General features: G+C 38.3%; 1 protein-coding gene across 2 annotated transcripts; it reads right to left on the bottom strand.

The window, feature by feature from the left end:
- Window positions 1–40,305: 40,305 nt before the first annotated feature.
- On the bottom strand, window positions 40,306–68,409 carry NREP (neuronal regeneration related protein). Of its 2 annotated transcripts, none has more exons than XM_081307226.1 (5): window positions 68,196–68,409; window positions 67,765–67,808; window positions 66,346–66,409; window positions 46,698–46,775; window positions 40,306–42,084 (listed from the first exon to the last, which is right to left on the bottom strand). In XM_081307226.1, the coding sequence occupies exons 3-5, from the start codon at window positions 66,346–66,348 to the stop codon at window positions 41,959–41,961; spliced, it is 207 nt and encodes a 68-aa protein (XP_081163352.1). In that variant the 5' UTR covers window positions 66,349–66,409; window positions 67,765–67,808; window positions 68,196–68,409; the 3' UTR covers window positions 40,306–41,958. The 2 variants fall into 2 exon arrangements, with proteins under 2 accessions (XP_081163352.1, XP_081163353.1); XM_081307227.1 differs by lacking the exon at window positions 68,196–68,409 and adding an exon at window positions 67,982–68,047.
- Between the last annotated feature and the right edge of the window lie 3,680 nt (window positions 68,410–72,089).

The raw sequence follows: 72,089 nt of genomic DNA, 5'->3' as shown, positions 1-72,089 counted from the left end.
AATAGACATTATGATTGATGTATGTACATTCCATGTATGTATTATATGTCAAAATACATTCTACTGTCATGTATGACTAAAAAATAAATAAATAATTTTTTAAAAAATTTAATAAAAATTAATAAAAAACAAAATTTCTTCTCATGTTCAATTGTGAAGGCTCAGAATGGATAATTGTATTCTATGTTGAATATACCTTCTTTCCATGCCTTCTTAGGCTGTGCACTCCTTGGGGAGAACAAAGGTTGAAGGTTATTCACCCCCTTCCTTCCTTTGTTGTGTTCCCTAGGAAAACAGCAGTAGTTTGTGGCCAGAGCCAGTTGGAATACTTCTCAGTTGAACTGAATAGCCAAATTAACTAGGATAAAACTCAGTTCCCTAGGCAAAGATTTACTCCAGAGTTGTTTGAGCTGTGTTCTCTGAGAATGGATAGACACCAGCATTGCAATGTGTCTCCAAGGTAGCGTGAAGTAGAGAACTTGTCTGGCACAGGCCCCCTCCAGTGTGCTTTGCACTGTACACTCCAAGGGCAGATCTGGCATTGGACACTACAGCATGTCAAGGATTTTGGTGCCTTTTGTGTTGCACGCTCTTAGTGTAGGGAGAGGTCATGGAATCACAACTATGTGACCTGAGGTGAGCAGGGGTGATGGCAGGCCCTATGCAATCTGCTTATTCTGATATTCTGAAAGTTGGCTCCGGTGGTACCAAATCACACAGGACTACTTATCTCCCTGGAATCCTGAAGCTAGATTCTCAAGCCACCAATTTTAAGGGGGAAGCATACTCTCTTCCTTTACACATCATAGTCCAGTTTCTCACTGCATATAATTCCCAACAAGTTTGTATCATAGGCTCTCCTCTGGAGCAAAATTGACTCATAAGGCAGTTTCACACTGAGCCAGTATAGTAATCTTGCCAGTGGGATTCAGAGGCAGGAAAACACAGGAGCTTTTGACTCCCAGAGTGGTAAAATCAGAGGAGACCTTCTCAAGATGGCTCCCTGTTACAACCAAGTGAGAATATGCTAGAAAGTTTATAGAACTTCTCTGGATCCAGTTTACTGCACAGATCCCAAATCTATTGTCTCATTGCACTGAATTTCTGTAAAACAACAGTTCTGTGCTTGTGGTATACATCAGGACTTTCCTTTTTCACCTCTACCTCCATCCTCTTCTGTGCTGCCATGTGATTGGTCCACAGGGACTCCATTCACCCTATGTTCCATTATCCAAAGTTTCTGGGTTTCTCCAAGTCCCTGTCCACTATTAAACATCAGTGTTCTTCCACAGTTAGCCAAATCCATTCACAACTGCTCTCCAGTTGTTCAGATTCAATCTTGTGGAGAAGTGGGCAAGTGGCAGGCACCTCTACTCTGCCATGTTGAATCTCCCATCTCTTATATGGCTCTTTATAACCAAAGTTCACAGATTCTTATTGATTGTAAATAAACAGTGTGTGAAAATAGTTAAGTATTCAGAGAATCTAAAGGGCGGCTAAGTTGTGTAGTAAGGAAGTATACAATAAGTTGTATAAAGTAGAGTTTGGATTCCAAACTCATTTGAAGTTCCAAAACATTTTGGAAAAAAAGGGTAACCAATCTAGTTTTCTTGACTTTTCCTGAGGTCAAGCATATAGAGAGAGAGCAAAAGTGTTCCAGAGTTGCCAGAATTTACATATCATCTAGAGGTACATTTTGAAGACTACTCAAGGCCTTCAGCTGGCTGGCCTGATGAACCTCTCCAACCTTTCCTCCTACTTCTCCCCTATACATATTGTATACACGTGACATTCCTAATTTCCTAACAGCCTGCCTGAGTTTTACCTTGCAGTGCTTCTCGGACTTCACTGTAACTGCAGCAGGTCTCCTGCAGATCTTGTTAAATGCAGAGCCTCATTAAGTAGTTCTGGAGTGAGTCCCAAATTTCTACTTTCCTAACCAGCTTCCAGAGACCCCACTTTTAGTATTAAGATTTTAAGGCTTAATTCAAACTACTACTGGGCTTCAGTTTATTTTGTTTTTATAGGAATAGAGGCTCTATCCTTTTTATCAGTGATTCACAAACCTGTTTATGCATTTGTATCTCCTAAATCACTTCTAAACCTACCAGTAACTGTGCCTGATCCCCAAAATTGTGGTTGTTCTGGTACATAGCCCAGGATTTGGAATTTTCAAAAGATACCCAGGTGATTCAATATGCAGATAAATTTAGGAACCACTGCATTCATCATATTTTCATCATAGCTATAATTAGTCTTCGTGCCTAGTTTGTCTTCACTTTCATCTAATGGGCCATCTTAGCTCAGTAATTTCCTGAGGGCAGGAAATTTTTTTACCTCACAGTAGTACTCAATGTACTGAGTAAGTAAACAAATTAAAAACACATAAATGAAAATTAAAATGAATATGTAGAAGATATTATCCATGACATTAGCCCCCAGTAGAATAGGGTGTCCCCAAAAGTCTTTTACCTAAAAATAATTTGTCCAACTTTCTCTTCCTAGACTTTAGGAACTACTTACCTTCTGACTGTTTTACTCTAGGAGTTTCATCAAGAAAGTTTTCCTGCAGTTTTTATTTCACAGTTGATTTTTCACTTGTTCCTATGTTCTTAATAAAGAATCCAGCACAGCTCAGGGATGCAGGGACATGTGCCTGCTACTTCCTGGGATTCCAAGAAAGCTGGAATAGGAACTGCCCCATTTTGTCCCTAGCCTCTCCCCAGGGGGATTCATTCATCACCAGAACAGAATCTAGAACAATAGAGTACAGTCTTTGACTTCATCCTTAAGGGATACCTTTTACAGGAGCTGAATGTTTCTGAAAAGATTGGGTCAATTCTCTCTTATATTACACTCTTCCCCGTTAAGACTTCCCAACATCTGCCGATATAGTGGAATTGGCAAGCAGTAAAAGCCTAGACCTCAAGATTCTGTCTCAGGACAAAGTAAGTAAAACCCTCACCCCACCCCAGCATGCCACCAGCTACATGACAAGAAGCATGGCTTCTTACAGACTACAAGCTTCATAGCCTCACCTGGGAGGTAGGCAAAGGTTCTCCACACTGTCCTTTTTCTTAGAGAATTATTAAGTCTTACATTTACCAACTGTGCTGATGGCCACTTCATAAGTTCCCAGGTACTCAGGCTACTTCCTGATATTTAGAACATATTTGTGTGAAGTGCTGATCTCATACCTGACCCAAAGAAGAGTGTAAAGGCCCTGCAGTAATATACAGGTTAGGAGAGAAGTTAGGTGCTTATAACAAAGAACAAAAACAACTAAGATTTTTTTTTCCTCATCTAACAAGATTTTTGGCTAATGCTGGAGTTCAAGAACAGGAACAAGACTCCTTCTGTTTTATGCACCAACATATTTAAAATGAAAATATTATCACATAATGGTTGCAAGATGGCTGCTATATGTATGTATGAAATTCATGTTCTTAACTGTAGGCTGAGAGAAGAAGGAAAGGACAAGATCCCTTCCAGAATGCTTAAGCTCTGAGTTCATATAACAAGGTTACCCTCAGAGGCTAGGGTCTGAGAAAGAGTACTTTAAGTTAGGCACAGGACCAACTTATCCATTAGGCATAGTAAGCAAAGTACCACAAACTCACCATACTTTTAGAGGCCTACCAAAATGTTTAGGCTTACTTTCTTTTAAAATCAGAATAAAAAAGAATACAATAAATATGAATATATAATAATTCACCCAGTCTAGATTATATTTGATTTTCTACCAGCACAGTTGTAAAATATAATCTGAATTTTATTTTTTAAATGGATGAAGGGGCCCACAAAGGCAAAGGCATCTAAGGACTCTGAAGTTATAGTACAGTCCTGATTCATCATATTAATATTTAAAATAAAGTTAGAGTTTTGTTTGATTGTTTTTGGCTTTAAAAGGATGAATATTCATAGCATTTTTATTTGTAAAGCTCAAATGAGAAAGCACTAAAATATCCATTGTTAGGGGAATGAATAGACAACATCCTCACAGTGGAATACTACCCTCCAATAAGAAATGAATCACCTACACACAGGAGAACATGGATGAATCTCAGAATAATTATGCTGAGTTAAAAAATTCAAAGAGAATGCACACTCTATGGGTCTATGATTCTTTTTATAGAAAATGCAAACTAATCATAATGACTGAAAGTTACTCAATAGTTGCCTACAGCAAAGGAGGTAGAGTGGGAAGGATCAAAAAGGCAGGAAGAAAATTTGAGGATTGTGGTGGTGGTTTCACAGATCTAAAAAAAATGTTAAAACATCAATATGTTTTAAAATACGCAGTTTATTTTATGTCAACTACACCTCTGTATCACTATTTTTTTAAAATGAAGGAATAGATAATAGAATTGGCAAATTCACATTTTCTATCCCAATGTTCTATGATTTTATCTTCCTCCTCTAATTTAGCTATTTTCAGATTTGAAATAATCAAACTCCATGGATCCCTTTCTCAGAAATTGGGTATCTAAGGAGCCAGGTTTATAATTTTCTTCACTGAGTGCTGCATGCATAAGTATCTCTTTTTTGTTGTTGTTGTTGTTTTTAGATATACATGACAGCAGAGTGCATTTTGACATATATACATGGAGTATAACTTATTCTAATTAGGATCCTATTCATGTGATTGTACAAGATGTGGAGCTTCACTGGTGGTGTATTCATCTATAAACATAGGAAAGTTATGTCTGATTCACTCTACTGCCTTTCCTAATCCCATCCTCTCTCCCTTCCTTTCCTTCCCCTTTGTCCAATCTAATGATCTTCTATTCTTCCTTCCCCCATCCTTACTGTGTGTCAGCATCCACATATCAGAGAGAACATTTGACCTTTGGTTTTGGGGATTGGCTTATCATGAGTATCTTTAATACCCTGACACTTGGCTTATAGATAGTATTCTTTGGAAGTTGATCCTAGGTATATAAATTACATACAAGTTACCCATGGATCAGTGACACAGGCCTGCCTCTTTTCTCTTTTGGGGTGCATTTTAAGATATTAACACCCGAGTTTCTGGCTGGGCCACTATCCAATATGCTCCCTGTAACTCCATAGTTATAGTGAAGCTGCTATGGGACTGCCCTGCATGTTTCACCTGCTGACATCATCTGGTGGCACTGTCTAGTACCATCACAAAGTGGGTTCTCACTGCTAGCCCTGTGAGTATGTTTCCTGATTCCCTGGGTCTCTTCACCTGCTGTTGTTACCTAACATCTTCCTGTCCACCCTCCATTCTTTACCTTCACTCCCAGGTACATACTACTTCTCACTATACAGATGAGAGTTCTTTTTCATCCTGCAGTGTCTGCAGTTCTGGCTTTTTGCCTCCACTGTGGCTCCTATTGGTTTGGCCGACACGAATAGTGGTGAACTCCTGGATCAGTGTGTGCTGATCTCTGGCACTTGGAATGGAAAAAATTGATTGGAGGGAGACTTGTGTTCTGAGCTGTTGCTCCATTTCTTCTAGAATATTTAAATCCAAATATACTTTGCAAAGCAAAAACTCATTTTCTTTTAAATATTCCCTATTTTAGGTGAGATTCCTATTCCTTCAAGGAACATGACTTTGACCACACTTATTAACACACAAAGAAAGCAGAAAAAGTGTAATTCTTACCCTAGTAATCAGCTCAAAAGGGAGTGGCAGCCCAGATCACTGGTGGTTGTAGACACTCACCCACATGGCAGCAGGCTATGAGACCTATATAACAGTCTCTGATTTTTTTTTTAAATTTTGATTCCAATAGCTATGACTATAATCCCATGTTTTCCTAATGATTTTGAGAGAAAGAAGTGAAATGCCAAGGTGAGGAAATAAAAAGCAAGCTCAAAAAAAAAAGAAGCAGTTACAGAATTTGAAGATGATTGGACACAAGTACAGATGAAGTTGAAGATGTATGTGCAAGAAAAGAGGAAAAAAAGGATGGTTAGAGCTGCTATTGCCCCCTCCCCCAAAAGTCTACCATAGAGAAAGACAAAGAGTCACATGAGATTTTCCATACAAAAAGTATTTGCAACCTCATTCATCATCTTCTAAAATTGTTCTTCCTTCTCCAGTGGGAGGATCTCCAGGGGCACCTAGGAACTTCTCCATTGGTAGCAAGGGTGGCATGTGTTAGGTCGGTGGTGGCAACTTGGTGGCTACTTAGAACAAAGCAGCCCGAGCTGGAAAAGAACATCAATCAGATGCCCGGGGGAAAGCCTGTCAATCAGCCAGATCTCCTGACTAAGGCCTGTCAATCAGCAGGACCCCCTGGTCAATCCTGGAGTTCAGCCAACTCCCCAGACCAACTCCAAGGGGGCAAGGGACCCTAAAAACACCTTTTCCTGTCCCAAGCCCTTCCCTCCCTGCTGTAAGCCCCATAAAAGTCCAGTCTGGTCAAGCTTCCACGCGGTTTCTCCTCAGACCCTTCCCCTGTCCCCTCTGTGGGTCTGATGGAGTTCTGACCGGGAGTGATATCCCAATAAAGCCTGTTCAGCGGCCCTTTTAAGTCTGCCTCCTTTGGTCGCTGCCTGCCTCGCCTGATCTGACAGCATGTTAATGCATAAAGCCCTCAGAAGTATAGTGTCTGAGCAGGTGGAACCTTGGGAAACAAGAGCAAGGCGGAGTCGGTATTGTCTTAGGGAAGGTGAGTGAGGCAGGGAGAAAGGTCACAGTTAGTGGCATACAGAGGGATGCCTACAACATATTACCTGAAATTCTTTGGCAGAGTTACATAGTGTCATGTTAAGGGCATGATTCACACAGAAAAATTAGATAAAGATTGGAGGTTGAAAGTGAGAAAGAACATAAAAAATAAGGTAAAGTTGGAAAATGTGAGCTATTAGAAATTCCTGGTGCCCTTAACAATACACTGTAAATATTTTTAAGGTTTATTTTCCATTAGCTAGCACTTGGAGAGCCATAGCAGTATCTTCCTCCTCACAGTAGAAATAAATCAACACAGCATAGCAATTTAGAAACACAGGTTTCAGAGTAAATACAGAAAGGAGTGGTTTTCAGCAATAGTTAAAAGTCTGGACATGAGTGCACTAGAAAACTTTTTTCTCCACAAGAAAAAAAAAATAGTCTTCTTGAATAGTGTTTGCTCATTTCCTTGGTATAAATACCCTCACCATGGCTGATTTCAAACTTCCAATATTTTAAAATTCAGCTTTCAAATTTTGTGAAAATTTAACAACTGTCTCTCATTAGCTGAAGTGATCCCCCCACTCTCACACTGTACTGTCTCTGTTCTCTCAAAAGAGGACCAACATCACCATATCATAGGCCTCTGAGCAGTAAAAAATTATAGCATTATGTCCACCAGATAGATATTCACCAAAAATATCTTCTAGTATTTATTAGCTTTTCTGAAAGCAACACCAGAATTTTCTCCTTTTGAAAAAAAAAAAAAAGATGCTGTTGTGCAATGCTAAATTTCCTGACATCATATTCCAAATGAGGAAATCTTAGTAGCATTGACCTTTGCCTACCCAAGGTTTATCATTGCCCAATCAGCTAATTCCTTTACTCAATGTTTTGCTAGTAAGTTGGGGATTGCTTAAACTAGTGGCTGCCCCAGGATATGTTCTTCCTTATTACCTGACTATGTGCACACAGCCACCTTAATCCTTCCCCTAAAAAGGCCTTTTAAGCAGGAGTCAGGCTAGCAATTCCTTTATTTTTTATTTGTGGTTAGAAAATAGAAGGTTTTTATTCTCTGAGAACATTTAGACACCAATTTCCAGGGGTATCACTTAATGTGCCTTTTGAAAGAGCTGTGGGACTTTGATTGTTTCCAGATGAACTTTCAAATGGTTCCTGTGGTCAAGTTCAATTCTTATTCTCAGAGAGCAAAGAATGCTTGAAATATTTACAGAAAGCTTGTACAGGTTAACCTATCCCCAAAGAGGAGGCTTTAATGGTAACTCCAATGTAAAATCCTTGAAGAAGGGACATTCCTTTTTCTACTTGGTGTCACCATGGCACAGCATACATCTTGATCTTTCAATCTTCTCATTAAATTTTGGTCTAACTGAATTAAATTATCAATATAAATAGAGTTAATTTTAAAACAATTCTGTTTTTTTCCCCCAAAACTAATTCAGAATATTTAGTTTTCCTGGAAAAAAACAAACATATTCTTTATGACCCTGGCTAACAGGAATGCCAGTACTCAATCAAATAAAATATTGTCAGTATCATATTCTTATATCTCTTATATCTCATGATATATCTATACTGATATATCCCTAGCATCAGTATAGAAAAGGAAAATAAAGGGAGTAAAAGTTAAAAAAAAAAAAAAGGAGAAAGTATTCTGAGAGGTAGGATTGGTGGTCAGATTGCTCACTTTTCTAAATCAAGTTTTTTTTTTATAAAGTGGGGGCTTATGTTACCTAATTCAGAGGAGGCTGTGATGAAGATGAATCAGGATAATGTCTATAAAATGATAATGCAGTACCTCTCACACCTTAAGATGTGAATAACTGGTATCTGTATTATAATTACTATTATTGTTGTTGCTGTTATGTTTATAGAAAGTGCAGTTACCAGTCCAGGCAGATCTGTTGTGTGGCTGTCATCACCATAGTGAGACATTAGAAGATTAGTGTTGAAAAGAAAGAACATGAGAAAGGCATGTACTCCTAATTGAGGTATGTCAAAGTCATCTTCTTTCATTGGGAAAATTGTTCATACTAGTTCACAACTTTCACCACCAGTAAGCAAGTCTTTGAGAAAGCAATAACCTGAGGTATGATTCTTTTGCTCTCTATTAAATCAAGGAATGGAATGCCTACCAAAGATGGTATGTGATTTTTTTTTAAGGACTTGTTTTTAAATTAATGAATGTCATGAAGAGAATGCACTACCTTGAGTGAGGGGTCCTGTACTAGTACTCCCATTAGTTGTGCAACTGTGTGGCAGAATTTGAGAAATGAAACCTGAATGCTGGGATTGCCTTGCTGTGGGCAAGACCACATCCTGTGAGTGGCTGTGGAGATGCCTTCTGGAGAATAGAGGATTTCCCTCTGCAAACTTCCATTCCATCTATGACCCTATCTTCAAAAAAGGACTATTCCCTTTTCTCAGAAATGAGTTGAGATTGGAGTCCTCAATTCTGGCTAAAGAAGAGCAAAGTAAGTCTTCCTATTTACAGAAGTTAGACAGTCCTTCTACTGTAGGATGTAGGGAGCTAAGGAATGAGAGAGCCTTTGGGAAAACCTTATGGAAAACTGTAGATGGGGGGGCTGGGGTTGTGGCTCAATGGTAGAGCGCTCGCCTAGCATATGCAGGGCCCTGGGTTCGATCCTCAGCACCACATAAAAATAAATAAAATAAAGATATTGTGTCCAACTACAACTAAAAAATAAATATTAAAAAAAGAAAACTGTAGATGGACCTTCTAGGAAATATCCTGTCTCGAAGCTAGTTATAAATTTTCTCTTTTTCATTGCAGTTGCCTTCTCTTATTCCCAGTATTTCTTTAATCCTTGTTAATCATTGCTGCATAGTTTTAGTTGGTACTTGGAGGAACTACCATGTCCATATGGGAGAGTTCAATGTCCATGCTTAGGGAGGGAACAAGTTGTTAGATGGCAAAAGATGAAAATAGAAGACATAAAAGAAGCTTCAGATTAGAGAAAGCAAGCTGGCTGAAGGGTTCAGAGATGACCCAGTCGTTTAATAGAACATAAAAGCATTCCTAAGGGAGTTCTCAAAAGTTCGTGGTGGGAGGGTAAAGAAGAATTTGGTCAAACCAATTTTCCATACCACACAGAATGGGGCTCCAGATCACTGTTGTGTTGTCTGTGTTTATTATTATCATCGTTTGAACTGAAAGAAAAAGTTACCCAGAAAGCTGGAGGACTAGTTGACATTGTAGTTAAATTAGTTTTCTAGTGCTGCCATAACAAATACCACAGTGTGTTTGGCTTAAACAACACACATTTATTTTCTCACAGTTCTGGAGGATGGAAGTCCAATCAAGGTATAGGCAGTTTTGGCTTCTTGTGGGGCCTCTTTTTGGCTTGTAGATAGTTGCCTTCTTCTTTTTCTTAATATTCATTTTTTTAGTTGTAGTTAGACACAATACCTTTATCTATCTATCTATTTATTTATTTATTTTTATGTGGTGCTGAGGATCGAACCCAGGGCCTCGCCTGTGCTAGGTGAGCGCTCTACCACTGAGCCACAACCCCAGCCCCAGATAGCTGCCTTCCTGCCATGTCCTCAGATGGCCTTTCCTTTGTGTAAGTGCATTTCTGGTACCTCTTCCTGTTCTTTTACAAACAATTCTCACAAATGATGAAAGAAGGAAGGAAGGAAGAAATGAAGGGAGGGAGGGAGGAAATTGCTGAGAAATAGACAAAAGGACACAAAATCCATAAAAGACCCCAACTCCAGAAAAGCCACACTGTTCTCCTGGGAGACAGACCATGCAATGCCTATCCTGTATTTTATCCTCATTTCTCACTTTTCCAATAAGCTCAGCGCAATTCATTTGAAATTTTCCCTGTGAGATTGCAAGAACCAGTGACTGCAGATTCCCATGGTTACTTAGTCTCCCCGGGCCTCCTCTGCATCAACATCAATGTCAGGATAACAGCCTCTTTCTTTATTCTGATCCTTTCTCTTGTCCTCTGCAAAGCATGGCATCATTTTTAACTGATTGCCTTTCTGGAACCCCAGGCTATCTCTGGAGGCTAACTTATATATTCATGGAGAGACCTCCATTAGGGTTTCGTGGTATGGTATGATGGGAAGGGCTGCAGGGCTAAAATCATGAAAGGAAGGAAGCCTCAAGTCTTTAGGCCCAGCACACAAGAGCATGGTTAAGAGAAGGCAAGTTGTGCTGCCGGCAGATCTGCTTTCTGCACTCAACTTCCCAACCACCTCTGGGCATCGAATACTTCATTCAAATGCACTCAAGGCAGGCACTCAAACACTCACTGAGTATTTCCCTGGCAGATTTCCAGTACTTCATTCTTCTTGTTAATGGTGACAGAGAAAATTACACAAAGCATTCAGGATGTTGATATGCCACTTGCCTCACAGTTTACTTCAAAGTTTCTTCAGAGTTTTCTGAATTTTACTTTCTGGAACAAAGAATATTATTGCCATAAGCATCAAGTATGCCAGTGAAGTTAGTTCTAGTGTTTTTGGTAAGCAAGTTCTGAATTTTTAGGTCAGAAGCAATCTGTCTTTTAGTAATTAAAAGCCAATGGCCATGTAGTAACAAGTTTAGTCAAGTTTTGTTGGCACAGACTTATTTCTCCAACTTACTGATTCTCCAATAGCAACAGCAATAAAGTTTTTTTTTTAAATTTTGTTCTAATTAGTTATATATGACAGTAGAATGCACTTTGATACATCATACATAAATGGAGTATAATTTCTCATTCTTCTGATTATACATGATGTAGAATCACACCAGTAGCGTAGTCATGTATGTAGATAGGGTAATAAATGTGAGGTTCTTTCTACTATCCTTCCTACCTTCTTACCTCTCCCCTCCCTTCACTCCCTCTACCTAATTCAAAGTACCTCTATTCTTCCCTAGTGCCACCCACCTGCCATGCCTAGCTGAATTGTGAACTAGTATCCACATGTCAGAGAAAACATTTGGCCTTTAGGTTTTTGGGATTGGCTTATTTTAGCATGATATTCTCCAGATCTGTCCATTTAATGCAAATACCATAATTTCATTCTTCTTTAAGTCAGAGTAGTATTCCATTGTGTATATATATCACAGATTCTTTATCCATTCATCTGTTGAAGGGCACTTAGATTGGTTCCATAGTTCAGCTATTGTGAGTGGAGTTGCTATAAACATTGATGTGGCTGTGTCACAGTAGTGTGCTGATTTTAAGATCTTTGGGTATAAACCGAGGAGTGGGATAGCTGGGTGTTAGGATGGCCTTGGGCCTGAGCCTAAGCAACTCCATTTTAAAAACTCCAGTTTGAAACCTGCAGTTTCACTAGTCAACACTCACAGAGCCCTCCAGTATGGCCTCAAACAAGTTACTTCCCCTCACCTTGATAAACAGAGTGAAGCCCCTGGCAGGCTGTCCTCTCTTGATAAGAGGGAAAAGCAGAAGATCAGGGTGAAGACCACCAGACCAGATGTTTCTGACCCCAGGGTAAATGATTTCACTGAGAAATCTGGTGGTAGCTGATAAGGATTGAAAGGGGGGTCAAAACCCCTAAATTTAGTATAAATGATAGAGCAAATGAACAAGGATTCAGCCAGCCAAAATAAGGATGCACTCGAGCTGGAGAACCTGATGAGGACCTGATATCCCATCACTTGTCATCATTTCCTGAGCCTCTGCGTGATCCTCCCCACTTTCAACTCTACCAACTCATCTGGACCTTGGTGAGAGACGCAACTTCTCCCTACGACCCTCTCCTCAACCGGTCATCCACTCCACTCCAGGAAAAGCCTGCCTTGGTTCCGGACCTGGTCACTGAGGTCTGAGTGAGTGTGCATCTTCTGGACTTAAAGCCTAAGGCTTAAGACTTTTGAACTTAGCATGCAGAGGAAATGTCTGTCATTAGCTTATCATGATTAAGTGTGTTTTGCAGGGCTAAGAATTAATCTAGAATTGATTGCTGTGAATTAATTATGTCTATTGCAGTACTTGGCATTAAGGATTGTCGTTTTCTTGATTAAGAACCTATAGAGTGAAATTGTATTGAGTAATTTGAGTGAATAAAGCATTGAAAGGGGCAGAAGGGTGTGGACATTCTTTATTTCTCACCTCGACTGCATACGTCACAATTTTGCCTCCTCTCAACACTGGGTCAAATGTTGGTTTCATTCCAAGTTTTCTGAGGAATCTCCATACTGCTTTCCATATTGGTTGCCTCAATTTTCAGTCCCACCATCAATGTATGAGTGTACCTTTTTCCCCACTTCATCACCAACATTTATTGTTGTTTATATTCTTGAAAATTGCCATTCTAACTAGAGCGATACAAGATACGCTGCGCGTAATAGAAGAAAAGGTAGGCCCAAATCTTATCTGTCAGCCTAGGACCTTACTTCCTTAACAAGACTCCTAAAGGGCAAGAAGTAAAATCAGTAATCAATAAAAGAGATGGATTCAAACTTAAAAGCCTCTCTGCAGCAAAGTTGAAAAATCAATCACATGAAGAGAGAGCCTACAGAATGGGAGAAGGTCTTTACCATACATACCTCAGATGTAGCACTAATCTCCAGGATATAGAAAGTACTCAAAAAACTTAACACACACACACACACACACACACACACACACTAAATTTTTTTAAAAAATAAACCAATCAATAAATGGACTAATGAATTGAACAGACACTTCACAGAAGATATATAGTCAATCAATAAATATATGAAAAAATGTTCAACATTTATAGCAATTAGAGAAATGCAAATCAAAACTACTCTAAGGGGCCTGGGATTGTGGTTCAGCAGTAGAATTGCTCGCCTAGCACGTGTGAGGCACTGGGTTTGGTCCTCAGCATCACATAAAAATAAAAAAATAAATAAGTAAAGGTATTATGTTCAACTACAACTAAAAAAATATTTTAAAAAACTACACTAAGATTTCATCTCCTGTCAAAATGGAAATTATCAAGAATACAAGTAACAAAGATTTAAAATGAACATTTTTTTTTTTACTGTGTTCTCTCATTGAGCTCTTTTTCTTACACTGCAATTTATCTGGTGTGACCTTGGGTGCTCCTTTAGCTTCTTTGGTTGAAGATGACATCTGGGGAGACCTACTGGGTTCATCAACTCATAAAACTAGGAAGGACCATGAGAAATTGTTCAGTATAAACTGCCAGGAAGGCTCCAAAGCAGCACCATCATCAAGGTCACACAGTCTATATGTGTAGATGTATTTAGATATGAGAAAAATTGCCATGTGTCAAAGTCACTATCTGTGTCAGAATTAATGTAAATCTTGCCAAAATCCATTTCCCATCTCCAGCCTCAAAAAAAAATATGGCCCTAGGATTCCAAAATTTTCCAAGAAAATATACAAACTGAACTCTCAACAGTGACCCAGGGTTATCCTTAAAATATGTATCTCCAGTATTTGTCATGGCCACAACTAGATGAGCACTTAGCCTATGGCTGATTCAAAACTTCTTGCTTAATGGATGACTCATATGGTTAGTCCTTTGAAACCTGAAGATGAGTTCTGGTCATAAATGTGAATTACCAGGGAAACCCTCAGCAATTTTTTTGAGGCCCAGTTGTTTCTCTTGTAATATGTGAAAAATTTGGCTGGTTCCATGCTTTAAGTTGTTTGCTTATCGTTTTTGCTGTGGCTCTGCATGAATGATCGAAGCATAATTTGCCCTTGTCCCTCTTTCTGTGCTCTCACTTTCTGCTTTTTTTCATTCAGTCTTCAGCAAAGGCCCATGTTCTAAAGAATGCCATCCAGCCAATAGTGTCCTCTGCCTTCCATCTGGCCACTTAGCAGTAGCATCAGTCAGTCCTGGCTCTGGACTCCTGGCTTGTTCTGTTGGACCAAATAGTAATTGAGGCTTTGCTCAGTGACCTGCTGTTTGCAAACAAGGAAGCCATAGCACATGGTTACTTAGAGGCAAGCAGTGGGTGACGGACTTGGTCTTATAAGGTTAACATCAAAACCTTACAAGTCAGTTCTTTGCATGTCAAACAAAATTACACATCCAGGTAAGTGAGCTGTGCATCCCCAAAGCCTGAAGTTATTTCTTCTGTCCATCTCACTCATCAGCCAGTTCCTGGGGCAGCTAAATGGCACTGGGATAGTTTTGTATACTCATTCTACAGAGAAAAAGGAAACAGGTGACAAATTGTCTCACTGGCCTTCTCAAATTCCTTCAGTGTTTCCCTACAAAAGTTCAGTCTCCTTGGCCAGATATTAGAGCTGCTCCTTAACCTGTCCTAGACATGTCTGCTTTCTTTCTCGAAACTCCTCATTACCCTGTTCATTCTTGCTGCCATTTTCTTGTCCCCTTTCGTCCATCCCTTCCCTTGGCCAGGGTGTCCTTCCCACACTCTTCTTCACACAATTCTAGTTGAAACTCTAAGACTCAAATTCTTTTTTAAAATTAATTAATTAATTAATTTTAATTAGGTATATATGACAGCAGAACACATTTTGATTCATGGTACACAATTGCAACACAACTTTTCATTTTTCTGATTGTACATGATGTAACATCACACCATATGTGCAGTCATTCATGTACCCAAAGTAATGATGTCCATCTCATTCCACCATCTTTTCTGCCCCCATGTCTCCTCCCCACTTTTCCTCCCCTTTGCCAAAGTTGTGTTCAAGAGATCCCCTGGATGCTGGGGATATAGCTCAGTTGGTAGAGTGCTTCTCTCACATGCACAAGGCCCTGGGTTCAATCCCCAGAACCACCACCAAAAAAAAAAGAAAGAAAGAAAAAGTGATCTCCTTCACCCCTCACTCTGAAGCCATCCTGGATACTGAGTCAGTATCCAGGTTTATCCTTTTTTGAGAGGCTCCCAGGCTTTTTAAAATCTGCACACCTTGTATTTTCTCACATCTGCCCCTTTGCCCTTGCTGCTTTCTTGCCTGTAATTCCATTTTTCATTCCTGCCTACAGAATCCCAGGGATACATCAAGATCCCCCTGAAATACCACTCCCCATTTAACATTCCCTAATGCTCTGTATTCAATTGCTGATTTTAAAAATGAAAAGAAAATTTTATTGTCTTACAGTTAAGGAAGTAAAAACAACAACAACAACAAAAATGGCTTTCAGTGGGCTAAAATCAAAGGATCAGCAGGTCTATGCTACTTGGGAAAGCACTAGAGGAGAATGCATTTCCTTGCTTTTTTCATCTACTTCAGTGCATCTGCACCGAATTGCCTTAAGGCCCTTTTTCTATCTTCAAAAGCATCAGGGCAGCATTTTTAAATTCTATTCTGCTTCTATCATTAATTGTCTTCTCCTCTGTCCTCCCTGCCTCCCTTTTAAAAGGGGTCTTATGATTACATTGGACTCACCTAGATATTCCAAGAAATTTCCCCACGGTAAATCCTTAATCGCACTTACCAATCTTTTTACTATTAAAATTCACATATTTACAGTTCCAGGGGTTAGAGCAAGTACACTTTAGGGGGAATCATTATTCTGTTCACTACATTGCCTAATGAAGAATTGATCTGTTTAATTTCTATTAAGTTGTAACACTGTGTTTAGGTATCTGTAATTCAGGTGTCTTAAGCCTGTCAGTTTCCTTACAAGATAAGTTCTTTGAGGACAGAGACTGTGTCTTACTTATCTTTATATTCCTACAATATTAAGCTTAATGCCTTGAACATAGCATGTCTCCTATGCTTGTTGAACTACTAACAGTAATTTTCTGTGCTGCTTCTAACATTTTCAAAGATGATTCTAGGAGGTAAAATGTCTTTAGAGAAGACATGTAAATAGGGTGGCAGAGAAAAAAAATGGTTCTGTCTAACTAACCAACTTGGTTGGCCCTAGAGATGGGCTCACAGCATTCAGTTTAGACACAAGCTTTGTTCACCACTCTGCCTGTCTCGAAGCATCTAGCAAGATTCCTGGCACAAAGAAATTCTGTGGTTGTTGGATGAGGGGGAATGAATGAATGAATGAATGTTCTTTACAGATTCCATGTGTCTATACGTATGTTCACATGTGTGCACTCATACTTATGTGTGTATCTCAAGTACTGGACATTTGAAAGCTATATACACTACAATGTTTAATAGGGGTCAATATGAAGAAAAATAAGAGCACTGTTTAAACTTTGGGTTTGCTGAAATAGACCACATCCTCCTCCATTCTGGCCTCCTTCCACCTTAGAAATACTAAGTTTCCTGAGATGTCAGGTTTGGAATTTCACCAGTAATGTGAAATGGATCCAGAGGTTCTGAGTAAAAGTCAATAGAGCCCACTGCTGAGCCAGGTCATGGAAGTATTTGCCCTTTTTGCAGCTTACTAACTTGAGTTCACGTGGCCATGTGAACTGTGTGGGGTAAGGATGAAACTCCATATGTCATGAGATACTATGATGCCACATCATACTATCTGCAGTGGCTTAGCACAATGGACTTATACGTAGGAAGCTGCTGAGAGCCACAGCTGAGTCGGAATGGCCCCTGGCATTTCGCCAATAGAATTGGTTGAGAGACAAGCCATTAAGATGATGCTGGATTGATGCGATTGTATATTAGACCTTTACTGTCCACCTTGGCCTACTACTTTGGAGTTCTCCTGGGGATTCCCGGAGAGTTCCCATTGGTTGGGGAAGCGCGGGAGGAGGGATTTCCAGAGGAGGGATTTCCAGTTGGTGGTTCCTGGAGGAGCTGCGTGGCATTCGGGCGAGTTCCCGGGGAGCATGTGTGGAGTGTGCTGGTGGAGTTCAGAAATAAAGTTTGTTCCTGCTTCAGTGGCTCGTGATTTGTGCCCAGCCAGACTGCGGCATTTGCAGGAAGCCTGAGAAAATGTTCCTGATCTCTGGCATTTACTGTTGGTGGTTTTATAAATTAGTGTAGTCTCTTTGGGGGATAGTTCGGCAAAGTTTGAAAACCTTAACTTTACCCATACTTTTTCCTTACAATTTCATTTTTAAGACACCTTACTTTCCTTCCCCATTGCAATACCCACACATGGGAACAAAGAATATTTATTCAAATATGTTCATTGCAGAATTATCTGTAATAATGAATGAGTGTAGATAATTCAAAAGTTCACCAATATGGTACTCATTAATTAAATTCTAATATATTTTTTTAAAAAAAAAACAGAATACTTAAGCAGACATGCAAAAGAAGAGAGAGAGATGCATAAACTGGCATGAAAAATGTTCACAATATGTTGCTAAGAAAAAGAAAGCACTAAATTGCATTTAATATGCTTAAAATAATTTTACTTTTGAAAATAAAATCATGATGTATGTATAAATTCTGTATGCAAGCAAAAGGATCTTCAAGATAAAGAGGTTTTCCCTTGGCTATATGATTTTGGGACATTTTTTACCTCCTTTGAACATTTGAACTTGTGTTTTCAGTTATATTTTGCCTTTAGAGTTGAAAAAAAGAAAGAAAAAAAATCCTACTTCAGAAAAATATAGCAACAGTTGCTATGTGAATTCTGGAAATGAGGGAGGTCAATCAAGGGCATTTGGTAAGAGACCAAAACACAACACATTCTTCTTTCAGAGGAAACTAAAAGCCAAGAAGGAGGGAGAATCCTCTTGATAATTTTATTAAAACCAATTGCTTTGTACTTCATTTCCACAGTGACAGCCGTCACATACAAATCATTCTTCGTGACATTAGTAATGTCAAGACTTCCCTACGGTCCACATCTAACTTGCTTCAGGTGCTGCTGCAGCTTGATGATAAACTTGAGGAAATCTCCTAGAATTTCTAGAAGGAGTGAAGAAAAAAAATGCCTTTCTGTTATTGAATTGAATATTGAACTGCAGGTAACATTAAACAAAGAGATATTTTGAAGGTAGGCTTGATTAGATTGTTTATAGTTTAAATTTGTTTTTTAAAGTACTATTCATGATTCTAGGAAGGTCCTAAAATGACTTCTCTACTTCAAGTTCATGCATCCCAATGTGTTTTCTCCTATATGCCCAAATCTAATCAATTTAGAATTTTTTACACATGCCAATCCCTTGAATTGAGTTTGGCCCAGTAAAAATGCGATCAAACTTACTTTAGTATATGATCCCATATGTTTAAAAGTCAACATGCAAATATATGCTAAAATTCTAGATATCTTTCCTTTTGATGAGAAAAAAAATTTCTCCCTAAACTTGAAACTATGGGTGGCTCCAGGTGTTATGAAGTAGGTGGCTTGTGTGCATGCATGGGTGATGGATAGCAGTTGCCAACCTCATTCTCCTCCTGCAGGTTGCTAAAAACCAAACACTCCAGGAGACCAAGGAGATGCATTAAGTTCTCAACAGTGATCTTCTAATGGACAGGTTTTTATAGATACTTCTTCCATGGATGTAGTTCTATTTGCTTTAGTCAACAACACTATTGTTCTGAGAACCACAAATGACAACTTTAAACCTTGTGTAGTAATGTGAAGCCTCTACCACTGAATAATAAATCTGATTATCGACTTATTCAGAACTTCAGTTTAGTTCAACATTCAGAAACACTGCTGTTCTTACCTTCAAATCTCATTTCCAACACTGTCAATCTCTGCATACAATATCTTCTGCTGCCATGAGAGTAGGATTTCAAAACTTTGAAAAATTCTGTTTAGTGTTGTAATATTTACAGAAACTTAGTGCTATTGACTTGTACCTAAAATGACCTCCCTTTCTCCAGAATCCTAGAATGCTTTTCAGTATAGTCAGCAAAGTTTCCACAGTTGAGGTGGAAAAGAAAGAATGGATTCAGGTGGTTGGATTATCAGAGAATTCTCATTGGAAATATCTGGAATGTGGCAAATATCTTCCTGTTCAAGACCCAACCTCACAGAGTAGCCCCCACACTCCCACCTCTTTCACATCTCTTATGCACAGACTAATGAGTGCTGAAATTTTCATGATCCCTATGTCAGTCTGTTCCTGCTTCTCTAACAACATATCTCAGACTAGGCAATTTACCAATAATTGAATTTATCTCTTAAATTCTAAAGGCTGCAAAGTCCAAGATCAAGGCTTCAGTAGACTCAATGTCTGGTGAGGCCCATTCCTCAGAGGCAGCTTGTTGCAGCACCTTTATGTAGCAGAAGAGCTGAAGGGATGGATGCTGAGTCCTCGCATGATGGAATGGGCAAAGCACCTCCCTTCCACCTCTTTTATAAAGGCACTAATCCTAATCATGAAAGTGGAGCCACCTGAAAGGCCTTGCCTTCTAAGGCTCTGATTTGAACACAGGAACTTAGGGAGTACACCAACATTAAGACCACCAGGATCCCTAGCAGATTGTCATGCAGGTCCTCCAGCTCCTGTTCTTATGCTAGTCTCCAGAAGGAAGTCCTCACTCTTCCTCCAGGTCAAAGAAGTAGCCACTCAGCCATGCTCCTCAGACTGTTAGGTATGGATGACTCTTCAAGTAAGTGTGGTTTGGAAAAGGGATTCACACAAGAGGTAATATTCTGGTGCCAGTATGTTCCCTAAAATAAAATGCATCCCTATGCTAAATGTTTAGATTAGAATAATTAGGAAAAGAAGATAGTAAGGTTAGGCCATGGTGTAAGAGAAGGCCGCAGCTTTGGGAGAACTAGACAAAATAGGAACACAAAGAGAACAGCAGAAACCACCAAGTGATTTTCAGTCACAAATGCAGGAAGGTCACTTCACTCAAGGGCTATTCAGATAAAGACCAGATGAATTATTCTTCAAGTGTCCGAGATGACCAGAGTTGTTGATTGGGAATCTAATTTGTATATATTTACTCAAATTCTCTTTGATATGGGTTTTTGTTTTGTTTTGTTTTTCTCACTAGAGACCTGAGCTGATGAGATGAACTGGGTTCAAAAGTGGTGGCACACGATTAAGCCAAGAAAATGGTGAAAAAGCACAGTACACAGCAGTAATTTTCATATGGAGGGCGGGACTGCTCTATGACCTTAAAAGTCAGCTTCCATGCTGGAAAGAGCTGGAAAAAGAGCGTGCACCTGGAATCTCTTTATTTTCTTGGGGGGACACACAAAGGAGTTTCCATAGAATGTTCTTCACCAAATAAGGCAGGGGATAAGGTTTCAAGGGTGGAGTCTTCCATCGTGATGTTTTGTGGTCAGCAGATTGATTGACATGTTGGCAAGTCACACCCATCTCAGGTGCTGTGTAGGATCATAGGCAGAGCAAAAGGAGAAGCTCACTTGCATCACACAGCCCAATCAGCGTGCAATGCCACACCTGTCCCCTCATATGGCTACTATGCATATGGTTCACACACACAGCCCATGAACGGCTTGTGACAGTTTTTGTTGTATTTTTTTTTTCCAAAATAACTCTCTGTGGTTTTATCTTCAGGCCTAGAAAACATACATTCATGGATAAGAGAAAGCTGATAATTAGTAACCTGATTCCCCACAGTAATTGCTAAAACACCAACCATGATCACTGGGAACAGATGGGAATGGGAGACCCAAATGAAAGGAAAGGACTTAATTTTCTTCCTTCCTTCCTTCCTTCCTTCCTTCCTTCCTTCCTTCTTTCCTTTTCTCTCTCTTTCCTTCCTTCCTTCCTTCCTTCTTTTTTTATATATATGACAGCACAATGCAAAGGACTTAATTTTTGAAAAGAGAAAATAATGTAGATTCTGAAGACTGAACATGGTGAATAACTAACCTCGGTCTCAGGGGAGTCCTGAGCTCTGGTGAGATGGGAGATGATCTTTCAGAGCCCATCTGCATCACAAGGAGAAGTCCTGCCAGACTGCTGTCTTTATGGCTATGGTTATTCCTGAGATAGACAGAGGTGCTGGGGACCTAGTGAGTCTGGACCCAAGCAAGGTGCTTGACAATGCCTAATTCTGTCATTATAGTCAAGACAGAAATTTTTGTCTTGAAAGTTTTGAAAGTTGGTCTTTGCACTAATGCCAGAACAGCTGCTTAAGAGTCACCTGGGGGAACTTCTTAAACAGCCCAAGATTCCAGTGGCAGCCCCTGAGGCTATGGAGTGAAGTGCAAAAGTCAAGCTTTAGTGAGCTCTCCAAATGAGCTCCATGCTAGGGCAGGTGTGGCATCCCTGAGGGAAGCTGATTTATAGACCAAAGAAGCACTGGACGGAGACTTTCCAAAATACCATGCGGATTCTGTTCTAGTCAAGACCTTTATCAAAGCCCCAGATAAGGAGGAGAACTTTATCAAAGTCAAGGATGTAATGAAACTGAAGAAGAGAGCAGAGTTAGCATCCAAAAATGATCTTATCAAAGCCTAACCAGATAAAGATGAAATGTTAATTTTGTTTTTTTTTTAAAGAGACTATCAGTAAAAATTTCATATCAACTGTGCCTTTAAGTCATATAGGAGACATCCAAAATTCACTTTAATATTTGTAATATTATTAAGTCAACAAAAAAGAATGTAGCAAGCTAGCCATGATCAAAAGTGTTTAGGGTGGGGAAAAGTTTCCATATTTTAAGAGATAAAGAATCAATCATGTGATTCCCTTTGGCAAGAACTAGGGAGTAGTGGATTTCTATGAATAGATCCAGGAAGAAATAGGTAATGGCTTAAAAATAGACGACATGAAATATCTCCCTTAAATTTATCAGTCCTGTATAAGTAAAATTTATTGGATTCTGTCAGTGTCCAGACCCAAAACTGATTATTTGAACTTAGATTAACTAGAATGAGACTTATTGTCCTTAAGAGGAAAATATCATTCAATTTCAGAATTAAGAAAAATTGTGGTATATATGTATATTAAGAATTGTAATGCAAAAAAGTATATATATATAATGGCATAAATTGACATGAACACACTTTATATACAAAGATACGAAAAATTGTGCTCTATATGTGTAATAAGGATTGTGATGCATTCTACTTGTTGTTGTGTATTTAAAAAAATAATAAAATCAATTTAAAAAGTAAAAAAATAATTAAATGGAAAAATATTTTTAGAAAACTAAAACCTAATAAATTAACATTTTAAAATTAAGGAAACAATATTCAATGCTTTATTTACTTGTAATATTTAGGAATTATATTTTAGTTGATAGTGCAGCTTCAATTTAAATATCTAATTAAGTAACTTATTCAGACTAGTGGTTTACAGTGAAATTCTTATTAACATTATATACAATGGAAATTGTAACACTTAAAGAACTCAGCACTCACAATATTTATGAACTTAATTTATTAAATTATATGAATTACGTATTACTTGGGAAAGTTTGCCAATTGGGCAATCAAATTACCCTAAAGGGAAATAAAATATATTAAACTTACAAATGCAGTGTGAGATATGTGAGAGTATTTAATTAGCTATTTTTTAAATAGGATTAAGTATTGTTCAAAGGCCATTACTGTGATTGCTGAAATTGCTAGGCTTAGAGATTTATAAATTGAACTTGGAGCTTAAGAAAGAGTAAGTTTACTAAAAATTGGTGACTTTAATAAACTGAATATAAATTTCTGGAAATAAATAAATGCCTGAATAGCCTTTTCTGCATGGAAAAGCTACCTTTGGATGAGACAAAAAAACTCAGCACCTTGTACTTTCATGGAGATGGCTCTGCAGCAAGAATATAAATGGCCCAGCTCCAGGCCAAGCCTCATAGCCCTGTTGGAGGTCACTGCAAAGTCTGACAAGAACTGCTGCAACCTTAAGCTGTGCAAGAAGAAGTGTCCAGGGAGAGAAAACTGATGGCCTTCCACCATTCCACACTGATCAGATCACTTGGCCCATTATGTTCACTCCTGGAAACCTGCCTGAGACCAATTGTTGCTTACTTTCCTGAGCCAGGGAGATCATTCACTGACTCTGAGGTTTTTCTTTATTTGTTTTTGCAGGTGATGGTAGATAGTTTGGATAGATAATAGGTAGTGGTGGGTAAGATTATTTACCTCTCTACAAAGTCCCTACTTCGTTAAAACAAAAGCAAGTCTCCAACTAAATTCTGCCACAAGTTTATCAGGTGCTTATTGAATGAGCATCATTACCCCAGACAGTCTGCACAACTTGAAATCCCAGCTCTCCTTTAGTGTAATCTGACCATATTTTCATAGGGAAATCACAAGAGGCAGATGTGACAGTGTATGAGTGGCAGAAATCTATTACTCTTATGGGACATCTTGCTTCCAAAACTTACAGAACTCTCAAAAGCAAAACAAAACACAAGTTTAGATTGATGAGGCAGTTTAACAGAACCTAACAAAATGCTTAAGAGAAAGGAGCCTGAGACATAGGCATTGATTCAATGTTGGCTGTCCCCTTGCACTGGCCTGGAAAGCTATACAATCTCTTTTGCACTTTATTTCTTCATCTGAAAGGCATCAATAAAAACTGCCTATTGCTAACATTGTTGGAATTAAAGGGAATGATGTATATAATGTCACATAGTTAGCACTTTTAAATATAAACTATTATTATTATTGTTGTGTAGTTCCAGAAGGAAGGTTAAGATCTACCTGTGAGAATCAGAAATCGGAAATGGCACTATCCAAGGGCACTGTCCAAGAAGAATTCATTCAAGGTGTTAGGAATGTTTCAGAAGAGATTCCTGCTGAGGAGAGGATTAGACATAGAGAAATTTCTTTACTGTTCTGCAACATGCAGATTCTGGAATATTGGCCCATTTTCTTTCCTGCTAGGTATAATTTATATTCTTAATAATTTTCCATTTGTATTCACAGGAGGGTTCTCTGGCCTTGTAGTTTTACGGATTGGTCTATATTTCTCGTTTCTTCATTCAAACTCTGTGCCATTTTTCCAAAAATAAACAAAAAAAAAAGGTCAAAAGCATTCCCACTGCAATTTTATTCCTGTTATAAGCAATGTGAATAATGTTTCACCGGTAAAAGTGCATAGACATGTACCAAAATGTTTGCATTCTCCAATTTACAATTCATCTTCGATCAATCCCAACCTCACATTTTTTTATGGGACTGGTCTCCACTGAAACAATAGGACCTTGTTTCTGGAATTTAAATTGTGCCCTGGACTGCCTCTCAAGCTCTCTGCCATTTGTATTTTTATGCCATTTGATTCTTGCACAATTTTGTATATTTATCTACCTCTCTGCTCCTCTTCCACCAGAAGCTTATACCTAGTTCTTTACTTGTGAGGTCCCTGCTGTAGTACTGCTATCCATATAGAAATCATTTCCTGACTTTCCCCCAAGCCCAAATCGTGTCTTGGTTCTCACCTCTGACTTTGCTGTGGTACACTGCTCATCCCTCCAACTTCTAGGTTATAATTCACCTCAGGATTCCCCTACCACCCAAATATGTCTGTCATTTTAACAAATTACAATTAATTTTTAACCAGCTCAGAATGTTTCCAGTGCACATTGTGTCATGCATGAAGTGTTAAAGGAATCCCTTGGTTGCTGCTTAATAGATTAATCATAAAATGATATAAATGATTTGTAAGCATTTGAAGATGCTCAGCCTCGCTAATACAAAAGTGCAAGTAGAAAAAATGAAGTACTTTTTGTAATCCACATACAAAATTAGCAGAGATTAAAAAGGAGGAATCACCTCACATCTGGTAAAAGTATCCTAGAACACACACTGGTCTACTCTATTGATAAGAGTTCAACTTGTGTTTTATTCATCTATTTCACCGCTGTGACTGAAAGACTCGACAAACACAATTGTAGGGGAGGAAAAGTTTATTTGAGGGCTTGTGGTTTTAGAGGTTTCAATCCATAGACAGCAGACTCCACTCCTCCTGGCTCAAGGTGAGGCTGAACATCGTGGAGGAAGAATATGCCCAAGCAAAGCAGCTGACATGATGGTTGGGAAGCAGAGAAAGACTTCACTCTCCAGATACAAAATATATACCCCATAGCCACGACCCCGGTGAACCACTTCCTCCAGCCACACCCCATCTGCCTCTAATTGCCACTCAGTTAATCCCACCAGGGATTAATTTTCTGATTAGGTTAAGACTATAGCACAATCATTTTTCCTCTGAACCTTCTTACATTGTCTTATACGTGAGCTTTTGGGGGACACCTCACATCTGAATGAACCATAACAACTCAATACTAACTTCTGGGAAAGCAGGTTGACAAAACACAAAGGAAAACACAACAGAAACATAAAGCTCTGGGGACACAGAGGTTCATCACAGCCTTACTTAGGGGGTAAAAAATAGGAAACAACCTAAATGTTCAATGTAGACAATAATTAAGAAATTGTTCCATCATGGAATATTTTTCAGACATTCAATATTTTTTTCTTCCTTTGTTTTAATTAATCTTTCTATTTGAGATATTTTTAGATTCACATACAATTGTAAGAAATGATCATAGATTACATATAAGCTTTATCTAGTTTTCCTATTGAGAACATCGTGTAAAAGTACAGGTGCAGTACAATATCACAATCAGGACATTGATACAGTGAAGATGCAGAACATTTTCATCATTACCAAGATCAATCATGTTGCACTTTTATGTGTTCCTTCCCTCCTGTACCTTCTCTCCAGTCCCCAGCAACTACGAACATGTTTCTTATTTGTGCAATTTCACCTTTTCAAAAAGAATTATATGCTTGGAATCACAAAGTATGTAACCATTTGGGATTGTTTTTCTTTCTTTTTTTTTCACTCATCATAATTCTCTGGAGATGTATGCAGGTTGTTGCATGTGTCCATAATCCACTTCTTATTACTGTTGAATGGTACTCCATTGTATGGGTATAGTTCCTTGCAAATCCATTGAAAGGCATCTGGGTTGTTTCTACTGTGGGGCTATTATGAATCAAGCTGATATAAATATCCATGCATCTAGGAAGTTAAACATAAGGAGTACAACTTCTGGGTCATAACTAGCAGCATGTTCCATTTTGTAAGAAACTATCCAATTATTTTCCAGAGGGGTGGTGCTATTTTGCATTCTCACCAGCCATGTATGAATGATTCAATTTTTTTTTCATCTTAGTATTGTTACTGATTTATTTTAGCAATTCTTATAGGTTTGTAGTGATATGTCATTGTGGCTTTTCACTTGCTTTTCTCTGTAAATAATTATATTGAGTATCTTCATACATTTACTTTGCCATCTGTATCTTCTCCTTGGTGAATTTGGTCATTTGATGTCTTTGTATTTTTCTAATTGGATTGTTGTTTTCTTACTATTGAACTTTTAAAAATTGAGACACAATCCAAATATCTTAAAATTCACCCTTCTAAACTATATGAGTCAGTAGTAGTTTTTATTATATTCGAAAGGTTGTATAATGATTGCATACAATATAACTCCAAACCATGTTCAAAAGCCCCCCAAAGAAATTCCATATCCATTAGCAATCACTTCTCCTTCCCTCCTTCCTCAGCCTTTGGCAACCTGTAATCTACTTTTCTCTCTATAAATTTTTTGTTCTGAGTATTTAATATAAATGGAATCATGTAATATGTTTTTCTGTAAATAGTTTCTCTTAGCATATATTTTTAGTGTTCATCCATGTTGTAGCATGTATCTGTACTTCATTCCTTTTTATGACTGAATATTTGCTTTATGAATGAATGTACCACATTTTGTTATCTATTCATCAGTCATTTCAGTATTTTCCACATGGGGGCTATTATGAATAATGCTATGAGTATTCCTATACAAGTTTTTGTTGCACATCTTTTCAATTCTATTGTATAAATACCTAGGAGTGGAATTGCTGTGTCTATGGTAACTCTGTTTAATTTTTGGAGAACTGTTAAACTTTTCCAAAGCTGATTCACCACTTTACATTATCATCATCAAAGTATGACTGTATAGGTTAGCTTTGAGAGATTCTTACCCGCTTAGATACTATTAGTTTTCAAATATGATATTTGCAACCCTGTTTCCCCAATCTATATCATATCTTTTTATCCTTTAGACAGGGTCTATCATAGAAGAAAATTCTTTAATTTTAATGAAGTCCCGCTTGTCAACTTTTTCTTTTGTGCACTGTTTTTGGTGTCAAGTCTAAGCCCAGACTCTGAATATTGTCCCCACGTTTTATCTAATATTTTGTAGTTTTACATTTTGCATTTAAGCCTGTGATCCATTTTGAATTAATATTTATATGTTATCAGACAGAGTTTCTTTCTCTTTTATTTTGTGCTTCTAGATACCCAATTGCTCTTATACCATTTGTTGAAAAGACTATCCTTCCTCTATTGAAATGACTTTCCATATTAATCAAACATTAGTTGGGCATATTTATGTAAATCTATTTTGGATTCTCTGTTTTGTCCAATTAACCTATGAATCTGTCCTTTGGCTAATACCATAATCTTAATTAATGTAGTTGTACAATGTCTTGAAATTTAATAGACTGATTCTTTTCACTTTATTTTTTTAAAAATCGTTCTAGCTATTTCAATGTATTTGCTTTTTCATAAAATTTTAGCATAATCTTGTCTATATCTACAACAAATATTGCTCAGATTTTGATAAAAATTGTGGTGAACCTATATAACAATTTGGGAAGAAATGACATCTTTTTTTGTGTTGAGTCATCCAATCAATGAACATAGCCTGTCTCTACACTTGAAAAATTCTTTGATTTCTTCATTAGCATTTTCTAGTGTTCATCATAAAAGTCCTATACATGTTTTGCTAGATTTATTCCTTAATATTTCCTTTTTATTTTGAGTGATTATAAATTATGTGTATCTATATGTATATACACATATACACATATATAAATACATCTTTATTTTATTATAGATAGATAGATAAATTTTGGTGTCCATGGGCTCATTGCTGATATACAGAAACACTATTGATTTTGTTCTGTTTTTCTTGAATCTTGCAGCCTTGCTGAATTCAATTAGTGGTGGGAATACTTTGTGTAGATTCCTTGAGATTTTCTATATAGACAATAGTATCATATGCAAATAGTACAGCTTATGTGCTTTTTCTTTTCTTTTCTTGCCCTGTTGCACTGGCTAGAACTTCTAACACTATGATGAATAAAAGTAGTGACAACAGACATTCTTATCTTATTCCCAGTCTTAGGAGGTAAAATTTCAGTCTATCATTGTCAAGGGTACTGTTGGCTGAAATTTTTTGTATTTTTTTAAATCAATTTTGGGAAATTTGCTTCTGTTCCTGTTTTTTAAAGAACTTTTTCATGAATGGGTTTTGAATTGAATTCTGTCAAATTGAATTCCTGCTTTTGGGGGGGTAATAATTTCTTTATTACCTGCTTTTAATGTGATAAGAGCTAATATTAAATAGCATACAACAAAATGCCAAATATAGGTGACAGAATTGAGTATATTGATTCTTTTTTGAATTTTCCTTTGATTTCACAGGATTAAATCTTTTTTTTTCCTTAAAGTACTCTTGAGATTTTTCTGTGTCAATTTATGTGATCATGCAATTTTTCTTCTGTTCTTCCAGAAGCTGAGCAGTTTCTCCTTTCTTTTCTCTCTAATTGGCCCCCTCTGCCTGACAATCTACATGCTACAACTTTTATTAGGGCAGCTTCACCATCTTCTTCACAGTCTTAGTTGACTTCTCCACATAATACTGTCTTGGTTTACTCCCTTGTAGGTCTGATTTGATATTCACATTTCCCATCTTCTTTCTTCAACAGTACCACCTTCTATTTTTAGATTTACTACTGATCTTTCTGTAGGTATTCTGCCATTATTAATGCTTTTAAAATTTTTCTTCACCCAACTCAAGAAATTTATCATTTTTCGCTCCTCTCTATATATTTTTACCTTATGTTCTTTCAGTTCTTCTGCTTCTTTTACCACCCTAGGTTGCTTCTGTACATCCTGGGTGCAGCTAACCCACTCAGTTCCAGTTCTTCTTTCATGTCAAGTTCTTGAAGATGTCAATCATATCTACTGCCCCGTTATTGTGGTTTGATCTTATGTACTTGGAATGAATTCTTCATGACTGGCATGACCTGAATTCCTTTGTGACCAGACATTTTACTGGTCCTAAGGAGATGGTTTATCTGGGATAATCAAAGTCTTTTGAACTCATTATCGTACTCCTGGAGCTTTGGCTTAACTCTGTTCAGTGGCTCCCTTTACAGTTCTGCCAAAAATTCTTGTCCTATTTCTCTTGCTAAGGCTCAAAGTGAACTTGACATTCCTGCTGAAATGAGATATTCCTCAATTTATTCTGTTTTAGGAATAAAATGGCAAAACATAAGTACCTAGGGCTCACCAACTTGACCTGGAAATAACAAGGCTTTCCATACCACACCTTTGTGGATCATCATCCCAACATGCACCTTCTCTGGAATACGGGGCATCTTCCTACCATCTATTCCCCCCCTCACTCCACTCTAATACCTTGTGGAAGTTAACTCTGCTTTTAGCCTTCTGTGTCTGTTTCTCTATGTACTTACTGGGACAAAATTGGATGCCTCTTCAGATCTGTTGCCCTTCATGTCCTCCTTGCCCTGTCTCCCAAAGATGACATACAATGTACCTTGATTAAAACCATTTTCTGCCTTCCTTTCTGTTCCTGCAAGTTCTACCATCTTGAATTTTTCCATATTACTTCTCCCTGGATGTCTTCCTAGATGATTGCCACAGGCTTTCTACCCCTTTCTATACTTGTCCTATATTCATTCTCCTTTTTTTTAATAGCCATTCCCTTAAAAAAAAAAGAACCCCCCCACATACCACTCACAAGGAAGTGCCTTTCATTCTCACAGCATCTCTTTCTAATTAACAAGGTAGGTATTATTCTTCCCATATAACAAATTAGAAAACTAAGTCATGCCAAGATAAAGAAGCAGCTGGTTAAGAGCAGGGCAAAGCCTAAAACCAAGATGTCATTTGACTTGACCTGAGCCTTGTGGGTTTGCAGAAAGGGGATAATTCCTCCCACTAGTTATCTTTTTTATGTTATGGTGGTACCTGCTGCCTTATCTAATCAGTACCTTCTATTTGGCCTTCATTAGATGGCCCAATTATCATTATGTAACTTTTCACTATATATGAGCATGGATAGAGAAAGGATTGACAGATCTCCAAATCACTTGGGAAAAAAATTAGGATAAAAACACCCAGGATCTGTCCTGGAGGAGAGAGTGGAGGAGTTACTCTATTCTCCTAATGATGAAGTTGGCCATAGATGTTTTTTTACAAGGTTTCTCCAATCAGCTCTAATATGTAGCCAGGGTGGAAAACTACTGGATGAAAATGACTCTCAAATTCTAAATTACCTTCATATTTCTTAAAATTATGCAAAGAATAGAGCTTTTGACTCTTTTTGAGTGCCCTGAACTTGGCAAAGCTATGTAATAATTTCCTGCTCTTGACTCTTCACTAATAGAAAGAGAAGTGACAGGAAAACCACTGGTCCAAGATTGTGAAGATGATTAAGGTGAAAGTTGGAGCACTGGTGCCAAAATCCAAAGAAGCACCAAGTCACTTAACAGGATTGGGTCCCTCCCCAACCCCAGCACAGGGAAGGTAAAGGCTGACTAGGGAGGCTGGAGCCCCAGATAACACATCAAAGGTGGAGTCAGCTCTGAGAATGGCTGTTCTGTCATGCCATTGGAAGAACAAAAATCTTGTCACTTGTCACTTTCATTCACCAAAAAGTAAAAGGTCATTTTTTTCCAATCCACTGTTAAGTTTTCAACCAACAAACCAGGCCAGAGCACTTTTTCTGTGTGTAACTGGTAAGTGTCCCTTTCTAGAAAACGGCCTTTGTCTATTTCTAATTGCCACACAACTCTGGGAGGCACTTGTGTGGAATAATGATGGAGAAAGGGAACAGCACCCAGCCAGTCAGATCAGCCAAATCAACCCTGGGGATCAGCACAGTGGCAGATGTTCCAGCCAGACGATGCACATAAAGAGACTCTAGAAATGTGGAATTCAGGGGAGGAAGTATTTTTGCAAAAGAGTTGCTGCCCAAGAACAAATTGCTGGCATCAGCCTGCTGAAAGTCAGGCTCAGAAAGACCATAAGAGTCTACATCATGCAGGTGTGAAAATGCTGTTCCGTCCCTCATCTCCCATCTTGGGTGTCTGAAACCTCACCATTTAGCATCTCACCTCATATATACTCATGAAAACCAAGGCACCTCTTTAGCCATTTAGTTCTTAGGTCAAAATGACTATACTTTTTAAGAGAAAATTTACATATTGGAGAAGTGTGATGTTTAATTTATGTATCAATTTGACTGGGCTATGAGATGCCCAGATATTTCATTAAACATTATTTGTGAGTGCTTCTAGAAGACATTAGTATTTGAATCAGTGGACTGAGAAAAGCAGATGGACCTCCCAGTACAGGGAACATTAGCCTATCCACATAGGGTCTGAAGAGAACAAAATAAACAGAGGAAGTTTGCTTTATTCTCTCTCAGGCTGTTTAAACTGGTACATTGATCTTCAGAGCTTGGTGCTTCTGGTCTTGGGACATCAGATCAAAAATGGAATATACACCATTGATTCTCAGAGTTTTGAACTATACTCTTTCCTGGGTCTTTGGTTTTAAGATGGTGGGAATAAGACTTTTCAGCTTTCGTAACTGTATGAGTTGATACCTGATAATAGATCTCTTAGATGTAGATAAACAAATTGACTTTGTTTCTCTGGTACTAATTTTATTAGTTTCTAATGTTTCTTCTGGACTAATATAAGAAGTGAGAAAGAACATGAAAAAAAAAAGAGAGAAATTGGAAATAGTAAGGTTAGGTTTCCTAAAGGGGTACCATGGAAGACACTTCACTCTGAGCAATGAGTTATCCCTCAACTGAGATAATGATGCTGACTTCATAGTGTTATGGAGGGGCCATATGTGAAATGATACATGTGACAATCCCTCAAGTGTCCTACACATGAAATGAGCAAGTGGCTATTTTTCACACTCTTCCTAGGGGCTGCCTACCACATTTCTTAAAAATGTCCCTCTGAGCTAATCCTCCTCCTCCACAAGAACTTAGTTCAAATACTCCCTCATTATCACATCTGACAAAGCAGATCCCAGCTGTTAATGACAAATTAGTGTTCCAGCTACCCCATCTCTTAGAAAGCAATGTCCCTCAGCTCTGCGGGGAACATTTGCTTTTCAGAGACTAGCCTTGGTATTTTATGGAACAAGCCAGGGAGACATCTCCAGAGAAGGGCTGATGAGGCTTCTTGCTTGCTTCCCTCTCCCAGATATCCAGCAGCTTTGTCACAAAGTCCAGGGAAGGAGAGAATAAGCGTGATGTAGAGTCTTCAAGAAAAGAAGTGAACATCTCTCCTTTTCTCAGGGTGCGGTGGGAACAGCACTAGAGTAAGGAATGCAGTGGAGATCTCACTTAGGATGGGGGCTGCCCAAAGCATGAAGTGGGGCGCAGCACATGGGGCTCTCCAGCAGCTGTTTGGATGTTAACTCTCACTCTTCACTTCCTCTGCTTAGCTATGTCAGAATGCCCTAGCAACCAGAGCATCACACAATGTGCTTCTTCAGTGGAAGCCATCACTTTTTAAAAAGGAGCTGGGTCCATCACAGACAGGGTTTATATGAGAAGGCAATAGGGGTACTAAAAGTCCCAGAAAATGGATCAGGGGGGAAACTGGCTAAAAGAACCAACACAGTTCAGCCTGGAGGAGAAAAGACCAGGGAACAGGATGTAGAATGTGGTTGCATGGAAGAAAGAGGCAGCTCTCTGTGCAGCCTGAGAGCTCAGCAAGGACCAATGTGTTGGTGGAAATTAATAGGAGCGTTGGGCTCAGAAAGGTCTCAACTAATAATTAAAGCTGCTCAACTTGAAAGAATCAGCAAATTAATGCATTCTTAAAATTCTCTTTCCATGAGGCTTTCACATAGCCACATGGGTCTCTTGGTGAAACAACTAAGCTGTGCATTAATGGCATTGTGTATTGTGTGAGGGAATAGATTAATTTTGTATTCCTTCTGTACAGTTATGTTTAGAGGTAAGCCTAATGGACACATGCAATAAAAGAAAAAATAACCCCCTTTTCCTAAGATTTATGAGCTACTTGGTGCACTACAGTCTTTCCCTCAGGGGTGCTGGGGTCTTAAGGACTAAAGGATTGGAGCCCAGTGTAAAGTCCTACTTCTCTAGCAGACTGTGGTTCTTTCATTCCATGAGTGTGATCATTGACTAGCACTTCTGATGTGCTATATAGAGATATAATGAAGAATCTGAAGGAAAAGGATATTTTCACTAACAACATGAATCAGTAAAGGAATTAAGTAAAGGCTCTGAGAAGAGTTGGTGATCTTTTACAGAGTCATTAGGTTTGCAGTGTAAGACAAAATGATGCCTTCTAGGACCTTCCTCCACTATTGCCCCATATGGTCAGTTTTCCCTGCAGCTCACCCGAGTAGAACACTGAAAGGTAATCTGCATCTTTTCCTCCCTTCTCCACAAAAACATTACTGGTACTAGGCTCCCTTAGGGTCTTATTCCCTATTGTACCATATGATAATGACCTTCAAAAGTTCTAGCAAAAAAATAATTCGGTGTTAAGTTTTTCATTCTGCTCTCATATATATCTAATTAGAATATTAAAAAAAAAAAAAAAGAATAGGGGCTGAGTATGTTGGCACACACACATAACCCCAGCAACTCAGGAAGCCAAGGCAAGTGGATCCCAAGATCAAGGCTAGCCTCAGCAACTTAGTGAGGCCCTAAGCAATTTAGCAAGACCCTGTCTCAAAATAAAAAGCAAAAAGGGCTAGGGATGCAGCTCAGTAGTAAGGCAACCCTGAGTTAAATCTTCAGTACTGAAAAGAAAAGGAAAGAATAATGGGGGAAATTCAAGCATTGTGGCTAGGTGGGAAGTATGTCTGGCCCCAAAAGCAAGTTCCTCAAAATACAACACCTAGATTGTTGTCTAACCCAGAGGTTTTCAAATGCTTTTGCTCTTATACCTGCTAAAAATATTCTTAACAATGTACCATTGTACACTTTTTAAGTAGACAGTAAAGCTTTTCATCTTAAGTTTAAATACTTTCAAAGGATGTAGTTTGGGGCATATTATAAATGTTTCTACTTTAAAATGATAGCCAAAATTCTTGTATATGTGGTTAAATCTAAATGCCACGACAATGGGTAACATACCATTATTCCATTTTTTAAAAACAAATATATATTTTTTTAACTTTCAGAAATTTGGATTTTTTCCCTTTTTCTCCTTAAATTTTATTTTCACTTCTTCCAAAGAACTTTACCTTCATATAATATGATTTTTGTTTGCATGTGTTTAACCATCCTACCACATTTATCTGCAATTAAAATCTATCTAAATTGAACTTGTCCTTTTATTTTCTCTGACTGTAAAGCTCTAAGCATTAAAAATGTGTGATTGAATTATTACTGTTCTCAATACACCACTGATTAAAACATCATGAAAACCAAAACTAACCATTAACATGAAAAGTGAAATTATATCACAAAAATGTATCTCAATGAGATGAGTTTGTTTTTTTTTTTTAGTTCCTGAATCTGTAGATGAATATAATTATTGCTCAGGTGAACAGGAGGGCAACATAAATTCTATTTCTACTTTTTTTGTTTTCATAGGTGTAAGCTGGATAAATTTAAAATGTTTTATTATAGCAATGAAATTCAGTTCTTGGAACTCTTCTCTATTATATGTCAAAATTCATGTGATGACCTACTATCAAAAATATTTTTAATTTTCTGTCATCTGACTACTTGATAAGGTGAGATATATATATATATATATATATATATATATATTTTTTTTTTTTTTTTTAAGCAACACTTTGGAAAGCACCTGACTAGCAAAGAGGTTTATTCTCTGGTTTTTGAATAATTCACTTTCTCAATTTCTGAGAAGTATAGCAAGAGATCTTTACTATGATTTATCAATTATTGTTAATTGTACAATAATACTTTCACTTAGACCTACCTTTTGAAACTCTCTCTCTTCAGGCAGAAAATATATTTTAAATTTGGTAACGCTATTGCCTAAACAATAGCTTTTTATAAAATGCTTTTATCTTTTAAAAAAAATTTTTAAGTTTACATGGACAGAATATTTTTATTTCATTCATTTATTTTTATGTAGTGCTAAGGATCGAACCCAGTGCCTCACATGTGCAAGGCATGTGCTCTGCCACTGAGCCACAACCCCAGCCCTGCTTTTATCTTATTTTTTGCTTCAAATATATTATCTCTATTTTGGAGTACAGAGTAAATTCATTCATAGGAAATGTTTGGCAAAAAAACAAACAAACAAAAAAAAACCTCATCAGCAAGGTTAATCTTCACTGTCACACTGGTTAGCCAAATTACATACATTTTATGTGAAAAAAAGGTTGACTTCATTTTTCATTTCAAATAGCTATTTCAAGGACTATTTTAAAAATCTATGAAAACTAAAAGTATATCTTATAAAACTGATCACTAAAAACAATAAATTGTAAAAACCAGATGATCAATATACCCTCATGTTATACAAGAAAAAAATGATACAAAGTACATCCTATCTCTAGAGAAATAACGTGCAGCTATTGAACACTGTTGACTACCTTTGAACAATAATTACATAAGAACTAGTGTAAAAATCAGAAACTCCATAGAAAAGTTCTAGGCTGCTAATCAATCTGACAGCACATACATTTTTTGTTGCAATTATGAAAAAGATAATAAACATTTTTAGAAGAGAAAAGATGATGATAATTGAGTGTAATTGGATAAAAATCTCATGCCATTAGTTGATAAATAGGTTTTGACAATTTTGTTAACTAATGCACATCAAATATGGAAGAATCCACATGAAAGTTTTTTTTTAATCCTTGGATTTAACCAAATCACACACATTTTACACTGTATTTTGTGAAAATTTACTAGTTACATGTAAAATAATCAGTAAACCAGGTACGATGGTGCATGCCTTTAGTCCCAGTTTCTTGGGGGCTGAAGCAGGAGGATAGGTTGAATCTGAGAGTTTGAGGCCAGGCTGGGCAACATAGAAAGACTCAGTCTCAAAATTAATTAATTAATTAATTAAAATAAATCAGCATTGCAAATCTATGCTGATTCAGCTGTTCCAAGTTACTTCTAGTAACTTCTTCCTAGTAAAGATACAACCTAGGGATAGATATTGAAATAGTGAAAAACAACTGCTTAAAAATCACTTGAAGAGGGCTGTGGTTGTGGCTCAGTGGTAGAGCGCTTGCCTCGCATGTGGAGGCACTGGGTTCGATTCTCAGCACCACATGTAAATAAATAAAGGTCCATTGACAACTTAAAAAAAGAAATCACACAAAGAAGCCATTTTGGGTATTTGATGTCTCTTAACAAACGTCTCATTGTATTACTCTCTCAGGATTTTCCTTCAAGAGCAACACATTCTTTAATAAAAATCAGGAGAAAGAAAAGGAAATCAAAATGAAATGCCCATCATTTCACTTTACCATACTTGAATTTTGAAAATCTACACAGGAGTCCAAAAGCCCCATTTCTACCTTATTAACATCATATTCACCTTTAATATGTATTTCAGAAAGGAGAGCCCCAAGCTCTACAGATTAATTATTATCATTAGAGGAAATTTTCAGTATGCTACACTTGGGTTTTTGGGTGTCATGTTACGGGCGATGTGTCATACTGAAATTTGGGATGGGTAAAACTTCTATATATTTTTTATAAGAAAGGTGTGTGGGGAAAGAACTATTATAAACCTAGACTTGTTCTCAACAACCAATTTTAAGAAAGAATATAGTTTATACAGAGGATCTTAAAACTATCCATAAGCATATAGTCGTTGGAAAACATTGCATGCCTTTAGGAACACATACTTCAGTTTGAAAATCATGAATCTATTCTACCCATACAGAGCCTAGCCTGACCCCATCCAAGATTTTTTACCATGGGAGGAGGATGACTTAATAGTTTCAAAAAGGCCCAGGAAAGGCTCAAATGAGATTGCAGCAGACAAGTTTTGGAATCAGCATTAAGATGCCTCTGTTTCCAATCTGTTGTCCATGGTACTCCAAGTGCTCCAACTATCAAAACAAAGAGTATAAGCCTCCTAGTTTTTTTGTTTTTTTTTTTTTTTGGTGAAAATAAGTGCATCACCATCCCTTAGAACCAGAGGATTAGTGTTGTAAACTGCCAGACCAACAGAGGCGGGCAGTGATGTAAGTGCATGAAGCAGGCAGGGTGTGAGAAAAGAGTGGTGAAGGCTGAATCAAGGAGGGGGTGTGCCTCATCCAAAGGAAGAGACTTCATCTCAGCTCCAATCCCACTATTCCTAGATCTCTCATTTTCAATCCAGATTTTCATGCAAAATCTTCCAGTTTGTCAATAATGGCAAATAAATTAATATTTTTATAAAACACATTGTAAGCAAAATAAAACAAGCCTATGGGTTATACGTAGTCCATGATTGTTGGTTGGCAATTTCCACCCAAACATAACATGGTGCTATGTTTGCCTCTGGTGAAAGAACAAAGCAGTTTGGGGTCTCTGACTCCAGCCAGCTCCAATTCTTAGCTCTGCTTCAGCAGTTATTTACTCTAACAAGTCTATAGCTGATCCTCACCTATGATTCCTGTACCTTTAAGGAGCAGTGCAGGGTCAATCATCTAATATTTCAAACGTTTTGGAGACCAAGGGAGTTGTTACCAATGAATCCCACAGTGCACAATTTGCTCAGAGAACTTTAAACGTCTTTTATTTTAGGTTCCTTGTTTTTAAAGCTTCTAATAACATTCTATAAATATCCTTTGTGGGGTTGATAGCACTTAACGATTAATAAATGGAGGCTGTGCAACCCAAATATTATAGTTCCTGGTTGCTGTCCTCTTCTACCTTTAGTCTCTCAGCTCCAAAGGACTGGAAAACTTTTTCAGCAGAAAGAAGTAGGTATGATTCTAGTTTTACCTCTTTTTATACCTGACCCCTGCTCTACAATTACCGGAGTGTTTAACTTCAGATAGTGTGTTGATTTAAAAAATATGTCCAAACATTCTTTGGTTTTCTTCCAAGAGGTACAGCTCAATTCCCTTCTTCCTTTAGTGTGGGCTATACTTAATGACTTGATTCTAATGAGCAGAAAATGATAGATGATGGTGCATTGTGAGAATAGATCATAGGCATTTTGGCTTACTCCTAGCCCTCTCTTGAATTACTTACTTTTGAGGAAGCTGGAACTTAAGAAGACACTCAAGCAGCTCTATAGAGAGGCCCATGAATAGAGGAACTGTGGCATCCTGCCAACAGTCACAGGACTGAGCCATAGTGGCAGCCAGTTCTCCAGCCCCAGTCAAGCCTACAGAGGACTGTGGTCCGTGCTGACATCTTGACTGCAACCGCAAGATCGTGAGCAATAACTATTAGTTAAATTGTTCCTGGATTCCTGATCAACAGAATCTGTGAGATGTGAAACTTTCATTGTTCCAAGATGCAAATTGTGGTTGAATTTTTTTTTTTTTTAATGTGGAAATAGATAGGCGAAATCCATCTGTTCCACCCCCATGGCTCAATCTCATCACCTTTTTCTATTCTCAGAACAAGGCAAGAAGTCAGGGGTTATTCCCTGACAACTTGACAATCCCACAGACGATGGGAGCCTGGCGGGTGAGGGAAATAGGACTGTTTATAAGCTTAAAGGAAAGCAAATATAAGAAGGGCTTCCCCTACATCCAGATGTATCAATTTCTGGATGGGATTACAAAGAAGTGAGGGTGTCTTTATTTTAAGAATTTTCCCCTCAGGTTGAAAAAAATCTGATTATGTGGTAGGCACCTGGGATTTAGTTCTTCCCTAAGGATACTTTCTCTTAAAAAGATTAAAAGTTGAGGGTGAGTAGGAAACTCAATCAAAATTTGAGATGTGTATTAATTTCAAAGTAAACTCAGCAACCCGCAAATTAGAAGTCCCTCTTGACATGCATGATCAAGAACCCAAGATTTACCAGATAGCATCTGATGCCCATTCTTCAGCTCCTCTTTCTTCCTCCTCTGGCTTTTTATCTCAGAATTCTATTCTTTAGCCTCTGTTCAGGTGATCCCTCAATATCTGAACCCAATCACCTGGTTTAGTGATTTGTACACAGACAAATTAAAGTTCCACTCCCATAATACATGAAGAGACCAGCAGATTTTTCCCAATTTGGGGAGTATGAATCCCCTGAGTTGCCAGGTTTCAAGGTCACATGAGACCTCCAGAAGGTTCTGGAGAGGCCATTCTATCATCTGCTGAATTCTATGTATCTGGGTACATCCAAATGAAGTGGCTTAAAATTCTATCTCAAAATTCTATCTTCTTACACGTTTAAGCCTTTTGTCTGTGTAAAAGTGCAAATATTCCATGAAGCAAGGTCAGGTATCTTTTGGTAAGGATAAAGAATACCACAGAGTAAGTAGGTCTTAATGGAAGGAGTGAGAAAGAACAAGTTTTGAGGTATGTGGGAATGCCCTGAAAGGAAGAAAGAGTCAAGAAATAAAAGGATCTTGGTCTGATTTCTTTTGTGTCCAGAGGCAGCTCTGCTAATACCATCTTAATGAGGCCCTGCCCAGCTCCTAATCTCATAAAGCCCTCAAAAGGGAAAATGCATGAAAGGCAGAACTGATTCTCTTTTGATATGTGCCCCTGGGTTTACAGGCCTGACTTGAAGGGTTCTGGGAACACAAAAATTAGCATGCACCAATGAAGGCATTCAAAAGTAGGACTCTTCTTCAACAATAAGCCAAATCAGACAATTCCTTTACAGCTTGCATATTTATTGAACAAATACTACTAAAATAGCTAAAATACATTGGGTACTTGTGAGTGCATCAGTAAAGATCACATTGTTACAAAAGCCTGCATTTTCAGCAGTACACAACTGCAACTCTACATAAATGCCACAGATGCAGAATACTGTTTTCTTGCTCTATTTACACAGCTGATATACCTATTCTAACAAAGGAGGGGCGTGGGAGTAAAGCACAAGAAACTCAGGCCAATGGGGGCGCAAGAAGAGAACGAAGTGCAGCGCATGCGTCATCGGTGTTTAACAGTCAGAAGCGGAACAGTTCAGAACAAGGCCTGCCCTGTCAAAGGAAGAGCTAAAAGACAACGTTATATAAAAATTAAGGTGGGCTTTCAGACTGGCTAACACAACAACATTCCATGAGTAGATGGTATTATCTGATTTTATTTTTGTTTATCCATTTCACTGGGAGCAAGGACAAAAATGTAAAATCTACCCTTGCTTGTCAAAACTGCCCAAAAACATTGCTCTGCCTTTTATCATCATCATTATTATTACTTTGTAAATATAGTTTTTCAACTTAATTCTTGGGAAAGGTGGAATTTTCATATGCCTACAGATGCCAGTGTTTTGGATTCTTTTCACATGGCATTTATTTAAAGAGTGGACCTTTCCCCCCACCCCACTCCCACCCACCCCCATCCCTCACCCACCCCCCAAAAAAATTATGGTCAAAAAGAAAGAATCCAAAGAGACATCTCAAAATGCCTGTAAAGTTATTGCTTTTCTTTCTGTAAGTCAGGCAGGCGAGGCTACGGATTGGAAGAGATTTGGTAAGTAAATTACAGTTTTGTGGTTGCTCCCACTACCGTGACTGCATATCCATGAGTGCCAGCCATCGAGACAGTCTCTCACACTCTTGGTAGCATTCGCTCAACCTACAACACTGAGGAAGAAAGCCACACTGAAGACACAAGGAAAACAAGTCAATCCAGTCTAGAGAACAACATTCAGGGAAACAGAGTACCAACACCTTCTTAGAACATGGAAATAAAAAATAACTCCATCAGAGCTACCTCGCCAAGGAGCATGTTGAAAGTCCAAAATAGCACCATTCATCAGTGTCTCAGGTCCTGTGGCAGCATCTCGGTCACTTACCACAAGGAAACAATGAGTTTCAAACTACTTCTATACATCAAAAGAGTACATGGATAAAATATAGAGATATACAGACAATTGATGAACATAAACTACTAGGCTTGTTACATCTAAATGAAAAAAAAAATGGGGACTCTCAGCCTCTGCAAGAAGCAGTCGGGAGCTGTGTGAGTGAAAAGGCAGGAGTGGACCAGTTGTGTGAGAGCAGTGGGAGTTTGAGTTGTGGAAGACACTGTTGTAGCGAACCAGGCCTGAAGGCCCACCTGTAGGGGGGTTGTAAACGTGGATTCACAGTGTGAAATTCTGAGCATTTTCACTTGAGTCAGAATGATTAAAAACTGGTTTGATGATACCTATTTGTCCACTGTAAATTCTCTAAAGCAAGGCTCAGAGTCCCATAGTTTCTTCGTATACTTGATGATTTACACAGAAAAAAATCCCATATATGATACCATGACCTCATCAATACCCATACACCATATGTAATACAAATGGAGGTGTTACGATTAAAAAGAGTGGAGGTAACTGATACTTGGGGAGCGGAGTTCATCGCTGCCCAGTGGAGTCAGGGAGGCAGCGGTGGTCTCATTGATCTTCTTGCGGTTCACTTCCTTTGGGACGGGAAGTCTTCCCTATAAAGCAGGTGGATGCAGACAGACACACACACAGAGAAAAAAGACAAACAGTCATGCTTCTGAAACCATTTTTTTTTTTTTAAATTCTGCTTCTCCTACCTACTGAGGGCCTCACACATCCTAGGCAAGGGATCCACATTGAGCTACATCCCCAACCTTCCTACCCACTTTTTATCCTTGAACTCCTGCTATTCTGCAAACGGTTTACATATTAAACACAGTTCACCCAAATGTAAATATTAGGTCTGTGGGGGCATGAAGCAATTAAACACTAACCGCCTTTGCTTCAGTACAATCAAGTGGTTCTCTAATGGTGGTGGTGGCCAGCCATGTGTGAGGCAGCATTCCTGAGAGTCAGATTTCTGGGGATATTTGGTAGTGTCAGATACGACCCAACGTCAGGCTGGATGAGAGGTGCTCATAGGAGTGTTCATAGGTAATTTTTTTTTTAAGTGCAGCAGGTGGTGTGGTGAGAAGTAATGATCTGCTTTCTAATATATAACAAAAATATTTTAAAACAACTTGCATAAATCTTTTCTATGTGTGGTTTATTCTATAAATAGTTAGCACCTTCTATGTGGACCCTAATGGTCAGAACCAGAAGAGGACACCAAGAATGGAAGTGTTTGGTAAGGAAATAATGTGAGGGGAGCCTGAATTGTGGCTGTAGGAAAAGAGGAGGATAGTGAGAAAACAAGGCCAGATAAGTGCATGATTCAGTTGGTCTGGGTTGAGTGGGGCTTTTCTAAACCTGATGAGCAAAGTTTTGTGTTTCTGACTTACAATGATCCAAACTCAGTGTGACTGATGATCATCCACCATACAGCTTCTGCTGACACACTGAAGGGGCCAGCAGTAGACAGCAGCCCTCCATCCCAACCAGGCAGCAAGACAACAGGATAATAAGGCCCACTACCCAAGCAATACAGAAGTCTTAACTAACCACACAGGGACTATATGCCCTGTTCAGTTATGAATATACTAAAGCTTGAAGCTTGACAACAGACTGTCTTTTATTTAAGCCATTAATTGCTGGAGTTTTCTTGGAAAAAAAATTCCCTTGTGATTTTAAAAGATCTGTTAAAGGATCTGGTTTTTTTCTCTCTCTTTTTGCTTTCTGCTCAGGTCACAGGTACTAATAGGACGTGTTTTAATAAAAATGAATTTGATTAGATATAAGGACTTGGACTAAAGTGATATTCTTATTTGGTGATCTTTAAATTATCACATCTGAATTTATTTTTAAGAATTCAGAAGTTGAGAACTTCTTCTAAACAACACAAAACTGAATAAACATTTCCAGCAACCTCAGTTTGAACAAAATGCAGCAGATAATTGAACTTTAAGAAGTCTTATTTACTGAACAGGTTTTCCATATGAAACAACTGGTGTGCCTAAATTTTGCTTAAATACCTCAGACTTTGAAAGCATATAACATTTGTAGGATGTATGTAAAATCCACATAATATATACTTTAATGTTTCAGGGCCTAAGTTATGATTTCAGAGGTTGTTTGGGTATCTACCAATGGGAAAACCCAGAAAATTAAATTAAAATATATTTCATCACTCACATACCATTAAGGATTAAGATAAAATTGCTATAATATTAGTCAGCTCCTTGTAGTTGTGAAAATAATTTCAATCCAAAAATTAAAAAAAAAAAAGAAATCTGCTGGTGTTTTTAAAATAATGTCACACTCACTACCCCCCCCCCCCCAATCAATCAGTTAGCATAGTCAGGACATGACAAACTTAGGTTTTGGACAAACGAAGAGTTCAATAGCTGTTAGTTGTCAACAGTCCAGCAAGGAAGGGAAATCAAAAGTTCATAAAAAATTATCTTACTGAACAACTGCATTCTGAACACAAGTTTCAGTCTTAGTACCCTTTCACCTCCATGAAAAATATACAAGAAAATGAAATGGAAAACCTGGTAATTTGGAAAAAGGTACTTCTTTAAAAAAAAAAAAAGTGAAGCAGAGTATTTAACATTTTTTACTTTTTCTCCCCTTCCTTTTGAGGTCCTAAAAATACTCACTCATTTTTTTGTTCATTATTCATGTTGTGAGTGCTTGAGCGTGCTATTAGATTCTAAACCCACAGAGATCAAAACAGAAACAAAAACATTCCCTGCCCAACCTGCTCATAATTAACTTGCTCAATGGGAGACAGACACCCAAGTAATGGGGCACCAGCAAGCCCACTGTGGTTGGTTGTGCATGGAGGTGAGCTGTTGAAGGACCAACCCTGAGGGCCCACAGACTAATATGGCTGCAAGGAGAGGAGGTCCTGGTAGGGGGTGGGCACAGTTCTGTGCATTTTCCCTTTAGAACCCTGGACTTACTAGATTTTAGTCTGCCTCCCATTTATCCCTCACCCATTCTGTTTTAAAGAATAGTCTTTCTGTTACACTAAAGGAGTTTTAGGATTCAACAACTAGGGAAGGAGGCCTCTTGAAGAGGGAAGAATAGACACAAAGACATCTTGTTTTTCCAGATGTCAGGCCTTATAAGCATTCAGAAAAAAAAATAATCATCTCCTCCTCCATTATCCCACATAAAATGGTCCCTAAAGACTGAGGGATTAATATTTTTAAAAAAGGCTGAGAGTAGGGTGGGGAATGGAGGTGTCCAGTGTCCCCCACAGACCTACTCTCCTGGATGTCACTACAGCTGATATGTCTCTGGTAGGTGGCCCTCCCTTCTGATGATTACTAGAAGATTAGCCCCCAGTTACTCAATAATGTGCTTTGGACCAAGTAAATCAAGATTATTTTCCTTACAATTATGCAAAGATGTGCTTTGTCAAAACAAAACTGCTAGAGAAAGAAAAATAGTGTATGCTTAAAATATTACTCATTTATTTAGAGAGGAGGCAACTTAAAATGGCAGAGGTGTGGATCTTGCAATCCATTGTGCCCACCCCCTAGAGCATGCATGCTTCAGTGTGTGCAAGATCTGATCCCTGATGGCTTTCCAAAGAGTTAAGGGTGACACTGCTGACCTCACTGAGGAGCTTCACCTGCTCTTACCATCTGGTTGATGTCACCAGTATCAAACAGAAGAATTTTGGATGCCTAAGGAAGCAAGAGTTAAGGAAAAGGCTATGCTTGTATTTCTGTTTCACCCTAAGCTGTCCCAGGGGAATTATACCCTGATCTGGCTCAATAAAAACGTCTAGGGGAAAAGTATATATGTTTCAAAGGGCTGGAGTGTAGCTCAGTGGCAGAGCACCCTGGGTTTGTTTCCCAGACACACACACAGTCTAGTGCTGTGCTGCTGCTGTAGGTGGACAGCTCTAGTATTTTAGCTCTCTTCAACACTAGACGAGCAAGTCTATGGGGGACACTGAACGCATCCTTTCCCTACCCCATTCCCAGCCTTTTTGAATACTCAAATCCTTCAGTCTTTAGGGACCATTATGTATGGGATGATGAAGGAAGAGATGAGTATTTTTGTCTGACTGCTATGGCCTGAATCCTGAAAGACCTTGAAGATCAGGCAGGGCCTAAGCTGTTTTGTTCCTCTACTTTTCAGCCAATGACTTCAACCTTGACCTTAAGAAATTCCCTGAAAGATTAAAAATGATTTAGGATTGTTTTCTTTCAGTATGAACTTCCAGTTGACACAATCTCTTCAACTCCTGCAACTATTAAAACCTTTTAGAGTAAAGAAGAGTTTCTTAAACATTGAAATACCAGTGTTTTCTGGGGGAAGGCTTTACCATTAGTCAATGACACAGATAAAACTTTTGAATATAAATTTTATTTCCAACAGACTTTTTCTTTATTCATTGAAAAATTAGTGTCAGTGATAAAAAGTACAATCCTCCTCCCTGAGGTCAAATTGATATTTATCTTAAAAGGCAAAGTCTAAAGGTATCTATGGTAAAAACTGATAAATTTTTGTTTGTCTTAAAATGGTGCTGAAATATAAATTTTTAAAAATTTTCTTAAAGCAGAGAATTGTCACACTAAGATGTCAAAGCAACAAAACCATATTAATATAAAATGTTTTTTTCAACTTACAAATTAGGAAAATGAATAAAACAGTTTTTATGTTCTTCCCACTTTGTTTCATAGGGAATCTTATCAGACATCAGGAATTATTAGCAGAAGAATAGGTCATCATTTCACACTTTTAAGAAATCCTCAGGACTTCGGTTGTAGCTCAGTGGTAGAGTGCTTGCCTCTTCAGCACCACATAAATAATAAATTAATAAAATAAAGGTATTATATTCATCTACAACTAAAAAAAAAATCCCTTGATTCTAACCACCTCTTTTAGTTTTTAGGTTTATCATATTTGAGTTTGTCCAACAAGGAATCTGTAAAATGCACATGTGATAAATTGATTCCATGATTCTTACATAAAAATATATTTTTTACTTGTTTGGCAAGAAGGGAAGATAAAATGAACTATAAGAGTCACAGGACTTTACGTTATGTTTTCAAAAATATATATTCTTTCCAAGGTCATTACAGTAGCATATAATGGATATTAAAATGAAAAAGAAAACATTTTTCCCCAAATACCACTAAATTGAAAATAGTGTTCACATAAATGTGTCTGTCAGGTACCCATCAAAAATGGTAGATCAGGATCTTACCTTAGGAATCCTTCCCTCCATTTCCTTGTCTGGAAATGGTTCTTGACTGACCCAGACAAAGAGTTCTGGGTAATAAACCTATAGAGACATAAAAATACACATGTTCAGATTAAAAGCACCTGAAATCACCTGGGATCAGTTTAATGAGCTCAATTCTCAATGGTCACTTATTTCCCCCATTTGCAACTTAAGAGTGCTGGAGAAACCCTTTAACTCTTTCCAGTTGTTAGTGTGCTTCTGAATGTACACTATTCTCAGGAGTGTTAGCTAAATGTCTTCTAAGATCAAGTCCAATGGAGCAGAGATATCAATCAATGTTATCTTTAGCAAGCAAAGTAGTAGCTCAATGGCATGTCAGGTGCACCAAGTCACCAGGGAGGCCTAACTTGCAAAGCAACCTGTGTGTAAGTATCCTTGCAAAGGTCCATGTTCATGACATAAATGTGTCTGTTGGGTACCCATCAAACACTGTCAGGAGTTATTCTAATCATTTCTTGTTAGGGTAAAGATTATGCACAAAGTAGTGGGCAGGAGCTTTCCTGATTGTCTCCAGGGCCATGTGGCCACTAACAACACATTCTTTCCAGCTGGATGAAACAGCCAAGCATCTGAGAGAGGGGTAGGGAGTTGGGCAGCATTGTCATGAATGATTCAGAGAATACTAGGGGATGGATTCTGGAGGGTAGGAGGAGGTGGAGAGAGGGAAGCAAACTGAGTAACTCTTCTTTAAATATACAAAGAACTATTAGCATAAAGCTGCTGACCAGCTGTTCTCCATCTCCAGTAAAGACAGGAGTGGGGGAAAGGACTTAAAATTACAACTACAGATTTAGGTCAGCTATAAGAAAGAACTTGGCACAAGAATCGTTCAATTACTAAAAGAATTTAGAAGAAAACTGTGAAATCTTCTTTAAAAATTTTAGGAACAGAATCCAACAACCATCTGTCAGGGCTAATTCACATTTGATTACAGCCCTGTTGGAAAAGAGGGATGAAATTAGGTAACATTCCCTCCAGATCTGATTCTCTAAGTTTTATAAATAAGTCCCACATTTAATAAATAACAATTAAGAATCACACCTCATTAATAGATGAAAAAGTGGATTGAGATGTCAGTTTGGGTTTTAAAAGCACTAATCATTGCGCTGAATGTAATATTTTGTCTGTCCCAGCGGATCGATTTGGTTCAGAGGAGGTCTGGAGTAGGAAATATGGATGGTTAACTGCATTCACTCTTTTGGATAATATAACAGCAACTATCTTCACTCTTCACCAGTAATGTTTATAGCACATCCCAGCTTACTGAGCAATTTTGCATACATTATATAATTATCCTGATAAGTCTGTGAGTTGGTCTTAATATCATTATACAGATGAGGAAACTGAAACTCAAAAAGGTCAACCAACTTACCCAAAGCAACACAGACTGTGTTGGGTAGGAATGTAACTCATACTAGGTTTCTAGATTCAAAGCCCTCTTCTTTCCACTATCCTGCTGCCCTCACATTATCCAAGAATGCAAATCGCCTACCACCTCTACCTCAAAATTACACAAGTCCACGGTCACCACCCACACTGAGTGTTACATACTTGAGAGCTCATCCTGCAAGAACTGATGCTATTTTCTTACTTTGTACCGGGTCTGCTGTCTGAGCCAAGTGGTTCCCTCAAACCTAATCCACCTTCCTCTTCCACAGATTTCCCCTCCTCTGCCCAGCTCCTTCTTGAAATATTACACCATCTGCCTTGCTTTGGGACATGCAATCACTCCTGACATTCTCTTGAGCCCAGAATGGGTAATGACAACAAAATTACAATAAAAGATACGCACACATTTTTTCAAGGCATGTACCAAAGTCATAACATATAGAATTCCAGTTTAACTTTAGGATACCCAAAATTTTGAGTTCAATTAATGTAAATGAGTATAAAATGATCATTTTCCAACACTACCCCTTTAAGAAACATGATTTAAACATGATTTTAAAATATTATAATATTAGTGTTTCCTTAGAAGCCAAAAATGTTGACAAAAGTTCATGTAAAAACTTAATAAGTATATGGAAGCAATGAGATGCAAAGTCAAGTAAATGTTGTCATTTCTCTTTCTTGTGCTTCTCTGAGATACCATTTTAAAGAAATCACCATGCTTTTGATTTAACTTCTAGTTTCAAAGCATCAATAACTCAAGTCTAATTTATAGGTCAAAATAACTTGCCTTTCAGAAATTATTACACTTATTCTAACAATATGTTTTCCAAAGGAATCTCCTTTTCTTAAGAAAAATGGCCAATGACTTTTGCCATTGAACTTGGGAATATTTAGTACTTGATAGCAAAACCCACAACTAAAGAAAATTTTTTACTTGCTTCAGATGTATTCCTTCTTTTGCAATGTATTTATTTGGTCACAAATGTACCAAAGACATTTCTAATTAGGCATTGTTTAGTATTTGAATCATAAAATAATCATTGTATACTACAGGAAAAAAAATGTCATTTTGGCCTTGAGGTAAAGTCTTCTAATCTCTTTCAAAGTCAGGACCTTAAGCCAAAAATGGCAGGGACAGAGGATTCTCAGATACATCCCTAAAACCTGCTTGACTGGTCTCTAAGAATGTACAGATCCCTAGATAGAGTATCTGAAGGGTCTATTTAAATTTCTTTTTCTCATTTTCTCTCTGTCCCGTAAATGAAGCTGCTTTGGGGAAAAGGCGGTAGGCAATGGAAATAAATACTACCTATTATATATTATTATTCTTTCTTAAACCTGTGGTATTTTGAGATCCTAAAATGAAGAAGTTAAGGAAAAAAAAAATCTGTTGACAATCACTCTCCTTGCTCTCAAATGACTCAGACCTGACCTTTGGGATTGCAGGAGAGCTTCAACTGTCATCTCACTCTCAGTGCTGGACACAGAGAATAGGAGGTCACAGCAACAAGCACTCGTGTTCCATTTAAGTGTCTTGATTTGAGTGCACCGAGTTTTCTCTGCCTCAATTTCCCATGTGAATATCATCTAGTCGACTACCCAGGCTCTACCACTGGCAGTGAGGGACACCATGCCACTTTTCAACTCCAAATTTCTTACCAAGCTCCATGCACTCATTCACTAAGAGCTCATGAAATAGCTGTAACGTGCCGGACACTGTGGTAACTTCTGGGGATTAGAAGAGAAATAGAGTTCCTGCTGTCCAGAAGCTCAATCCCGGGAGTGGGGCAAGGAGGGGTGACCAACCCATGCAAAGATAATCTTAAAAGTGTGTGTTATGTATCCCCTCAAATTCATATGCTGAAGTCCTAACTACCAGTACCTCAGAATCTGAATGTTTTTGGAGAGAGGAGCTTTACAGAGGTAAATTAAAAAGATGTTCTCAGTGTGTGCTGAGATCCAAAGTGACTGCTATCCTTCCAAGAAGAGAATAAGGTATAGACACAGGGAAGGAACACCATGTAAGATGGCTATCCACAATCTTTCTTACTCATTCAGAAGACTCAGAGCTGACAATGGCCCTGTGACCAAGGATTTTGAATGCTGACAATTTGAAGGTCAGAAAATAGAGATAAATTCCCTGTCCTTCTGTCCTTGCTGGATTGGAAAGTTGCTTACTCTTCTTGGTGTCAGTCAACTGATGCTCCAAGGATGACCTTGGGGCTTATACTGTGTCCCATTCACTCACTGTTCTGGAGTCAAGTTTGTGTTTTTCATGAAGACCAACTAAACTAACTTTTTCTTTTTTAATATTTCAATGACTTCTCTCTTGTTGCAAGTGGTTTGTATCTCAGAAATCAAAGGTTCTGGGTAATACACATGAAAATACCTTAGATTTTTGTTTTGTTTTGTTTTATTAAACCAAAGTTTGCCTTAATCTTCACAAGTATACATTCTTTTAAAACTATCTTCCAGGTATAAAATAAACTGTTTGCTCTTGCACAAATAATATCCTCAAAACTCTCTAGAACACTATTCTTTTACAAGTTAGATAGGGAATGAGAGAATGAAGCCATACCCTCAATAACTAAGAAAATATGAAGCTTTATGTAAATATAGAGGAATAGGAAATTTTAATTTCCACTTGGAGACTATGTAAAGGTTTTTCTTGAATTCTGGGAAAATATGTTTATACTTTTCACTGGATCTATTAGTTAATACTTATTTTTCTACAATGGTACTTTTATCTCACCAATGATTAGTTTTAAAAATAACAGAACAATGTGAAGAACCCATTGAATTAAATTCACTAGTCATGATAAATATGTTGCTTTCATGTGCATGTCATACATTTAAACCTACTATATATTTAAATATGGCTCGTGTGAAAATGCACTATTTCTTACTGATTCTTTTAAATGTGTTTGCAGGTAGAGACTCCATCATAGCATACAAGTTGTATATAAAATGCTCTTTCTCTTGAGGCTTGTTTTACTCTCTGGACAGTGCAAAATGAAATTACTTCATTTTTGAAGCCTATAAAGCAACTATTTTGTTAGCAATCGTTACTTGATATGAACTATAGCTGACAACTAGCACTCCAAATTAGAAAGATAAAATGTAGGGAAAACCAGAGACCTCTCTTCCAGGTTCTAAAAAACATGTGTAAGTAGATTACTGCTTAAATTCTTTATGCTCTTTGTTTCAAAACTTGCTGTGTATTTTCTAACAGCATTGTTCATATACAGAATTGATCTAAAAGTGCTTTGATGTTTCCTACCGATTCTGTTATACCATTTGTAAAATTCAAATTATATCTATTATCTCTTTCTAAATTTAAAATTCACTCCTATTTATTTACCATCTTTACCAATCTTTCTTTTCACTGTCCTGTGTTAATGACCCTCAAAGGCAGGGTTATATCTTTCTTCAGATAAAAAATATACCATATACTTAAATGCTGCTTACTTAACTGGTTAACACGCCTTCAAAGAAATCTGACATAAAGATATGATGCATAATTTTGTTGCTCAAGATCATCATCGTAATATTTTTTTTTTTTGTTCTTGATGGGGTCCTGTGAATTTAAAGAATGTGCACACATGGCCCCTTTAGACTTAACAGGGATAGGTGTATCCCCTGCAATTAAGAAAGCAGCTAAGGGCAGCAGGTGTCCAACCTGCATAATTAATTATTTGTGTAATAAAGGAGTGTATTTCATAATCTCTCAGCCAATTAAACACTGTGTACCCACATATGTACATGTTCTGTTCTGCATAACTGGCCAAGATGTTGTGAAACTTGTCATTTAAAGAATATATGTACCTATACATGTACTTCATTTCTGCAAACACCCTTTGAAGTAACACTATTAAGAATCTTCTTGAAAAGCCACTCAGCTCCCAAGTGTTGCTGGTCATGTGAGGGCAGAACGTAAACCGAAACCATAAATGAACTGCAAGGATCATTTTTTTCTGAACAACATTACATCAAAGGTCAGATGGTGCCAAAAGATGATGCGCTGTGCTGTCCCTCTGGAGACCTAATCTTAGAGATCCACCTAGCCTAGAAAATGTTCTTCAAGAGAAGCACACAGTGGGGGAAACCATTGCTACTGGAAGACAAAAGGTAAGTACACAGAACACGGGGCCATTCAGATGATGTGTGTAATCTCTGCACACCCTAGAAAGCAGAATAAAAGCATTAGTGCCTAAATTGGCAAACATTCTTGCTTGGACACTAAATGAAATATGCACTGACCTCATTTAAACAAATACAGACACAGGAGTTGGCTGTGGTAACAATGGGTAATTACAGAGTCACGAATGAACACCTGACTCTTGTGCTCAATAACCAGAAATGTGCTCCTGCTAGAAAGAAAGGAGGGCCTTTGTGACTGTGCTGCATTACCTTGCTGACACTTTCAGGGTTTCCTGAGAGAGTGGCCTGGTCTAACAAGTCCTTCACATGTAGCAATAGTGTAGGGCGGGGGGGAGGAGGGTACTATATTTCATAAAGAAGACAATAAGAGCTCCCAAGTTGATTAAACCCATTGGCATTAGCTTCGCTTTGGGTGCATATCCCCAGGATGAACCCAGGGAATGTTCACATTTTATTCACACTGGGCAGTAGATTATGTTACTGTTCAACTTCACATGTCAGGCAGGCCAAAGATTAATTTTTTGCTTTGTGAGTTGTGGTGTCTGAAACAAGCTGCGTAGACTTTAATCGTGGAATCCTCTAAATTCACTCTGCTCATTGTGAAGCCACCTTGAGAGGACGCTGAGGAATATGTGGGAACTGACAACTGTGGAATTTTATTTCTAGAGTTCAACGAGGCAGAGAAAGGAAATGAAAATCTCCTCACTGGCAACAAAATGAAAGTGTTTACATGTGAAATTAATCCTCAGCACAAAGAGCTTCCACAGTCACTCTGTTCCACGATAGAATATTCTGTTTGTTTGGCTGCTGAGTCTTTTAAAATTTGATTTCTAAGAATAACAGCAAAGACTTGCAAGGGGAGCAACAAATCAAGTCAGGGGCAAGCCACAAAAGGTTGACAACAGTACGGGACTTTTCTTCTTCACCGCTATTTAAAACTGTTCCTTATGTGAGTTTTCCGGGCTTTGATGGTGTGTGATTCAAGGCCAGGGGCGGCAGCCGCTGGCTTATTTAAGCAGGGTGAACTCTGAGGTCAACTGCAAATATTTAGGTTGCTCAAACTCCTCCTCTCATCTCAGCTTCGCTCCTGTCCAATAGGAACATGCTCAGCACAAAGCAATCCACCTAAAGACTCCAAAAATCCAAAAAAGGGAGTCTCCAATCGAGGAATTCTCAGATTTCTGCCAAGGCACCCTCCCCTGGACTGGAGGTCAGCCTGGTACAGAAATCAGAGCCAAACTGTGGACTGAACTCAAGGAAGTAAGTTCAACATTTCAAATCTTGGTTTTTAATGGGCTATTTTTCTCTTCAGTAATGAAGACAAAACAAAGTTCAAATAGCTGATAACAGCCCAAAGTAAACCAGGAGAAATAGTACAAGAATAAAGCTTGGAAACAAATCTCCTAAGTAATATCTAAGAAGACGTTCCAAACAAAGAGGAAAAAAATAAATGAGCTTTTAAAAACTGGTTTGAGATTATGTAGTTTGAATGAACAATAAGAAAGTAGAGGCCATAATAGAAGGTATTTGCTCTTTTCAGAAAAAAAATTAAAAAATGAAAGAAAGGAAAAATAGTCTTTGTCAACTTGCAGCAAAAAGGCCCCTCAGGCACTTAATAAATGCATAGCATAAGCTTTTCCTTACCCCATGACCCCAACAAATATGTTAATAAAATCTTTTACCTCTCAAGTAAATATTTACTTAACACATCTCAGTTCTAAGTCTGGACCACCTATTCCGTTATATAAATTGGTTTCAGTTACAACCAAGAAATAAGAAACATTACATCTTGTGCTGTTTCCCCTAATTTTAAGGTACATTAAGAAGAAAAAAAGAGGAAGGATGCTTAAATATTAATTCTATTTTATGCCCCAGCACACTAAACCACAATTGTGAATTTTAGAACAGTATTCTCTACCACAAATGAGAGTAACGCTCTTGCTATGCTTTCCAATACTGGACATCTGGATAGTAGGACTTTTTCCAACACATTCCAAGGTTAATAGGAAACATCCAGACTTGCCTTTATTAGCTAGTTTGAATAATTTTACATATGCTACCCCAGGTTTCACCTTCAGATAACTATTATAAGCCTGATTTCTAGTCACCAAGAATGCTTTCTTTCTTCCTATCCAAAAATTACTGTTAACCATTAAAATCTTGTGGAAAAATTTTTACCAGCACAGATTACTTTAAAAATCCCATTTCTTTTGTTAAAGCCTTCAGTCAAAAGTTAGTGGGATCATACTTACTTATCTATACATAGGATCTGGAATTTTCCATGGTCTGGATGGGATAAGACAGTCAGTTGCTTTTGAAGAGTCTAAAGAAGTTCCAAAGCATTTTTTTTGACATGTATAAAACTAAGCTTTCCAGAAAAGCCTGCATTTTCTCCACAAATGCTCACTCCAAGAGAAACTACTCACTCTTTCCATTAATGTACTCTCTTCTCCTGGCAGTTACAAAGTCCTCAACATTCAGCTAAAGTCATTTCACAGTTCAATGCTTGTCATGCACTGTCCTGGTCATTTAAAGACTGATATCTCTTCAGCAGCAAATAGCATCATAACAGACCACTAACTTTGGAGGGAAAGTGATTTCTATTGCAGGAGGATATATCTTTTCTTCTAAGAAGTTTGACCTTTAAAAAAAAAAGGAAAAATATATCCAGATCTCTATCAGCATGCTACAAATGTTCAGGTCATAAAGAGGCCACTAAAAGGCTTCCTGTAACCTGTTCTTTGGAAAAACTAGCAAAAAAACTAATACTACAAGAGAAATTGGATAAGGTGAGAATGAATGTGTTACTGCCATATACACCACCTGAGTTTTCAACCCCACTGACGGAGCCAAGTTGGATTGTGCAAAGGCTTCTCTCGGATGAGGGCTCCTTTCACGCATAGGAAGCACAAAAGAACAAAGGGAGGAGCCCCTAACCCAGAGAGACAGGATGTTTCAGGGCTAGGAGTCAGTGAAGAAGTACATGCTTCAGGAGTCATGAAAGTAATTGCAAAAAGGACATCAAATTAAGAGGGGGAAGTGCCCTGGAAAAGGAATCATCTGTATTCTTATTACCATGAAAAAGATGGCACTGGAAACTAGAGACCTTCATCCAAATGCTGTCTTCAACAAGACTTCAACCTCATACTTACTTTTTCCCCCCTCAGTCTTTCTTCCATTGTAAACCAAACATCAAATTTATACTTCCCCCAAAGAAGAGAGCTATGTGCAATACATGTGGGTTGTTGGAACCCACACAAGCATAATATGTATATTTGGGGACCAGAAGTTCTCTGTAAAAAAGCATCATAGAATCCATTATAATGATGGGGGAGGGGTTGGCTTCCCCTGCCAGGGGTACTGGGATGAACCACTAAGCACACACTGTACCACTGAGCTATACACGCCCAGCCTATAATGTTTGGGTTTTAAAAATTTTAGTCATGCTTTCCTGGTGCACTAATTTAATCCTCACAGTTTTATTGCAAGGATGAAATGAACCAATATATGTAAAGAGCTGGTGATAGGATCAGACACCAAAGTGGATCTTTGCTCATCCTCCTCACCATTCCACAGATGAGAATACCATGGGAGAGAGAGAGCGAGCACTGGCCCAAGGTCACAAAACCAAGAAACAGAGAAGACAGAAGACAAACTCAGCCCCTCTTCTCAAAGATTGTCTGTCAGAAGTGATCTATACTAGGGTTTCCCCAGAGCCACTTGGAGTGTCACCAGGAGGCCCCTGGAAAGCTGAGGCCTATTATCCATCCCCCAAGTAGGTGCTGAGCGTCTCCTTTTAGTGCTCTTGTGATAAAATGTAGAGAGATTTCTGATACCTACTGTCAAGTGTAATTTTCTCCAAATTATCTGTTGTTCTCTTGCCTGTTTCCAATAGCCACCCTTCAAATATGACTAAACCTTAAAAAAAAAATAAAGTCACATTTAAGGACACAGAGGATATGCTCTCCAGTGTTCAAGAGCTGCATTGCTTCTGAGGAAAGACTAGTCTGAGAGCAGCAACCTTGGTGTGGCTACATTAAGACTTTGGATCTAATTAAACCCAAGCAATAATGGTAATCACAGTTTTGTCTATTTTCAGTATTCCCTGGAAGGAAATGTTCAGCAAATACAAATATCTAGCAATCACTGCAGCTAATTATACAAGGCATTTGCTGAGAAACCAAATTGTTTTAATATGACCCCCAAATGAACTCTCAAACAGCTCCTCCTCAGATGAGCTACCAATAGATGATCTAACTCCATGTATCTATCTGTCATCAAATACATTTGGAATCATGTTCACTATAACTTTGCTTTTTCAAAATTCTAATCAATTTAAATTTTAAAAAAAAACTGCTTAGAAGAGAAGAGAATTAAAATCTCATTTTTATGAATGATGTGCAGAGACACAAACCATACATTGCATAAAAATATAAAGTGATCCTAATTGGAAAAGGAAGAAAATAAACACTTATTAGAACAGAGATGCAGTGAATAACTACTAAGAATGGTAAATTCAAAAAGAAAAATAAATTTAACCTGATTCCATTTGGAAACTTTAAATGAATATATTAGAAATCCAGACAGTTCTAGAGACAGACTAATGGAATGATGCAGATGGAGTAAGAAGCCAATTATTAGTAACTCACATCACAAAGAAATCAAATAGCCAGCAATGAAGTACACCATATTTGATCCTCAGATTATATACAGAGTGGTCTATTCAGCCTCAAAGATGTGGTATCCCTTCAGCTTTGTCTAAACAGCAAAAGAACAGCTCAGTAAAAACTCAAACATTAATTATCAGATGAATTGTTTCTATGAGGCCAAGGAACAAATTTAATTGAATCTCTGACTGAATTGATTGTGAGTATAGATAGCCAAGACTCAGATAACAAAATTAAGTTTAAAAAGCAGTCTTCACAGAAAAAAAAAAAAAAAAAGGTGGGAGGGGTTACTTAATGAAGATTAAAATTAAATGAAAAGACATGGAGACTTGGCTCCCAGACCACAACAACAAGATCAGAAGAATTCAAGATTCTATTATCAAGAAGAAAAAAAAATATGCAAGCCAGGGCACTTTAAAATGTATAACTAGACCCAAGTCTCCACAGAGCAGTAAGAAGTAGAGAGTCAGTTCTGGTTCGTAGCACCTAGGCTTTGGAAAAGACAAATCCAAGTAATTAAGAACTAAAATCATGAAGATGAGAAGAGCTCATAGAAGAGAGGAACAGGACTTCTGATTTTGTATTACCTGAAGTGGTTAGGTATATAATCTCAATTACCCCAAGAAATATTTACTAAGTACTTACTTTCTTTGAGGTATTAGATATTTGGTAGACAATTTGTAACCCTATAGAATGAGCATCTTATCAAAGAATGTGTCCCATCACTTTGGGCTGGAATTGTCAGAGGAGCAAAGAAAACTTTTAATCCCCTCAAAAAAGGTTTTTTTTTTTTCAAAACAAAACCACCATCGTGGCTCATGCCTGTAATTCCAGTAACTAAGGAGGCTGAGACAGGAGGATCACAAGTTTGAGGACAGTCTCAGTGACTCAGTGAGGCCCTAAGCAACTTAGCGAAACCCTGTCTCAACCACCCACATATACACATATGCACATTTAAATAAATGAATAAATAAATACAACCCAAGCCACCAAATTCTAGGAAGGTCTATTCAGGAGACAGGTGGGCTAGTTAATACAATTCATCTTTTCAAATCCTAATGTTCTTAACCATACAATTGAATTGCCCTGATAGTGCAAGCTTTCAAACCATGGGTGAATCCCTTGCACTGTATTCCTCCTTTCAGCGAGTTGTAACTGAGTTCTTACAAAGTAGCAGACACTGGGCTAAGTGCCTGAAAATGTGCTGCCAAACCTGCGCAGCACACTGACAAATACTGAGATTCAGCAACCACCTGGCAGATGTGCATAAGGACAGACTCTGAGATCATGGTCCCACTAAGCCTTTGGGATCTTTTTCACTAGGATGACTTAGGGAAGGGCATGAAGCCGTACCTTACAGAGGAAGCACTTCATACCAAACCCCTAGTAGGGTCAAATTTATCTGAGTCAATAAGTTTTATCCATGTCAGTACTGACCATAGCTTTTCCTTGACAGTTCAGAATATGGGCTGTCAAAGAAGCAACATTTTCTCTTCCTTTCTACTCTTCCCTCGGAATAGGCTCCTTATATACACACCAACTTTTAGCCAATAAAAGTGTCCTCAAAATGCCTGGACCTGTTTTAAACAAAACAACTTTTGTAAATTTCTCTCTGTTCAGTCACTGGACTGTAGTACTTTTCCTTGCTGGATTTGTGTCAAACTCAGTCCAGCCAGGAAGGCTGTTACCTGCCCCAGTAATCAAAGGACAGTGGTGTGTGATGGTGATCTGAGTGCAGGGGCTGATCAGCCAGAACCAGGCAGTCACACCAACACTTCTGTGCACATTATGAATCCCCCTCTTGTTCTAATTACCTACTGGTGAGGTTTTGGCTCAATATTTTATTTATTGGCAACAAAATGTTCAGCTCTTCTTCCTTCCTTTCTAATCAATGGCTCTGGGTTCCCCATTTCAGCCTTAAAAGAGGCAAACAGACCTTTCTTTCTTTGGCTACCCTCTCTTCTTATGGATCTTTTCCTTCTTCTCAAGTTCAAGTTATTTTTACGTCGTACTCTATGAAGGTAAGGATGAACACTGAACCAAAGAGTCTAAGATCAAGGGTTTTTAGATACGTCCAGCTTGGTAAAGTTAACACTTTTAGGAGGGTGGGGGAAGCTTAGATTAGAAAACATTCAAAAGCATTAACAAGGCAATAATTCTATTTAAAAAGATTTCATTATCTTGTGAAACCAGAGCAGACTTTGCTCTACTGTCAAGACTGCCTCAATGAGACCCTGAGAGACAAACTGCCGCCTGCTGAAAAAATACCATTAATAACCTAGTATGTGATGGCACTCCACAGCCAACATTTTGGATGAAATGTGGGACTCTACCTTAAGCAGACACTCTTCTTTCAGAAGCCCATACAAACCTAGCTTTCTGAACTTTCTCACAACCAAGAAGGGAACATGAAATTCAGGAGCTGTGTTTGTAGGAAGCTTTGATTTCACGTAGCTCTCTCCTCCTTACCTTCCGAACACTGACACTTCTAAAATACTCAGTGAGAGGGGCTTTGAGCAGTGAATTTATACTCAGTATGTGGTTATTCATTTCCTGGGCTATTATAACAAAGGTCAGGCTGTTGGTGGTTTTGAATCCCAAACTAGGCCACATGGTTCTGGCCAGAAACAACGAATTGTCTGGTACTCATGGCCACTGGCTCATTCACTTCTTCCAGAGACATTTAGGCATTCATTGATCACTGGGGATATGCCAGACCCTGGTTAGGTATGGAAGCAGAGATCACACTGGTTCACAGATGTGGGATCCATTCCAAAGTCCCATTAGAATACGTCAATGAAGGTTTGGGTTTCCTTCCACTTGGTAGGAAAAGAATGCCAAATTCTTTCACTACATGAGTAACAGCCTGTAGGCCTCAAGTTGTAAATTGTTTCATTATGATGATGCTCATCTCTGGCTTGTACATTGAGTGCAACTCACTATGTCCCATTAGAAAGGAAGACACAGAGGGTCAGGCGGCTGAGCACCCGTGGTTAGTACATGCCTGCACCCAGTCTGCCTCACTGAAAGGAGCATGGTGCCTCCTCTGGGTGACCAGCACAGCAGCAATACCCCCTGTGGCAAAACAGACAATGCTGAACCTGCAGGGATTCCTAGTGAAAGTGCTATTGCCTCTTCCTGGGAAGTTCCCAGTTCTTTCTAGTTAGAGACCTTCTTTTTCCCACCACCTCAATGGGAGTGAGAGGTAGCAAATAAAGTAAGCTCTATCTTTAATCAGAAAATATATGTGAGTGAGGATCTATGTTCTTTTCTGTTAGACACAATCAAAAAGCAAAGAACCTGAAAGAATTTGATAAGCTATGAGAACACTGGGTAATTTCTGAGATGACTGCTCAGTGGCTTCCTACTCCTTAGCACATCAAATCCTTGACATCTAGGTCTAATTTGTGAGGTCCATCCTTGACAGCACAGAGACCCTGAACAGAGAGGAAGCATTTTTGCAAGCATCACTTTCTAATGTATTCCTTTTATCTGGAATACTCCTCTCTCATCTAAATCTACTCAAATATTCTTAATTCTGCATTCACTCAATGTTTTGTTATGGCCAGTGTTAAGTCCATAATGAAGGAATAAAAAGCTTCATAAGACACGGTACTTGCTCTCAAGGAGCAAACAGTTCACTTCTAGGTTCGAAATTTTGTGTCAATGCCAATCAACTGTGAATGGTTTCCTGGAACACTATATTGAGGGTTCTGACATTATATTCAGGGTGAATAATAATAACGGGTGTCAAGGCTGATTAGCAATACCTGCCACGGAGTAGGAGTGAGTGGTAGCAGGCATGCTATATTCTTGCCTTCTCTGGCTCTAGCTTCATTTGTACCTTCTTAACAAAAGTTTTCCACTGCTATCTCCAGTCGCCTGTCCTCAATCATTCTTCTGCATTCTTACCAACTCTACCCGAGATTATATTGTCTTGCCTTGTTAAGTTTCTCATGCATGTTTGTCTTCCTTCCACAACTAAAATATAAATCTGCTGAGGGCAGGGGCCAAGTGTGTACCTTCTGCAATGCAAAGAAAAACACAATGTCCAAACAACACTTGTTGCTCAACTGACATGAGAATCAAGGTATATATAATCCTACTTCTAACTCTTCCCATTTGATTCAGTATTTTCAGGTATATTGCCTTTGTGTTTTGAGGATCACAGAATCAGATTATACTAGAAATATGTGAGAGCATTAAAGTTCCAATATGAGGAGCAAATCTCCTCCTGGATTCAGAAGGGGATTTTTATGGCTGCTGTGAGTTCTGAGCACCACAGCTGGATCAAACCCAGACAGGCAGCACTCACCATATTACCCACAGTGTAGCTCTGAAAGCTGGTAAAGGTGAGCAATCACAAGCCTTTTTTTTTTTTTTTTTTTTTTTTTGGGCAAGTGCCATACTTTACAGCTTAACCACAAAGGTTTTTAGCCTTTTAATAAATAATGGGAAATAATTTGCTGTGTAAACTAAAATTACATTTGTTTCCATTTCCTGGCTCTTTAGAAGGAGAGGTTAAGGCTGCAAATTACTTCTAGTTTACAAAAATTAATCATTATTAACTCACTAAAACCTAATAAAAATTCCAACAATAGATACTAGCATGCATACACCAAATATTTATTGTTTCTATCACGTATTTAATACTTTCCTAAAACTGTGTATGAAGTTCACAAATTCTCTGGCAAGGTAGGAAGGCTATAATTCAGTTGGGTCAAAGAAATGCATATGACCCATCTCACAAATAATGCCAGCTAGATTAATACCATGTCATTACTTCTAATAATGGAATTGATATTTCAGGATCATTGCTATTTTTTCAATCACTGAGATGAAGTATTCTTGAGGCTTCTCTGGGTGAAAAATACTTCTAGAAATATCTATTTCAGATAAATTTAGATCTGATAAATGATATTTTTAGCAATCATAATTTCTACAGATATGGGTTCAGATTAATGATTAATCTGTTTTCCAGTTCAAAGCAGAGGAGTTTAAAGTTGGAATCTTGCAATATATCTTGATCAGCAAAGATGACACAGTCCAAGTATTTTTGATTCATTTTCCCCTGGTATATTCGAATTGGATTTGCTGGTAAGATTTCCTATCACTAGTCTGTTCTTGTATAGCACAGGAATTATGTAGATAATTCAAGCAAATCCCTCCCACTCCTACATCACTCCAGCAACATTCTGAATTACCAAGATGAATCAGACAAAATCATGGCCTTTTTTTAAAGCATAATTATTCAGATAATTATTTTGATCCTCCATTTCACTTAGGCTCTGAGGATATGGCCTTAAAAGACTTTCCACCCAGGAACAACACCAAGGAAAAACTTGGACCAAGGAAGCGATGCATATCCTACCAAGCTCCCCAGTCATTCTGATTCATCTGAATGCACTTTGTGTCTTCATATGACCAGCTAGAGGAACATTCAAACATGCAAAATTCATATCGGGGGGTTACTCATTTATTTTAACAAAATATTTATATTATAGAAGCATATTTTCCTATTTTAGAAATCTTAGAATTTAGAGCTGGGGTTGTGGCTCAGTGGTAGAGCACTTGCCTGGCATGTGTAAGGCACAGAAAAATGAGAAATTATACCCCATCTGATTCAAATGTATGATATGTCAAGATCATTGTACTGTCATGTGTAACTAATTAAAACAAATTAAAAAAACTAAATAAACAAAGTAAAGGTATTGTATCCATCTACAGCTAAAAATATTTTTTAAAAGAAATCTTAGGATTTAAAATATAGTGGATTTGTCAGCATATTTCATATGATTTATACCTAAGGTATTAGAACAGTATAAGGTTAAAATGGAGTTTGAATAGCTATTTATTCTAAGATTTCTGCTCAAATATCTTCTTCTATCTGAATTATCTACATAGCTCAAGAGGAAGCTGGACTGAAATTAAACCCAGATAGATTTTCTCTACTGTCCTAATTCCCCAAACAATTCCTAATTCTCCCCCTCACAGTGCATTGGAAGGTTTGGTGAAACAGAATAAAGTACAATATAAAATTACCTTCATGAAACTATCTTCAGCATCTCTACCAGAGCAACTTGTCAATTTACATTCCAAACTCAATGGCACAGGCTACAAACAGGACCTCGGCCCTCTCCAATCTTCATGTATATTTTTTAAACAGGAAAACCTTATGTTAATGGAGAGATTATTGCAAAGAGTTTTCTTGTAAGCCCATGAATGCCAAATCACAGACTAAGCAGAAAGCAGAGCTCTATGAATGGTACAATGGAGTCAACTCATCTTTTAAAAAAGCTCAGCATCAGCCATAAAGAGAACTTAAATTTTTCTAATTCCTAGGTCTCTGTTGAAACATAATGAGCCCTTACTTATTCCATGGTGATTCCACAGTACACACATACTGGGAGGCAAGTTTACTGTGTAGAGGGTAATCATGTTGAAAATCAAGACTTAACCTTGGATTAAATAATTTAGCTTTTCAAATTACTCAATAGGATCATCAGCTCATTCTGAAGTGTATTCTTCTTATTGACATACCTGTGTCTAGTTCCTTTAATATAAAATACCTAAGTAAAAATATAGTCCTACAAATTAAAATATAGGAAAAAAGTAAAATATAAATGAAAAAAAAATGCTGAAGATCTCTGCTGATTCACAATAATTGCAAAACTCTGCAGACTCTACCAGTTGCAGAAATTAAGGGCAGGAGCATGTTCCCTAGAAACTGAAAATGTTGAAGAAGTTACTGAAAAGAATATAAGTATCAACTAAGATACAGTAAACTTTATACTCAAAATTAACACTTTACTCAAGGTTGCCCAACCCCAGGTATTATTACCATACACACTATAAACTATGTGAATGGCGCCCCCTGCAGTTGTACTTAAAGGGGCCCAAACACTAAAGACAATACAAATGGTGCCTTAGAGGTAAACAAAGTGGTGTCTTTTTTTTTTTTTTTTTGATAATGCAAAAGGCACTGTAGGATTCCTACATGTTACCAAATTTCTGTTGTGAAACATTACCATTTTAGGGTATGAAAAAATTGGATATTGAATTACTATTTAGAATTCTGGAGCTTACTGATAAGTCTCTTACACTGGATTGAGTTGATTATTACTTTGTATTTGAAATAAACCCTTTACCAAACAGCCTAAATACACTAAAATTAGGAACTCTTTAGTGTTTTATATTATATTAACGGAAATACAAGTTTAACAAAAAAGCCATGCACATATATATCATACACGCGCACACACACATGTATGTACAGATATATATATATTTTTAGAGGTGGTCAGGAGCTAAATCAGCTTCCATCACAAAGTTTCTATTGTTTGTGGGCTAAGTCTCTAAGTAAGCCAGATATAGAGATCTGCAAAGTAATTCCAGTTTTAATCAAGGAAAAGAAAATTAACTTCATTTTGCCAAAAAGGAGAAAGTTCTTAAAAATATAAGTTCACTAATATAAATTTTTAAAAAATTGAAACTTTTTTATTACATTAATATGTGCAAAGACTTTTTAAGAGCTCAGACTTTCAGAATAAGAGAATTACTAGAAAGTTACTTGGAATCACCCACAGACAATAACTGTCAGTGGTTTAATTTCAAGCAATGGGCTTGTGCCAAAAGGGACTGACATCTTGATGAAAGGATCACCAAAAAGTTGTAAGAATTTTTTTTCATGAGTAAAAATCTTTCTAAGAGCAACAAATTGTGATTTCTCTTTCTGCCACCATACATAAATGACAACTGTAAGAAATTAACATGCAATATTAATTTGCATTTGCTTTTCTGCATTTGAATGGTTCTAACTTTCATTCTTGGCTTTGGCAGGCATACTTGCCGTCTTAAAGCTCATTCCACTCACTACTGAAGAAACATGATATTTGCTCTTTGCTCTTGACCTATAGGGGTGGTATGGCAGGGTCAGTGGTCATATTTATGTTCAACCAAAATCATCACCTGACATATTGCAACATAAAAATCTTCATGGTCTAGCTGCAGTGACACACCATGGTACGGTTCTGGATACAAAACCAGAGGCAAGATGATGTGTCTGTTCAGTGACAGTAGAAGAATTAAGTAAACAAAAACTTCACAGCAGTCTATTTTAATATCATCCTATTACTCTATGCCAATGGCCAGTAAGGAATTTAATATGAAGTTAGAAACCATTTGCAGAAACCCATTGATTACCTTAATTTTATGTTAACTTCTTTTGTCTTCCTACCCCAGGTTTCCTAATTTGGCCATTACCATACTGGCCCAAGTAAGATCTATTTATTTAGTGCTTTAATACCCACTTGTTGAAATGACAGGTGAGGCAAACATAAAAAATTTTAAAAGTTAACTTGTTAATAAAAGTCAATCTGAACTCATTTAATTGCCTCTGATTCATTTTTCTCCTTAGAAGTTTATTCTTGGGTTGTTCTCAAAGATAACACGAAGTATATCAGATTCAATTTTGACTAACTAAATTCCACCCTCTTTTAAAGGAAAAAGCTAAAACTAATTCTGAAGGGTACACATTCTAAGTGGCAGAGGTGTTTTAAAAAGTACAAACGTCTGCAGTAAGACATACTGTAATTACGTGAAAAGTTTTATAACATTTCTATTGTTTTTTTAGTTCAACCTTATTTCCAAAGAGAAAATCTTTCAAAGAAGTTTAATATAGTAATTCAGATGTTTTTAATGTGCATTCCCTCTATTTCTTTATTTGATCAGTTATCAGACATTAAACTGCTTTCTCTATGGATCATAATCCTTGTCAGAAATAGTTGCACTTTTATTTAGAGGTAACATGCTTGACTTCTAAAACTGAGTAGATGTCTCTTATAAATACAGTAATAAATCAGTAAAAAACAACAACAACAACAAAACTCCACAAATATATTTGAATTACAACAGACACAGTATACTAATACAAAATTCATTTTTTTCATATATTGCTCTTAAAGATAGCATATACTGGAGCCGGACTCAGACCCATAATTTTTGGCTAAGTTCTAGCTATCTGTAATATAAGACCCATTGCTTTGTCTGAATGCTACACAGTGTTACCCCCTTCATGAACATCACAACATGTCATTCTTAAAGAACAGAATACTTTCTGTTGTTCCCCTTGAATAAATCTTCACTCTGAAAGAGGAATTTTCGTTTTCTATTTAAAATGATTGCAAGTCAAAAGATCTAATTCACTACATCCAATTCACACAAATTGCTGCACTGCAAAACTCCCACATGCTGGAGATAGAACCTTTTAAAGGTCAGCTGGGGTAGGAACAATGAAGGGTTGTGGCAGATGAAGGTGGGTGGCTGATATTTATATGTAATAAAGACTGATAAGAAGCTACTGAGAATTTCCTCTGATGACCAATTCTTACCATTTCGAGAATCTTAATAGTCTTGGGCTTCTATGCTCCCTCTCTTCAGTCCAGGGAGACCAACCTGCAAAATATGTTTAAACACAGTAGACACATGGCCTCACCACAGTTCAGCAAATGAAAAAAAAAAAAAAAAAAAAAAGCCTCTTTAGAGGTTACAAACAACCAACCACTTTCTAAGGTTAAGATAAGTTACATGCAAATTACAGTAACTACTGGGGTTTCAGAAAGAGCTTTCCAAGTGGTCTATAGGTTTAAATAAGGGACAAAGGAATCCCTGGTACCTGGCTCTGCAGAGCCTTGGGCTACTCCTAGTGTTTGGTTTATCTTTAAATTAGAGGAGTTCAAAAGGTTTAGCAACTTAAAAGTAGAATCAAGTGATAAAAATAGATTGTTTTCTGGCTGCTCTTTGTTCCCAGACATACTACTGGCAGTATATTTGCAATCAAGACGGCAGAACAGGAATCAGCCTTCCACTGTGTAGTGTAATGCCTCAGAGTGGATATTTTTGGAAATGGCACTGCATTACATAACCTTCCGTGTTAACAAAAAAAAAAAAAAAAAAAAAAAAAAAAAACCAACCTACACAGGGAAAAAAGTCAGGAATATACACCATTGTGCCCTTCTCCCCAAACCAAACAAACATTAACGTATATGCTATAGTGATCTTCCCTCAACCTTTATACCTTTATGCTATCAGAGCACAGCTCTTTTGTTAATATAAGTTATAACAAAAATTAAGATGAATGGAAAAACTTAAAGTTCTCAAAAAGGGTGTCATAAGCTCTTGGAGTTTTCCTATAATGTTATTATAGATACATATAAATGCAAATCAGGTTATCATCATCACCAAGAGAAAAAAAGTCATGTATTTTTAAGCTCCCCCCACCCCAAGTTCAAATGCTTTATAAGAAAATGCAGAAAAAAGTGTTGCAAGATTGAAAGCATGAAAAGACCCTCAGCGGCAGCGTTGAAAGAGGAAAGAGTAATCAAGTGCACAGATGAAAGGACACAAATTCATTTCATTGGGGTTGGGGGGGCAGCTTGTATGCAACAAAGTGCATTTAATGCAAAGAAACAAAATAGTTGCTAACAATGCTTTATGAGCAAGAAGAACAAAATTACCCACACAAGCAAGCAAAACCCCACCCCTTCTCAAAAGAATTCATTTCTCCCTCTTAACTTGTGCATAAAAAAGAAAAAAAGAGAAAAAAAAGCTCAGGTTAAATTCTAGCCTTTAATGCAGCAGGACCAAAATGCTAGATTTTCTCCAAGGTATCTGTTTCAGCTCTTTAAAATTTAGAGGGAAGAAGCATGAACTCTGCAGGGTTGAAGGGTCCAGCTAAGAGCAACGGCAAGGAATCGACACAAAAGAGAAAGCAGCGCTCCCAGCCGGGGATGAGAATGGCATATACTTACAGACAAAAGCCCCGCTCCCTGTTCACTCTCTCTCCTCTCTACACCTGAAACACAAATGTGGATGAAAAAGGGCATCATGCTAGAAAGACAGCTGGGGGGAGGGGGAGGGGAAAGGGGTGGAGGAAGAGGAGGGAGGAGGGGGAAGGGAAACAACCCAAACCGGCTTCACTTCCAAGAAGTGCAGCCTTGGAAAAGAAGGAGGGGAAGGTTTCCCTGCCTTGCGCGCTCTCTCCAAGAGTGTGCCTTGTGTCTCTTTCTCTAAATCAATCTCTTTCTCCCTCTCTTTCTCTCTCCCTCTCTCTCTCCTCCCTCCCGCCCTCCCTCCCGCTAGTGTACTAGTGAACAATGAGCTAATTCTGATGGGGTTGGCTCGGCGCCAGCGCCCCAGGATTGCTGCCACTGTGCTGCCGCCGAGGAGCCAGACTGCTTACTCGGCAGGAATCGGCGGCTCAGGGCCCGGTCGGCTAGCGGCCAGCACGCGCGCGCGCGCGCTCCCTGCTAGCACCCCACGCCCGTGCCCCGGGCGACCGGCTCGCCGCGCAGCCCCCACTGTGCCGCGCCGGGCCCCTGGGGGACAAAGCGGACCCGCAGATCTACGCGCCGCCCCGGCCCCGCCCCGGGAGCACTGCGCGCACACACCCCGGCCCTGCCTCCCACGCCCGGGCGGGCTTCTCCGCCTCGACGTGCGGTTGCTTTTCAGACAAATAAGGAGGCGGAGGAGGTGGTTTGGGGGCGCGCCAGGCGTGAAGGCGGCTAGGGCGCTGCACAGCCCGGCGGCCCGCCAGCGCCGTGGGGAGAGGCGGCGCGGCCCGTACTGTAATAATAAACCTGCAGCAGAGGGCATCTGAGGGAAAGAGGACAGCGACGGGCGGCAGCCGCCTTCCCTTTTATGTGCCTGTCCAGAGCGAAGAAGAAAATGGTGCCCACGGCGGCGTAGAACCGTACACAAAGAGCCCGGGCTGCACGCGTTTGTTCACGGCCGGGAACGGGCTCTGCCGCCTGGGCTGAGTGCGCGCGCCCACTCCCGCCCATGGGGAAGCCCAAGGCTGGGAGCACCCCTAAAAACCGGGCTCAGGTTCTGTGGCTGCGCGCGCAGTGTGCGCGTGCACATACGTGCACACAATCACAAGAGAGCACTGGGGCACACTCATGCACACAAGCACAAGCACATAGAGCTAGAGCCGTGGCCTGGCGTGATCAGCCCAAGACCTACTGCCCTGGTGCTACTTCTCCTTCCAGGAAGGATTTAACACGTTCCCCACTGCCCCTCTGAAATTGTACTTTTTAAAATTGAGGGTTGGTTTAAAAAAAAATAGCGAGCTTTGCTATTTCTGATTTAAAAAAAAAAAACTCGTCTTCTTTAAAATCTATCTTTTTATAGTACAATAATAGCTCAAATTTTTGCAAAGAACTCGAACTGGCTTTTTTTGCCACAGGGCAGGATATCATTTTATGGTAACTGTCAGATGTTAGAGGGAAAGATTATTTCCTAATTAAATTACTTTGCCAAGAAAAAATATAGAAAGGATCCTAATATCTTCTAAATTTGCTACCCACATTTTATCCCTAGTCACTGAAAGCAGTGTTTTCCATTTTAACAGTCAAGGAAAATAAGACAAATTTACAAAACTCAATTTTTAGACATATGTTTACAGAATGTCTTATTTTTTAGACTCAAGCATATTGAGTACAGAAATAGCAAACCTTAAAAAGCAATAGTTTACACTCATAATTCAAAAGGAATAAATTAACTTCTCTATAAGCCCATTACAGGACAATGGATTGCCTAGCAAATTACAAAAGTCACTGTAGCCACAGGTACTTGTTTAGACTACACCAGGTGTGATGTTTGAGGAGCCCAGTAGGAGTTTCTCTGAATTCATCTAAAACATCTCTATCATTTTCCTGCAAAACATTTTACCTGGGGATCATGAATTTTAAAAAAGGAAAAAACAAGTTTCAACAAACTTCCCTGATGCCTTCAGGGCCATTGTTCACCTGGCAGGGAAGTGCTAGAAGGAAAATGTGAAGAGCAGGCCCCCTGTGGAAGAAGGTGAAGCCCAGGGCAGCTTCTCCTATCTAAATCCTAACAAGTTGGTCAAAGGCACTTCCACTTCTTCCACCTGGAGAACTTTGTCACCTTAGCATAAGTTTGGAAAAGACCACCAAAGTCTATACCAGGAATATTTGTTCAAAAGTTATTTATACAAGGAAACATACACAGACACGTGGACTTTAGGGTTTATGCAAAGCTTACCCAAGATGTTTTTCAAAACAGGAAAATTGGGAATTTTTTAAAGGTTAGTTTTTCTTCATTGGAACTATATATATTCAGGTGATAGGTTTTTAATAATCAACACTGACTTAGAATCAGAGCCTATTCATCTGCTATATTCCAGATAACAGCTATATTCCAACTACCCAAGAAATATTCCTGAGTCCCTTCTAGGTATAGGGGCCTGTTCCAACACCTGCAGGATAATAAGGAACTCACACCATATCATTTCACTCAGGAACTCTAGCAATAGCTGTTTCACAGTCCTCCTTAACTACTATGATCTATTCTTCCCCCATCTAGTCTGAGAATTGTACAGTAGACTCACTCTCCTAAAAGTGCTTTTTAATCAGGGTATCCCCAGCTCCATTACAGGATAAAGGTCACACTTAGCCTCAATTATGACGGAGACCTAACTTTCCAGGCTTTTCATCCATCTCTCTCCCAATCATGAAATATCAGTCCTTCACTTTAGGCTGGTTGCACTGAAGCATATATTCATCCCTAGACCATCACCAGTCAGGAAGCAAAGTCACTCAAAGATTGACTTTGAGTCAAACCAGCATATCTTAACCCTTCAGTCATATTGATATTTGGGGCCCAATAAATATTTGATAGGACACGGATTGAGGTGGGGAGGAGGCTGTCCTATGCAATGTAGCATGGTTAGCAGTATCTTTGGCCTCTGCCCACTGGTAGCAATCTCTACTTGTGACAACCAGATATGTGTCCAGACATTGCCAGTGTTCCTTGGAGAAGAAAACTCATCCCAGCTGAGAAACACTGACTTAATCAAGTCTATTCCTTGTGGTATAAACAGGTGGTCCCCTTTGAATCTACGGAATACATGGAGGGACAAACACCTGAATGAAATCAGGATTTTCTTAGGAAAGAGGAAAAGCTGGTAATCAATGTCCTTATCTTCATGGTGTTTGTAGTCTAGGGTGAAGGGATGGAAAGAGAGCCAAAGCCAAAGTCATGGTGAAGTGTAATAAGGACAGTTGTGGAAGGTACACAGTGAATACAAAGGCTCCTTTCTAAATCAAACCAGGGATTCGAGAAGTTTCCTAAGGCAGCTAATGCCTAAGCTGAATTTGTGAAGAATAAGCAAGAATCACCAAATTGAAGAAGGGGGAAGGGGGCATTTCAAGCAGAAGCTGGGACAGAGCTAAGAGATTTGACTGATGATGGTAATATCCAGGTGATATGAAAAAAATTAAAATCCTGGATCAGAATCTGACCCTTTTATTCTTTCCTTGGCAATTATACAAAAGAATATTTCATTATTTGGGCAAAAGGAGAGGATGTACTTTAAATATAGGATTTTACTTCTCCTTTAGATAATATATTCTCAAAAGTATCCTGATATAGCCCAAACTCTCATAAATATATATTCCTGCAACTTTGTTGATTTTCAGTCAATGTCATTGCTTGGAGTAACAAGTTCCATGACTTTGAGTTCCAGGCAAAAGGCTAATGTAGAAAAGTAGTTACATCTGGTTCTATATGCTCTTGGATAAGTTATTTAACAGAAACCTGTCAGTTTCTTCATCTTTCAATTGGGGTTCATACCACAGTACCAAAGTATTGTATTAGGTGAAATTGTGGACAGTGCTTGGCACATAGCATTATATACATGGTAATAATAGGTGTTACAGGTAGGTTTCTAGAATAAAACTTACAAGATATTTCATGGTCTGTCTGGGCCTCTCCCTCTGCTCAGCTCCTGCCTCTCTGGTGAGCTGGATGATGTGTAGCTCCCCAGTGACTCACACTGTTGCACAACTCCTGGGCCTTTTCACTAGCTGATCCCTCGGCTGGAATGTTCTTTTTCCCTTCTTCAATTTGCTGGTTCTTGCTCCTTTAAAAATTTAGCTTAAGTGTTGAGAGTATAGCTGAGTGGTAGACTCAGCACACACAAGTCCTTGGGTTCAATCCCCAGCACTGGAAAAAAAAATAGGCATTCCTCTTTTAGAAAACTGTCTTTGAGCCCCTAATCTCACTTAAGAAGGAATCTTCGTGTTCACAGTACACCCTGTGCAGAACTCTC

Source organism: Spermophilus citellus (assembly GCF_964194105.1).
Source record: "Spermophilus citellus genome assembly, chromosome: 1".
Taxonomy (NCBI): domain Eukaryota; kingdom Metazoa; phylum Chordata; class Mammalia; order Rodentia; family Sciuridae; genus Spermophilus; species Spermophilus citellus.
This window is presented reverse-complemented; position numbering and strand designations above follow the sequence as displayed.

Coding starts and splice junctions, on each gene's coding strand:
- NREP (XM_081307226.1), bottom strand. Junction 42,085..46,697: donor TGGAGGGAAGGATTCCTAAG/GTAAGATCCTGA, acceptor CCTGCTTTATAG/GGAAGACTTCCCGTCCCAAA.